The sequence below is a fragment of the Saccostrea cucullata genome, unplaced genomic scaffold, assembly GCF_032062105.1.
Source record: "Saccostrea cucullata isolate Sc308-1 unplaced genomic scaffold, CSIRO_AGI_Scuc_v1 ctg53, whole genome shotgun sequence".
Classification (NCBI taxonomy): Eukaryota; Metazoa; Mollusca; class Bivalvia; order Ostreida; family Ostreidae; genus Saccostrea; species Saccostrea cuccullata.
Window position 1 is genome coordinate 273,702 of NW_026936258.1, and position 72,089 is coordinate 345,790.

The window sequence follows — 72,089 nt, forward strand, 5'->3', positions numbered from 1 at the left end:
ACAAAAATTTCTGAAGTATGATAAGCTATCAAAAATGAAGCATTCTTGCAAATTCGACGAAATTTTATTCGGTATTAACATTTAAGTACTGGTCGGGAAAAGAACACGATATTCTCATGCATATTTATAAAGGACTGACGTTTATCATGGATCTGCGCATCTGCGCGGGAAAGGCATCGCGAGAATCATCAGGTCGAGGAAAATATTTTTGTGACGTCTGTTCAGTGAGGAATACAAATAGACCAATCGGCTCAATGAGTTGCATTTAATGTATTTATGGGTTACTACATAAAATACTACATGTGTTTTTCGAAAAAGCTAGTTTTTTAAATCGCTCTCGGAAAGACTTGATGCATTATGTACATTATTGTCTACTAATCCCATGCTCATATTTGTATACAAATGATTAACAGTGATGAAAATTAAAGTTTTCCCCACTCCATTGTACAGGTCCGTTTGTTTAGAGTTTCCCCGTGCTGTACTGCTAGTGGACATTTTCGGTTGGGTGAACATTTACAAAATAGCGACTACGGATCTTCAGTATGGAGCGCATTATGCGCAAAAAATATTTTATGTCAAGTACAATTTATATAAAGTAATTTAAACTCCTATTTTTACACCCTGAATGGGAAATCGTCAATATCCCTTAGGGTTTTTCAAATATGAACTACATAACATATGTAGATTAAACTTACATACCATACATCTTGCCATCTTAGAAATATAGTTGGGCTAATAAAATAAAATTGGTCTAGGAATTCCAGGCCCCTAAAAACTATTCCAGTTTGAGGGCACAACCAAGCATTTCGATGAATATCATTAAGAAAAATTAATTCAGGTAGGTAGCATCGTTTTTTTAAAGTGGGTGGGGGATAGAACAGTTAGAATAAAAATCGACTAGCTCGAAGAAACCTGACGAGTAAAATAGGTTGTACATCTTGTAAACCTCTATACTTCTGTTATAATTTTTTTTTCATAAAACTTACATATAATCTCAAATTACATTGTTTGTAAGGACTTTTGGCATGTAATACAGACAAATTAAATATTTCATAATGATACATACTTATTCATACTTACATGTAATAATTAATTTACATAAAAATTAAACATATTTTGATTTCTTTCTTTATTAATAGTAATGATTATTGCGCATTAATATACCCAAATATTTTTTTTTTCAAATAAGAACTACTTTTCCGTATAACCAACTTGGGCCCAATCAAGTATAGTATACGGATATGTAGTTCCTGCGGATTCACTCATATTGAAATAGGAGTGAAGAGTCCTTTTAATTGTAATACTAATTTGAAATTTAAAAAAACTATTAAATATTTATAATATTTATCATATGCACGTAACTTAATTTAATTTCATTCATAAATATTCATATATGAATACAAAAAATACAGATTGACATAAATATACAATATTTAGCCCTGTAATATCTAACAGCAGTATATTAAGTCTACAGGTCGACAGGTCAACAGGTCTACGGGTCTACAGGTCAACAGGTCTACGGGTCGACAGGTCTACAGGTCTACGGGTCGACAGGTCTACAAGTCAACAGGAATAAATGGCTTGATATAGACCTGTCGACCTGTACACCCGTCGACCTGTCAAACTGTAGACCCGTAGACCTGTCGACTCGTAGACCTGTAGACCCGTAGACCTGTCGACCTGCAGTCCTGTAGACCTTTAGACCCGTAGACCTGTAGACCTGTTGTCCTGTCGACCCGTATACCTGTTGACCTGTAGACCTGTAAACCCGTAGATCTGTAGACATGTTAAACTGTAGACCCGTAGACCTGTAGACTTGTAGACCTGTAAAACTGTAGACCCGTCAACCTGTCAAACTGTAGACCCGTAGACCTGTCGACCTGTAGTCCTGTAGACCTTTAGACCCGTAGACCTGTCGACCTGTAGACCTGTTGACCTGTAGATCTGTAAACCCGTAGATCTGTAGACCTGTAGACCTGTCAAACTATAGACCCGTAGACCTGTCGACCTGTAGACTTGTAGACCTGTAGATCTGTCGACCTTTAGACTTGTAGACTTGTAGACCTGTCGACCTGTACACCTATAGACCTGTAGACCTGTCGACCTGTCGACCAATAGACCTGTCGACTCGTAGACCTGTATATCTATTGACCTGTAGTCCTGTAGACCTGTAGACCCGTAGACATGGTGATCTGTAGATCTATATAGACCTATCATCCTGCATACCTGTTGACCTGTAGACTCATTAACCCATTGTACATCTTGTAAACCTCTATACTTCTGTTATAATTTTTTTTTCATAAAACTTACATATAATCTCAAATTACATTGTTTGTAAGGACTTTTGGCATGTAATACAGACAAATTAAATATTTCATAATGATACATACTTATTCATACTTACATGTAATAATTAATTTACATAAAAATTAAACATATTTTGATTTCTTTCTTTATTAATAGTAATGATTATTGCGCATTAATATACCCAAATATTTTTTTTTTCAAATAAGAACTACTTTTCCGTATAACCAACTTGGGCCCCAATATCTTTCACTACTAAATTTTATTCATTCACTACAACATTACCCTATTTAACTTTCCTGCCAAACTCCAAATTTCACTTTCTTATTAGCCCGAGCCGATGCTGATAACCTACTTGCAAGATTTTTTTTATATTATTTTATATTTAACCCTTCATTTGGAAATATTTCAGGTTATTTCCATTCTTATGTCGATACGATTGATCCCAGTTAGCTTGAGACACACACACACACACACACAATTGTTTCATATTTGGATATTTTACTTGAAAAAGACGTTAATATTAATCTAACAACCAAGCCCTAAGATAAACGTGAAGACTAACTTTCGATAATCAACTTCCCTTACCTATGCAGCAATATACTTTCATCACAGTTTATATCTATCAGTTGATTCGATACGGAAGAGCATGATTTACGTATGTACAATTTCTACAACGAGGTAAATCATTGGCAAACAAGTTTATGAAACAAGACCATCAGCCGTCTCATTTAAGATACAATGACCTTGTCAGCAAATACAATTTATCATTGAGTCAAATTCTGACTGACGTTTTTCATACTAATTTACACACTTTTACTCGTTATTTCTTGATCATGACAAGGAACACACGGTGGGTGTGACCGGTCAGCAGGGGATGATCACTCCTCCATTGCATCTGATCCCGAGTCTGATGTTTTGGAGCTCCGTGTTTGCTCTGCTCCTATTTTGTATTGTTTATTGGACTTATGAACTTGAATACTGTTCGTTATCTTCATGTAAATAATAATGTATTTCTTTGATGTTTTCTACCACACAATGTTATTGATTTGCTCGTGTAAAGAATTTGAAAAATTTTAGATACAGACATTGCTGAGGAAGAAAACATTTCACAAGATTGATTGATTGACCCCAAGAGTAAAAGTATAAAAATTAAGAAACCATATTACATACCTGCAGCAATATGTAATCATCTTACAAAAGATGAATACCTCCTGTGTAAAATGTAACAGGAGTTCTGGGAACAAGTTTTTAGGTAAATTGAAAAAAATTTTTTTTTCGTAACCACAAACACGCTCTTCCTCCTTTAACCTCCCGATTCACAAACCTTTTTCACTTCTAGAAAATTGAATATGAATGAAAAAGATTCGTATATTTTGTGTTTTAATCAGTCCTTACAGCTTATTTCTAATATCAAGACCGTGGTTAATTTGGTCAAACTTCAAGGTGGAGGTCAAAAGTTTAAAATGTTGTTGCTTAAATAAAGGTCTGATCACATGGAATACATGTACATATGAAATATGAAAGCCCTTGCACAAACACTTCAGAGATTATATGTTAATGATTTTCCCAAATGTTCTTGTCCCAAGGCTGAATCTTAGATTAATTAAGAAGGACTAAAAATTCGCCTTACCTTCCTACCTACCCATTTTTTTCTGAGTCGGGAGAGGACAATCAAACATTATTTAAAGATGGCAGGTATATTGTAAATTATGAAAGTTTGATTTTTTTTAATGTGATTAATTTTAATTAATATATATAATAGCAGGTAAAAAGCTGAATGCAAATATTTGGATCAAAAATTATACGAGGGCTGTTCAATAAATAATGTCTTGAACTATTACATGCAAGATCGAAAGGACTTAAGCTATACCAGGTAACTTGTCTACTGCATTCATATTTCACAAGTGCATTCCTTTTGACAAAACTTTTTTTACGCACAAACATATTTGATTTCTTGAACATGACCTTTAGGTTTGAACCACTTTCGCAAAACTTTATCTTGGGCATAACTTTTGAAATTGTAGAGCTAGTTTTTCATACGTAAAATATAATAGGCTGCAGAACTGTGGTATATTATTTTTATGCCATCGTAATCGAGGATCCGGGGGTATATAGTTTTGCCCTGTCCGTCTGACACTTCGTTTGTCTGTTTGTCCGAAAAACTTTAACATTGCCCATAACTTTTGAGTTGGTGGGGCTATGGCTTTCATATTTCACAGGTGAATTCCTTCTTATAAGACATTTCTTGGGGTGCCAAAATTTGACCTAATGACCTAGACCTTGGAGTTTAATCCACTTTTGCAATAAAAAAAACTTTTATCATTTAAAAAAAGATAATTTAAGTTCATCACAGCTGTACCAATAGTAAATTAATCAATTCATCGTTCTGATTTAAAATTCGTGAATTTTTCGTGTTATAATGCTAACAAAGAACGAGGGCGCTTTTGATTGGCATTCGGCAGGAATCTGGGCGTAATTGAAAAGTGAAATTTTTTTCGACATGTCAAAGGAAATTTTAACATTTTTTTTCATTTATCGGGTTACTGTGCAACAGAAAATTGAGAGCTTTGCTTTGCTAAAAAAAATAACTTGAATATTGGCCAGATAAGACATTTGGTACAAAATTGTACATTTTTAAATACGTTTTTCTAAACTTTTTCTATCTCTGGGTCTTCTCTCCATGATTTTGAAGCGTTATTCGTGTGTATTTTTAATTTAATTCAAAGAAACGAATATACATTTTTGAAAAATGGAGAGAAGACCCAGAGACCAAGAAAAATGAACTTTTTCCCCAAAAATCAAATGTGCGAATGTGGTGCTTCTTTGTCCTTTTTTAAATCATATGTAAATGTGTAGCGGTGATAGCTCAGGAAATAGGGCTACCTGTTCAGTTAGTCTCGTTTACCCCAGACTCTCGCTCTCGAGACTTTGCCCGAGCGAGAGTCTGGTCTATTTAATTTTTGTGATTTCAAATCGAGGCTTACCGAGAAATCGGTATGGATTTTCATTGGCTGATACATTCTCTTCGATGCTAAGATCTGTATTCTTTAAAAAGTCAGAGGCTGCGCCTTTACTTTTATCTGGTTTTATAATAAGATACCTCTGTCAACTTTACAAGGAACGAAAAACGCACATATCTTTGTTTAAAATGTAAAAAGTAAAATCTCACATGTATTTTCATTGTAGTCGCCATCTTGTTAGCCGGTTTAGCGACCTCTACTGGTTACAAAAATCAAATAGGAATCAGACCAGACTCTCGCTCGGGCAAAGTCTCGAGAGCGAGAGTCTGGGGTAAACGAGACTACCTGTTCAGTGCGCTCGTATCAAGAACTTTTTTGGTTCGAGCCTAGCATGGAGCTTTAATTTTTTTTTTCGTGCAAACAACCATTTATTTTGTCAGTTTCGTTTTATGTACTTATGTATTAAAATTTTGAATCAGTTCGGTTCTCGAGCGAAATCAATTCCAATCTTTTATTCTACAAGGTACATGTACACGTATCATGCATCTATGCATTAAATACTTTTGGTGTTTATTTTTTGTTATAGTATGTTATACTATGTTATAGTACCCCTAGGAAAAACGGACATAAATGTTTACAATCTGACAAGGTTTTTCAAACTTAAATGAAAAAAAAAAACATGGAAGTGCTTGTTAAATCTGACCAGCTATGTTCAGCCAACCAAATCATGGACATTTAAACCATAAATGTTTCGTATAAATGATTCCTGCAGATCACATGCCAAATGCGCCCATCTTCTTTGTGCTCAATGAGCCTTATTTTTTAGTTTGGAAGTATGTCTAATCTCAGCGAAATTTAAACGTGAAAATTTGGACTGACGTTTCCAAATTTTGTCTTACTCTCAGAAAATCTCGCTGAGATAAAAAGTTTTGTCGGGATCAAGGTTCCAAAAATTTAAACGTTAAATCATGGTGAATTTCCGGTGATGTCTTACTCTCAGAAAATGATGCAGAGATAAAAGTAGGTTTTCCTTGGCTTATGTTGATAGATACAGATATGATTACGATGGGACTGTTTGGGCGAGCGCAGTAGTACTACGTATCAAAAACCTTTAACACGGTTTACACTCAGGATCCTCCAACTTCAAACGACACGAGACATTGTCAGATTGTCTAGACCACAGGCATTGAGAGTTAATGTAAATATAGAGTTTGCATGTTTTGTTCATATACTACACTTGTCAAAGTCTAAAGTTACAGTAATGTTCAGTGCCTGCGATATCTAGACTGCATCACGCGCACCTGACGAATGGATGACCCCCCCCCCCCCTCGCCCAACCCCAAACTTTGAAGATTTTTTTTTTACTAGACATAATAATTTATCCTCAATATATGAATTCCCAATCTAATATATTGACGGTGCGACCATTAAGGCAAGCACAAATACGTGTATTATTTTAATGTAGATCGGGCTTGTCAAACTGCACATGACTATTGATGAGATTTGGTGCAGTCTTTGACATTACATGACGTTGTATGTAAGTTGGCTTACCAAAAAGAATCCTCCTTTCACATTCACTTGGAGGGTGGGATGGTGCTAGAGATATTCACTCATACAATGTACAGTAAAACTAAGACAAAGTTATAGTGAACATCCTGATAATGAATTGACACTTAAATTTAAGTAGTTTTTATTCTGGTGGATTTTAAAACATATTCTGAAGCTAACCGATATAAAGAATTACATTTATAAGCAATATTGCCATTACTGGCACTTCGCTCTAAGCATGTTTTACTGTATTCTTTGATACTGCTTTTTAGTTTGTCCAGGAAGCTGAATGAGTTGGAAACCATTGAAGGCTATAATGTTTACATTTAGTGCAATAATGATAACAAGCAAATTTTCACTTCTGTATGTGTATTGGTAAGTTTTTTTTTTAATCACAGATCATATGTTTTGTAGCCCAGTGGTTTGTTAAAATTGTCAGCCAAGCATAGCCAGCATTTGAAACTTGAGTGTATCTATAAGTCTTGGTGCTTACTACCCAAAAAGAGACCTCTGACCAAAGACGTAATTACAGAACAATATGGACTCGGGCTCAGATGGAGCATTTCAGCCAAATGAGGACATCGTTAATATTCTAACCTCCTTAGGATTTTCTCGAAATGCATCTATCAAGGTAAAAAAATTATATACATACTTTAATACAATTGAAAAAATAATCTTTTTTTTTTTTATAGAAAAAATGCCATATGTCTGATGGCATCAAAATATTTAGTGCCAGGCTGAACTAAAAACATGTTTGTCTTCATTTACTGCAGGCTCTCTATTACACTGGGAACAGTAATGCTGATCTAGCTGCAGCATGGGTCATAGAAAACCAACATCGCAGTGACATTGATTCACCTCTTAATGTAAGCAAAATAAAATTGATTAATTATTGTAATTTATTGAATCAATCATCACGATGAAAACAACTAAAAGTAATGAATCTTGTTATGCAATTTGCATGTACTTTGTTTTGGCAGTATATGTATCAAATAGGGATGGGTATCGCCAAAAATTTCGTATCGCGATATATCACAATTTTTTCCCCACAATATCACGATAATATCATAATATTTTTATAAGCAGTTTTTACAATGATTTTATATGAAAAGTCATTATTTTTCTAAAAAATATGCTAGAAAAACAAAATTTTACTTTCTTGAAATTATTATGTATACAAAATCAATTATGTTTTGACGGTAAGATGCCGTTCTTTTCACTTTTTAATCATTATTTATACTTGCTGGAATTGTAATATTAAAGATTGAACAAATAAATGAATAATTTTTGGATTTTATAATATGTACCTAAAGACCGGTATTTAGATCTCTGTATCACGATACGTATCACGCAACAAAAAATCGCGATATACCGGTATACCGATAAAATCGCACATCCTTAGTATCAAAGACTTCTTTTACAGAAAGAACTTTTAAACAAATTTTAAAATTTGTTCTTGCACAAAATCTTGTACAGTAAATGATTCATCTTAAAATAAATTGTATGAAAGTATCTTTCATAATTCTTGAAAAATATTTACACTGTTTTTAAACTTGTACAAAATAAAGTTAATTGCCGACTTATAATTTGGTCTTAGTTGTTAGTTCTTTTATAAAACAGGGTACCTTAGGATAAGAAAAAAACATATTCAAGCTTACAAAATGAGTGATTCAATGATTATGAAAAATGAATCTCATAAAGAAATAATTTTTAACAGGAGGATGAATCGGATGACCATGGGGATGAGGCAGGATATTTACCAGAAGGAGTGGACTTCTATAAAATGGTCTTTGTGGTCAACTCGGAGCTGGACATGGGGGTCGGTAAAACGGCTGCACAGGTTGCTCATGCTGCTCTGGGATTACATCGTACCCTGCTTGATGATCCTCAGAAGTATGGACAGATGTTGATGAGTTGGGAACAGTTTGGGTCAGTTAATGTACTTGACCACATGGTATGAATGTGGTTCTTACCGAATACATGTACTGTACTGGAAGAGTTAAACTGACTAAATGTATTTTTCCATGTCTCAGAGTTAAAACCAAATTGATAAACTTGAGAGTTAAATTGACATCTTTTTTTTTCAAAAATCTTCTTCACATTCTATTGATATGTTAAAATTTCTTAATTTTGATTTGTTATAATTGAGCATTGTGAAAGATTCTTGTTTTTGCCCTATGTTCTAATTATACCCCACGCAACTAGTTGCGGGAGGTATAATGTTTTTGACCCGTCCGTCAGTCAGTCAGTCAGTCAGTCCTCTTTTTTTTGTCAGCGCAACTCCTCATAAACCGCTGCACAAATTTTAAACTTTGCAGGTATTTAGGACACATTGTGTAGATGTGCATATTACCAGGAAATTGATTCCATTATTTTTTCGGGAATTTACTTTTTAACTTAGGCATTTGGCCATACCTTGAATATAGAGATGAACAGTTTGTCAGCGCAACTCCTCATAAACCGCTGCACAGAATTTTCAAACTTTGCAGATATTTAAAACACAATGTGTAGATTTGCATATTACCAGGAAATTCCGATTCCATTATTTTTTCCGGGAATTTCCGCACTTTTTAACTTAGGCATTTGGCCATACACTGTACCTTGAATATAAAGATGAACAGTTTGTCAGCGCAACTTCTCATAAACTGCTGCACAGAATTTCGTCAAACTTTGCAGGTATTTAGGACACAATGTGTAGATGTGCATATTCCCAAGAAAATTCAATTATTTTTAACAGGAGGACTTTCCACACTTTTTAACTTAGGCATTTGGCCATACCTTTTATATAGAGATGAACAGTTTGTCAGCGCAACTCTTCATAAACTGCTGCACAGAATTTCATCAAACTTTGCAGATATTTAGGACACAATATGTAGATGTGCATATTACCAGGAAATTCCGATTCCATTATTTTTTCCGGGACTTTCCGCACTAAATACTTAGGTTTTTGGCCATACCTTGAATATAGAGATGAACAGTTTGTCAGCGCAACTCCTCATAAACTGCTGCACAGAATTTTGTTAAACTTTGCAGGTATTTAGGACACAATATGTAGATGTGCATATTACCAGGAAATTCCGATTCCATTATTTTTTCCGGGACTTCCCGCACTAAAAACTTGGGTTTTTGGCCATATTTTGAATATACAGATGAACAGTTTGTCAGCACTACTCCTCTTAAACTGTTGTACATAGTTTTGTCAACCTATGCAGATATTTAGGACATATTCCATTATTTTATCCCAAAGAGTTTTGCCTATTATTCAAGAAAATTTCCCCCCCCCCCTCCCCCCCAACCACTTCAAATTAATGTTTGGATTTGTATAATGTCATTGACAAGAAATTTTGATTCCATTATTTATCTAGAAACTTCATTCCACATTTAAATGTCCTCATATGCAAGACATTTTGATGTGAAGATTTTTTTGCAATTATTGATTTGTTATAATAAAGTGCACTAGCTGTGCCTTTCATTATGTGTTTCACAGTCAAGTTTTTCTTGTGGGGTATTTGCTCACTTTTTCTAATTTTTGAAGAAACAATGGTTTGATATAGCAATAATTCTTGTAAATATAATTTAGGAGATGAAACCATTTCTTTTCTTTGTTTAGAGAAACTAAAATTGTAACAAAGGGAGATAACACAGCACAGTTAATGAGCCTTGCAGAAAAAGCTTCAAATCTAGATCTGCCACATTATATTGTTCATGATGCAGGTAAAACACAGGTAAGAAAGGTCACAGAGCTGAGCCTATATTTAAAATATTTGTGTCATTTAGAGGACAAGGACTGAGATATCTGGAAAATTGGTTTCAAGGCTTTTAAATTTTCTCTATTTGTAACAATATAAACAATGTATATTAATATAGCTGACCTTTTTTAAAACAAATGTATACAATTTTATTACATTTTTACCAGTGAAATACTGCAATTTATTCATTGAATAAAAATGATATCCTGTCACAGTGTGAAAGAATATCAAAATGATATCCTTTCACAGTGTGACGAATATCAAAAGTGCAATAAAACTCTCAATTTTCCTTCCCGTAACGGAGAGTGTAGTTAAAAAAAGCTTCCTTGACCTGAAATAAGATAAATAGAAGTGAATAAACAATTCTGACAGAGAATAAAACTGCCAAAATTACCCAAAATATTTTTTTCAATCCATGTTTACAATGTTTTCACCTCATTTAGCTATGACGTCTTAACCACTCAGCTATGATGTCCTTTAACCTATGACAGTATTACAAAAAGACAGAGGCAAAGGAAAAATCAAAGAAAATTTTAAGAATATAATAAACAGAAAATTCAATGTTTTGTAGTTGAATATGGAATTTATTTCACTCGTGAGAGGATTTTTTGAAATTTTCACGAGTGCTACGCACTCGTGAAAATATAAAAAAATCTTGTCCCACTTGTGAAATATATTCCATATTCAACAACAAAACATTGAATACCCTCTATATATTTACAGATTCCTTCTGGATCTACAACTGTTTTAGCAATAATGGGTAACCTTGAAGTCGTGGACTCAATCACAGGCTCCCTCAAACTTCTTTAATGATGGAGGGGATGATAATTTTAATTATAGCTTGAATTAAAGAAAGGACTGGGAATATCTGCTTGAACAGACTATTTATTTATGCTGCCATTTTTGTCATGTTATGCCATAGGCTATCAAGCTGTATAAATTTCATTTCTGTACAATTAATGAATTTGACATTGTCAAATGTATTTGTCCTTTGTATGACAAAGATAGCAAATTTTCATTAAACCAATGTCATACAGTGAAAATGTTGTACAAAACCAATGCTTTAGGAAGATTTCAGTTTAATTTTTATATACCCGCATTTATGTTACACCTGAATTAAATATTCCTGGAATAAACTAGTACATGCTCAGATTCTTGAATGTAACATGTTCAGTACACACTGTATAGATTCAAAAGCTTACATGTAATTGTCTTCATTGAACCATTTGTTCCTTGTTTTAGTAATTTTCCAATGATAGCAATTTATGTCACCATTTTTAACTGTTCTCTGCACAGAGCTGCTTTTACACTTGTGAACATTGTGCAGTTGATCTCTTTCATTGCTGTTTGTGATATTTAGGTTTATTAAGTTTCTGTACACAGATGTGTACATGTTTTACTGAGAACAATAAGAATTATATTGTTGCTTAATTTATAATCATGGAGATTAAAGCTATGGATTGAATTTTGTTTTAATTTTATTTTTTCCTTATGGGGGCTCTTATCACATGTACTCCTACATGTGAGAGCCTTGGTTAACGTCCCTACGCTCCTTATATACCTCAAAGTCAAAAGTATCTCGCCGTGAACCTCTAGCATGCTGGAGTATTATTACATGTAACACTTCACACTGAAGAGTTTTATTTCCAGAGTAGTGATCTGCCTTTTGATGTTAAATGGGATAGTTAATTGACACAACCTGAAATAGATTATATTGGACAAATTGAAGAGAGTTGATATATTATTTACATGTTTTTATCAACCAACAGTGATTTTTTTTTCTCACTAATATGGCATAGGCGTCAGAACGGGGGGGGGGGGGGGGGGGCTTATCCCTCCACTTTTTTCCCAAATATACTTAAAAGACTACCACTTTGGTCCAAAATTTCCCTCTCTAGTATCAGATATTGGAATCACCTGAAAACTTCTGATTTCTTTGGCCTTTAAACTTTACCAATCCAAAAGTAACTGTAAACTTTCCACATTCTCAAACACAAAATGCAGGTTATCCAACACCTTTTAAAAATGGGGAAAATCAGGTCAGGAGGTCCAAAATCTGTGGTTCAGAAAAGCTTGATTTTTTTTTAATTTTTGATTTACTGAGAGAAGTAGAATTAGACTAAGCACACATAAACTTGCCCCCCCCCCCCCCCCACATCAAGAAATGAAAGATATTGTAATGTTTGTAATACTGGTGTGATTGAGGATGAAATGCACATCCCAAAGAAACACATTCTTTAGTAATATTTATTTTAATTTTCAGTGAGAAATATATTTTTTATGAAAGTAATATTTTTTTTTAAATTTTCAGAGACCCCCCCCCCCCCCACTTTCCACAGACACGTTGCAGTATATATCTTGAAAAATGGGGAAAATGGTGGTGTTTGGAAATTTTTTTTTAATACTGAAGTACCCTGTGCTGAAAATTTCAGTATAACTGTACTCAGCAGTCTGTGAATGTAATTTTTTTGCATTAATGTCCCACTTTCAATTTGCTTTATCCACAAATCATTTTTCTGAAAATTTAGTAACTTTAAGGGAACAAATTTCATTTCATTAATGTCCTATTAGACTTTGTTATGGTATGGTATAGGGGGAGGGGGTGTTCAAGGTCTTTTTTTTTAGCTGTTTAGTTGGTTTATTCAGAGACATTTAATCATTGATAATAGATACCGGTATCTCTGCTAAAACTCGAAAACATATTTATGAGAGCGGGTCACCCTTTAGGTTTTACAAAAAAGGGGACGATTGGCCTATACAACATGTACAAATATCAAATATTTCATTGGCGCAAAAATTCCGCTGACAGTAATCAACTGGTAATATATTGAACAGTAAAAGGCTGTTTTTGGGAGGGTGTCATGAGAACCCCCCCCCTGGATTTTTAACTTCTCCAATGAATGAAGTAAAAAAAAAAAAAAAGTTTAGATCCAATTTACCATGTTTACTGGTTGAACTGTCCGCCGTAAATCCGAATCCACGATATCCGGAAACATAGCTGTTCTCCTGGAAGGTTCTTGCATTAACCATTCGATAAGTGAATCCTGTTCATGTTTATGGCATTTTACATAAAAATTTGGCGTTGATGCCAATACTCAAGGTATTTTTATTTGGAATGTACTCATGTCATGTGTGTTGAACAAAGTTTTCTGATACGTAAAGGAGAATATTGACATTTCTTTCAGGAGAGGAAATATATTACTGTAGTGTATACCGAAAGTTTAAACAATATTGATAAGTCCCTGAAATCTTATTCTTCCAATTTTAACGAAATTTTAACGAAATTAGATGTTTAAAATAAGTTGTATGTTTTTTGTATGATTTATTCTATTTTAAAAAAGTACCGATAACAATCAATAGGTAAATGGACTCCTATGGCAGCCTGATCAGTAGATAGAATGTTCTATCGTTTAAATGATAAATGTTCTACGGACTCGGTTTAACGATTGTGGTGAGGGCTTGTCCTGAGACACAGTTAGATTATTCTAACTACCTGATCATAACCTACTTAGAATAATCTATATGTGTCTCAGAACCTGTAAGCTCTCATCACAGTTATAGTTAAACATAGTCCGTAGAACATTTATCATTTTAGCAATAGAATACTGTATTCTATCTAGGTAGGGGCCTTTTTCTGAATATTTTGAAAGTTGCACAAATGATATTGAGTCAAAGTAATGTTTCTTGTATGATGATGTATCGTATCCATCCATGATCCTGGTTGGGGTGTATGCTCAGGAGCCACTTTGTACTAGACAGGTCTAATACATGATGTAAATTTGATATATTTTTTTTCTTTTTTGTTGATACAACTCTTCTTTGAACTTTCTTGTTTTACATTCCTATATAGTATACGGCTTTAAACTTGCTAACGCTCATTGTTGCAGCAACATATATTCTATTAAGACAGAGTTTCATATCCAGTAGAAGTAGTTAAAGTGAAAGATATATAAAATATATATGTATTAGCGATGTTTTGACAAACTCAAATGCATTCTTAAGCAAAAAATATTGCAAAAGTACCTGAAAGCTAAGGTTGTATCTATAATGACATTGTTGATGAAATTCTCTTATTTTAACTCAGTGCAGTGAACATTTAAAATTACATTCTACATGTTAAAGGAGGGTGAGGTGAGGGGATGGAAGGCACATTTTACATAAAAATATTTATATGTTATTATAATTATACTTGCTCAGTCTGTCAATTGTAGTAACATGTATGAGATTTTAATGAAAACACCATATACATTGAAGTTATGGAAAGCATGCATGAAGTTTCATACCCAGTAAGAGGTTTTTCACAGACAATTTAGTCTGGAGTAGAAAATATGTGATGTACATGTATGTGAGTTTTCAGATTCCTGAGGCTCTTCTTTTAATTTCATGTCTATTTATACAGGAATGTCCAATGCCCATCATTTGGTGTTGGTCACTGTACTTGATGTTAATGACTCTCAGTTTTTGTACCCGAGTTGTGAGAGGTGTTACTCCAAACTGACTGAAGATGGAAACTTAAGGTATGTTTGATCCTTATTCAGTGCTTGCTAAGTTTGGAGGACAGACTTGATCAGCCAAAATAGAAATGCTAAATGAAACTACTGTGTCATGAAATCTAACACATTAACTCTCACATTACAAACGTTAAAATGTTTGTAAATACAGATAGGCATCAGTCAATATAGTTAAAAGTCAATACTAGTATAACCTAACAGAGTCCCATTTTCAAATGAATTCTGTGAAGTTTAAAAAAATGTTATAAGTAAAGACTAGTGGACTGTGGTTGTTGATGTTACATTAATTGACTATGATTGATAATCTAGCATCTTAACTTAACTATCTGCAACTGTGCATTACACCGATTATTTAGTAAAGCCTTTTAGTTTATTTATCATTAAGATGTACAAAGGGAGAAAACTTCTATAAGTTTAACTTCACTATGTAAAGGCTTTTTGATATACAGTGCACTAAAATCATATGTAATTTGATACTTTTCACTGCACTGCTTTTCAATTAAAATCATTCATGAATCTTAATTTTCACCCTTGTTACAGTTGGCTTTGCTTGAAGTGTGGCTCTGAATGTACAGAAGAAAAGTTAACCTGGCGGTATCGTCTCTCTCTGAGGGTTAGTGACGTGTCTAATGTCTGCAATGTGTGTATTTTTGGAGCCTCTCTGAACCAGTTTTTTGGAGACAATGCATTCAAATTTCACAGGTAAACTTTCAAAGGAAATTAAGTAGAAATGGACAGATAATATCATTTTAATAATGTTTAGTAGAGGTACATACTATACTTAAAATTGAAAAAGAATGTTTATTGTTTATTATGTCTGCTTTCTAGGTAAAACATGTGTCATTATCTAAGCAAATGTTCATTCTGATTAGTTCTAAAATATTTTCAGGAATTTCAAGAATTTATCAACTGATCAGAGCAATGCTGAAGAAATTGTGCATGGAGCAGTGCAAGAGGTTTTTGTTGGCAATTCTTTTTATCTTAGGATGAGATGTGGATTATGTAGAGGCGAAAAACCTGTTACTTTGTCAGACATTGTGAGGTATTCTAATTATGAAAGTCAAGCTTATACACAAGACACTGACAATTCTGGATTATCACTAGTGGCCAGTCAGATTATTCCTGTTGTGGGGAAATCTAACACTGATGTCTCTTCCATAGTTAGGGCTGTTATAAAAGCCCCAGACAAAAACATTATAAAGAGAGCATCTGTAGAGAAAACAAACCCTTTTAAATATTCTTCAGTAATTCCAGAAAAATTCAAACAAGAAGAGTCTGCGGGATCCCTAACAATTACCCAGTCCACTCTCTGTTTGAGCTGTGATTCAATAAGCCAACAGAGCTGTGAAGACTCCAAATACAGAAGTAAAGGACCATCTCTGGCAAATGGAACAGAACTAGTTCAACAGCAGTCAATTACTGATGACAATGTCCCAAAGTTTACAAGTAATAGTAAAGTTATAGGGCAGGTAGAAGAAGAGAGTAGTAAACCATGCTTACCTCTGAAGGAATCTTACCATCAGCAATTTAACAGTGAACATGTTAAACCATCAATTAATTACTTAGATTCCTTGAATAATAAAGAAAAATTGCATATTTCAAAAGGAAGTGATAAGAATAGATCAGAGTGCCTTTTGTCTTCAGAATCTATTGCAGATGCTTCTTGTGATTTATTTGACTCCACACCACCAGTTGAATTAAAGTCCCAGTTCTCTCCCTTTATAAACCCCCTATCTATGTGCAAAAAATCAGCAAAAAGGAGGACAATAGACCACTCCAGGCTGGGTTTTTCTTTGAAAGAGAACAGTTTTCGAAAGAAATGCCATCTGTATCAGAAGATTGAAGTACAAACTGGTAGTGTCTTTTCTCAAGAGTTGTTTACCCCTAGTCCAATTTATAGAGTTGAGTCAGCCAGGAAACTTCGAAACAGTGTAAAAAATTCTTGTCAAAGAAGAATTTCTTCATCAAAGTACTTGAGTTTGCTAAGAAAGAAAACATATAATGTATCATCACTGTGCTGTGACATGCCCAGAGATACTGACAAGGAAGTTCATTTGTTTTCAGAGCCATCTAGAGAAACTGAATCACCTTTGTTATTCTCTGAAAGTAGCACTAACATTTCACTCACTTCACCAGACTCTAGTTATAAAGACAATTTCAGAATTTGCCCCGATTTTTTGTCTCCTGATATATTTCAATCCACTCCTGATGATGGTAACCGGAGCTCCATAAAAAGCACCATTTTATCGCCTTGTCTAGTAAAGCAGTTATTCAAATAATAAATTTTTGGGATTTTCAACCTGTTGGCAAGGAACTTGCATTATCTTTAAGATTTATTCTGTGTACTATGTTAAACAACATTAAAGGTCTGAAGCTAAGGCTATCATTACCAACAAGGAACTTGAAAACCATTACTTTTTGTAGCAACTTTGATGCACTGCAGTCTTTTCTTTTTTTGATTTTAACTTGCTTAAATGTACACTAGCATTGCCAATGCTGTTTATGTTGATAAAACTAAGAAAGCAGGTTTTATAATTTTATGCCATTTTCTGATAGAATATTTGTTCAGAGTTGAATGTTTTGAAAGATTTTATGTATATTCTCTATTTTACAGTAAAATAATAATTTATTATTTACACATGAACTGTTTAGTTAATACAAACAAGATATAATTCTGATACACTGATGCCCCCCCCCCCCCTCCTATATGGCAGCTCATGCATAAGATAATATTTTCTGAAATATGATTGAAAACATTGAAAAGATGGTGTACATAGCAGCAACCATTGAAAAGTTATGACAGAAATTAACGAATTTCAAAAGTGGGTCAAAATCAAAGGCCATGGTCAAAATAAAATGCCCATAGAAAGGTCTTCTAACAAGAAACACACTTGTGATATATGAATGCCCTGGCACCAATTATTCAAATGTTATGGCCAAGGTTAAAGTTTGTCAAAAGTAGGTTAAACAAGAAGGGAATATCTTGTCCCAGTATAAATGTTAGCCTTAGCACAAACCGTTCAGAAGCAATGGCTAAGTTAAAGTTTTCCAAAAGTATGTAGAAGTTCAAGGTCAAAGGGTCAAAACTGCAGCTACCAAAGGGACATTTTTGTCTTAATAAATATACAGGTGAAATAGGAATGCCCCTAGCATCAACCATTTGGAAGTTATGGCCAAGGTTAAAGTTTCTCAAAAGTATGTCAAACTCAAAGGTCAAAGTCAAAGGCTCCAAATTGTAACTACACAAAGGAATGTCTTGTCCAAAGAAATACCCCTGGTAAATATGAAAATAATAGCACTGAGCATTAAAAAGTAATGGCTACGGTAAGTGTTTTTCAAAAAGGGTTAAACTAAAAGGTCAAATGGTAAAATAACTGTATTCATGGAAAAGTCTTTTCACAATAAATACTTATGTGAAGTCACAGGTACTTGTGGACAGGACCCCCCCCCCCCCTCGATATTCAACCTCGGGGCTTATTGGACTTTTTTTCACAAATTATATTTATTACACTTATTCATCAGGTGTACAATATGAAAAAATCGTCAAAACCCCAAAACAATCGCTCCACAAAAAAATACCCTACTATACATTATAAGGGAGAAAGGTATGCCACTCCGGTTTGTTTACGTTGTACCCCCCACTGGTCTTTCAGGGTTTAAAAACGTATTTATTTTATTTCAACCTAAAATGTCGATTCACACTGTCTCTACATATATTTCTGTCTCAGTCCATGCTATCGGAGTAACTCTGCATCTCGTAAGAATCCTATAATATCTCCTTAAACAGCATTCCAGTCAGAATGTTGAAATTTCCCTTAGTAAAAGCAACGGAAGTGCATAGAGAATGTATGATAACACCCGAGAGAGATGATTACGTCAGTCCGAAACTCTCTCGGACGTTATCCTTATAAGTGAATCATTCTCTATGCACTTCCGTTGCGATTACCTAAGGAAATTTCAACGTTCTGACTGGAATACCGTTTAAGGAGATATTGTGGGATTCTTAGATGCAGAGTTGGACTGAGACAGAAATATATGTAGAGACGTAGTGAATCGACATTTTAGGTGAAAATGAAATAAATACATGTTTTTAAACCCAGAAAGAACAGTGGGGGTACAACGTAAACAAATCGGAGTTGCATACCTTTCTCCCTTATAATGTATAGTAGGGTATTTTTTTGTGGAGCGATTGTTTTGGGGTTTTGACGATTTTTTCATATTGTACACCTGATGAATAAGTGTAATAAATATAATTTGTGAAAAAAATTTCGAATAAGCCCCGGGGTTGATAATTGAGGGGGGGGGGGGGTCCTGTCCACAAGTACCTGTGTGTGAAGTGTGAAAGGCTTAGCTTCAACCCTTTCAGAAGTTATGGCCAAGGGAAAAGTTTAAGTTTTGCAAAAGTGGATCAAACTCCAAAGTGAAGACTAGAGATAAAAGTGTGGTTCCCAGGAAATACCTCGTCACGAGGAAAACAATAGCTCTACTTTATCAAACGTTATGAGCACGGTTAGTTTTTTGCGGACAAACAGACGGACAGGGCTAAAAAAGTTTTACCCGGTTCTTTGTTTTCGGGGTCATTAAAATAGAGACAAGAGAAAGTAAACAATGCAGGCTATTAATTACGGAAAGGAAAATCGTAAACACAGCGGGGGTGTTCCAGGGGGTCTCCGAAGACCACCACCCCATGTCACCAACGATCCAGGACCTGATAGGTCATTTCCAGTTATTATTATCCAAGTGTTCCACAGATACCCCTCGACGGTTCAACTTTCATAGAAAGGTCTCGATCACTGCTGATTGGTTCGGGAATAAAGAGATGTAATTTTAAAACTAAATATTGATTAAACGAGTTCATTTTGTTTAAATATATATCTGCACATTCATTCCTAGTGGTCGTAATCATGTATAATTCATTTGTCTAGATTAACAATAGGCAGTTAGATGATTAGAGTGCATAATATATATGTTTCGGTCTTTTTAAATCCCGCCAGGTGTAAGCTACCGATACACGCGATCCTAGTTACCGTCTGCTCGCCTCACGCGGGATTCCTGGCAGACATTGGTTGTCTTTGGATATAGTTCCAGAGTCTGGGAATTGCAATTTTGAGGGAACTTTGAATATGGCGCAAGAATTATTACCCGAGGAGAAAAGCAAAATTGTTGAGTAAGATTTATTCACTAGATTATTTATATTGGAAAGATTTTATTTTCATTACTAGCATTTATCTTTTTGTATGTTGGTTTAGAAGATAAAATTTTGTATAAATCAAGTTGTTTTTGTTTGGTCGGATTTCTACTTGATAGCAAAAGTATTTTGACTGTTTAAGTGTTGCTATGTTATTAAACAGAGGAAACCGATTCCAATATATAAAACAAAGCATTTAACCTATTTTAATTTCATTTACATGTAGTTATTTTAATTTACTAGAAGAGGATCGATGCATTTAGCTAAAAAATAACCAAATATTGTCAAATTAATGATTTATAGTATGTTTATATGAATGTTTGTAACTATAATGGGCAACAACAACAACCCCCTAAGCCTTCCTCTCGTAATGGACAACAAGAACCCCATTCGCCTTCCCCGTAATGGGCACCAACAATCCCCTTAGCCTTCCCCGTAATGGGCACCAACAACCCCCTTAGCCTTCCCCGTAATGGGCACCAACAACCCTCTTAGCCTTCCCCGTAATGGGCAACAACAATCCCCGTAGCCTTCCCCGTAATGGGCAACAACAACAACTCCCTTAGCCTTCCCCGTAATGGGCAACAACAACCCCCTAAGCCTTCCCCGTAATGGGCAACAACAACCCCTACCCACCTTCCCCCATTTCCCTTATAGGCAAAGACCACCCTCATACGCTCCCCCGTTCCTGCATTGACAATCATACATGTAGCTGATCAAGTTTTTAAGTCTCACAAGAAATATATCGATGTAATTTTAAATTCTCTTCTATAGATTCCTATTTGTCGTCGTCATAAAGTTAATATGTTGTGGAACGCTCTGCGATCCTTTTGAGAAACTCGGAAATTATTTTCATTGATCAATAGAAATAATGCATTATATATGCCCTGCGCATTTCTGTTTACCGTTTGAAATACTGTTTGAAGCCCAAGCATTATGAGTTAGGATTCAAGTTTTCTATTAATTGTGGAATATACGATAAAAAGTTCACGCATGTTTTCCTACCCATTTGAACAGTTTAGAATTAGATAAAGGCTGAGCATGTAATTTATCATGCATATTGTTTAAAACACCGGGGTACTAGTATTAAAAGTAAAACGGTTTAAACGCTTTTAATCTTATTTTCTCTCCTGTAGTGTTCATATCCCTAGCCAAAAACTATTTAATGTTCTTTTCATATATGACTTTACTAGTGTTTACCTTTTTGATTGGCATGTTGAATGAAATCTTAGATTGGCGATTAAGACTGTGTCGAGTTCCATGGGGTGGAAATCGTCAATAGGCGCTTTAATAAATCATATCAAGAATAGCTCATAGCATTACAACTAAGGTTTGTTGTTTTTATATTTAACGCATAAGAATTTAAGGTGGCAAACAATTCTAGACACATAAAATATATCCATTTTCCAAAGATTTGAGAAACCAGGACAGCAGAGGTTAAGATTGGAAAGAAAGAAATCCAGGGAGGTCAGCAGGTTCCTGTTAAAGAGTGATTTGGGAGGGTTTCCCTCTCCTCTGAGCCATATTTATTTTTTCTGAAATGGTCACATTGGGGGGTGGGTGGGGGGGATCATTTGTTTGGATATTAACTGCATTATTTTTGTCAGATAAGTAAAATAAATATTTATTATAAATAAAAATTTGAGTATTATGTTATTTTATAAGAGAAACCCCTGCCGTCCATAGCCTTGAAATCGCCAAATGTTATTTAATAATATATGCAAAAGTTTCAATATAAATATATAAACTACAAGCATCCGTGTTGTTTATGTGTTTATGCCCCCCCCCCTTTTTAAGTAAAATTTACATTTTTCCCTTTCTTGTGTTCCTCATATGAAAATCGGATCATATCCTATAGCTGTAATAAAAAAAAAAAAAAAAAAAAAAAGATGAACAGTATGTTTGTTTGTTTGTTTTTAAAATGTAGCTGTTTTTGGATATGGAATTTTTCGAGGTTTAATTTATTCTATACATTTTATTTTATATTTTCCCCTTCCAGTCCAGTGGCGTAGCATCGTTTTTGAAAGTGGGGGGGCCAGGCAGAGAAAATTTTTTTTTACTTACCTGAAAAAGTTGACAAGCAAAAAAAAAACGTGGGGGGGCAAACCAGGCTTTCAATTAACATTTCCTATAGTGTAAGTTAGGTTGGGAAAAAAAGTGGGGGGGCCAGGCCCCCCCTGGCCCCCCGGATACTACGCCCCTGCAGTCATATGTATAACAAAACCTCCTGGCAAAAATATAAACGATTATAACTACTGGTATTTCTGTATAGATATATTTTAAGTTTTTAACTTAATTATACACGTCCTTTTCTTTTGATGAGTCAGCTTGCTTAAGAAAATAAATAAAAGAAGCTTGAAATCCAAGTAACTTAAACTTTTAATTTCAGAGAGCTGAAACCAGCCGTACAAGACTACAGTCACCAGGATAGTTTATTCGGGGTAATTAGAAAAAGTTAAATTCAAAACACATGCATGCACCTGGACATTATTCAATATATATGCCTTTAAATCTCGATCTCTATTACATTATTTTTCTCTCTTCAACATAGAATGCGTTCTCATCAAAGGCCTACTTTATTGTTCACCCAGAATGGCTATCAGAAAATGTAGATCCGCCCAAATCTCAGCCACTGCCAAGGAAACCCTGGCCCTGGGAGCAACCCAAATATCGCCAGAACGTTCAGCGATACGTCAATGGCGAGATGACCCCAGATACCTCAACAAATGGTCTGAATTCACCGGCCCCAGAGTTCGATATTCCTGAACCCGGCTATTCATTTACCCAACCCCTGAAAGGTGACTACGAATCAGAAATATTGGACAAAAAGCCTGAACTGGATTTAAGTACGAAACGTTTGTTTTAATAATTTAGTTACCGAAAGTTATAAATCACGAAGAATGTCTGACGATATGAATGGTGATCGATCAAGAACTCCATCCATGGAAAACTCATACATTAGTCCTTATTTAGCAATGCTCACGGACACAATGTTGCTAATGCTAGATGTTACCGCTTCCAGTATTATAATGTACAACATATGTGTGCAATGAATAATTTATTTTCACGTTAGTAAACCATCATTTTTTTTATGTAATTTGTGTTTATTCTTTTCGATAAATGTATCGAATGTTTTTATACAGAATGTGAAGATAACGAACCGTGATGAATCTGACTTAAAGAGGAAAATCAGTTGAAAACACATGTAATAGCAAAGACGGTCAGTGTATCAACCATAGACTTTACTTCAAATGAAATTATTAGTATCCTTGCATTATCCAGTTATTTGTCAATAGCTTGCCTTGTTTTGGAAATAGTTTTTACTTGGAATACGCACTGTATGGAATCAACTGGGATATATAAACTCCATAGTCCATATATGTCGATGATGATAGTACTGTGTAAGTATATTGTTGCTGCATTTAATACAAATGTAAGTTAGCCTCGATGCAACACAATATAAAACAAGAGGCCCAGGGGCCACATCGCTCACCTGAGCTAGGAAAAACCACAAATCAGATCCGAATTGAAAAGTTTACTGAGGGGGTGGGGGTTGGGAGCTTGAATTCTAATACTAATTGAGAATGCCTCCATATCAATACTGCATATAACTTCTTGAGAAAAGGACTTTAAAAATTTTTAACATTTTGTTTGTATATATTACTTTGTAACAATTTGAATTTGACTCCCCATTGTTTCCCTACCTACCCCAAAAGGTACTCATGAGTTGAACAAATTTAGATCTTCAATACATGAGGATGCCTACATGTTAATATGACTAAACATATCTTTCCTGTTATTGTGATTTTTCGCTTTATGTAAAACTTTGATCCACCATTGAGACCCTTTCCTACCCTTGGGGGTTATGATTTGAACAAATTTAATTCTACACTACCTGAGGATGCTTCCATATAAATATCATTAATCATGGCTTTGCAGTACTTGAGAAGAAATTTTTAAAAGATTTCTCTATATATTTCTATGTAAAACTTTGACCCCCCATTGTGGCCTCATCCTACCCTGGAGGGTCATGAATTGAACAAACTTGAATCTATACCTGAGGATGCTTCAACATGAGTTTCATATTTCCTGTCCCTATGGACCTTTAGAAGAGGATTTTTAAAGATTTTTCCTATATATTTCTATGTAAAATTTTGATCGGCCATTGTGGCCCCACCCTACCCCCGGGGATCATGATTTGAACAAATTTGAATGTCCACTATCTCAGGATGATTCAACATGAGTTTCATTTTTCCTGTCCCAGTGGTTCTTGAGAAGATTTTTAAAGATTTTTCCTATATATTCCTGTATAAAACTTTGATCGGCCATTGTGGCCCCACCCTACCCCCGGGGGTCATGATTTGAAAAAAATTGAATGTACACTACCTGAGGATGATTCAACATGTGTTTCATCTTTCCTGGCCCAGTGGTTTTTGAGATGAAGATTTTTTAAGAATGCCATTAATTTTTCATTAATTCATAATTATCTCCCCTTGGAAGAGGGCTTGGCCCTTCATTTGAACAAACTTGAATCCCCTTTACCCAAGGCTACTTTGTAGCAAGTTTGGTTGAAATTGGTCCAGTGATTCTTGCGATTATCATTAATATGATGAAAATGTGAAAAGTTTACAATAATGAGGACAACAACGACAGACAACGGACAAATTGAGCCTTCGGATCAGGTGAGCTAAAAATTTCGTGTTCGGTAGTTTTGACATTTTCCTCTTTTTAAGCCCCCGGATCGAAAGATCCTGGAAGTATACATTGTTTTTTTTGCCCAGTCAGTCTGTTGTCAACTTTATAAACCTAGCCCATACCCTATAGTGGGTTTTCTTGGCAGTCGTCAAGTTTGGCGTTTTGACTGTTCAAAAGTATGCCTATAATGTTGGCGTAATTTATGTTAGAAGACACAGGGTTTCAACTCTTTGCAGATGAACAATAAAAAGAATACTGAATATTTAAGTGATTAAAATCTAAGCGGGATACAGTACTATCAAAACGCTATAATTCGCAAACCCTGCTGTCAAGGGTTAGTGTATCATACCTCTTCAGTCTACGTGTTACATTAAAAGTTTAGACTTTATCAAGTTAAAGTCTAAACTTTTAATGTAACATACGTACCAGTACATTTATTCTCTTGCAAATTCCCGGGGATCCGGACACCCCCCCCCTTCTAGATCCGTGCATGTTGTGGTCAATATTTTCTTGAGCAGTAAAGAAAAAGACTTGAAATTGGTAGAAATTTACATTGAACCTGATCTGCATCATTGTGACGATTTTTTATCCAGTATAGATAATGGTAATTCAAAGTAACAAGAGGCCCAGGGACAACAGTGCTCACCTGATAACATCGGCTAGGAAAAAGCACATATCAGATCAGAACTGAAAGTTTACTGAATCTACACTACCTGAGGATGATTCCATATAAATATCACTAATCATAGCTTTGAAGTACTTGAAAAGAAGATTTTTAAAGATGTTTCCTATATATTCCTATGTAGAACTTTGGTCGTCCATTTTGGCCCCATCCTAGCCCCGGGGGTCATGATTTGAACAAACTTGAATCTACGCTACCTGAGGATAATTTCACCTGAGTTTCATCTTTCTTGTCTCAATGGTTCTTGAGAAGAAGATTTTTAAAGATTTTTCCTATATATTCCTATGTAAAACTTTGGTATGCCATTTTGGCCCCATCCTAGCCCCGGGGGTCATGATTTGAACAAACTTGAATCTACACTACCTGAGAATGATTCCACAAGAGTTTCATCATTCTTGGCCCAGTGGTTCTTGAGAAGAAGATTTTTAAAGATTTTTCCTATATATCCCTATGTAAAACTTGGGTCGGCCATTTTGGCCCCACCCTTGTCACGGGGGTCATGATTTGAATAAACTTGAATCTACACTACCTGAGATGATTGATTCCACATGGATTTTTAAAGATTTTTCCTATATATCTATGTCTTTTTTGGCCCAGATTTGGTTACCTGAGAATGATTCCACATGGGTTTCATCTTTCTTGGCCCAGTGGTTCTTGAGAAGATTTTTAAAGATTTTTCCTATATATTCCTATGTTAAACTTTGATCGGCCATTTTGGCCCCACCCTAGCCCCGGGGGTCAAGATTTAAACAAATTTGAATCTACACTACCTGAGGATGATTCCACATGAGTTTCATTTTTCCTGGCCCAGTGGTCCTTGAGAAGAAGATTTTTTAAAAATGCCATTTATTTTTCTCTAATTCATAATTTTCTCCGCTTGGAAAAGGGTGTGGCCCTTCATTTGAACAAACTTGAATCCTCTTTACCCAAGGATACTTTGTAGCTTTGGTTGAAATTGGCCCAGTGGTTCTTGAGAAGAAGATGAAAATGTGAAAAGTTAACGACAACATCGACAACGATGACGACAGACAACGGACAAAGTTTGATCAGAAAAGCTCACTTGAGCCTTTGGCTCAGGTGAGCTAAAAAGCATAGAATATATAAAACACATCCATTAATTATTATTTTCTTTAATGTGGTTTCAATAATCAAAATGATGAACAAGTACAAGTAACCTTAACATCCAACATGAAAGCATGACTAAATCCAACGCTGGCAGGATGAACTTACACAGGTAAGTATAACAAACATTGCAAGTCTCATTTTCAGCATGTTAAAAATTTTCATGTGAAAACATACATGTTTCAGCTTTTAACACAGCTATCAAACTACATTTAAATTTCTTTGGATATACACTGTACAGCTGTATCTCCTTAATGCAAAGTAAGCTGCAGTTTTTTTTGTGTCACTGTGTGCTAAATCTGTTTAACTTTACTCTTTGGGTCGCAAAAAAAATGTTTCTTGTATAATCCCATAGTAGTATTTATTCTGATGAAATTTAAGTCATAATGATATAGTTTCGATTTAGCTACATGCAAAATTATCAAAAGGGCACATTATTTTAACAAAAAATAAAATTTTCTCACATTATGGCATTAACCAAAATGATATGAAATAGAATCTCAAGGAAGACTGGATATAAACATATATTTTCGAACACCTATATTTTTCTCGTATGTTGTCAACCACTTATGATACAGTGAAAAAAAATATATTATGCAAAAAAGAAATAATTGAGAACACCTTTCATTCAAAAGGCATCTGTCCTTAATACTATAATCCCTGAAAACAATCATGCATGTATTCATAAATTGAATTTGTTGCCTTGTCATTCTAAGCAAATAATTTATTACCACTATAATATCTTGGACATTTATAAAAATCATACAGAGCAACAAAAAATTGTCATACAGTATATTATTACAGAAGGCCTTTATAGTTACACAAATTTGATTGTCTATCAGTACTTTAATGTGAGCATAGATGAGAAACATACTAAGAAACACAGGACCTATATACTCCTCAAAACATTACCCTACAACCTTGATAAATGGACACATTTCTAGATTATATTTAATAAAAAAAACATGACAAAATATTGCAGTACACAATTTTTTTTTTTCTTATTTGGCGTCATACCTGAGACATTAATTATTGAGAACATCCGATTATACTCGGATTGTATCTATATATTTTTTTCAAATATAAATTAATTTTTAATGTTTACATTATCATCACATACAGATTTTTTCCCCTTGGTAAATTTTTTTTTAAAACAAAGAAAATAGGTGAATTTAATGAAGGAAATGCCTATAACTTTAAAGTATTATATAAAAAAAATAATAAATTTAGTATGTGAATTTAATTTTAATGATTACATTTATGTACATTTATTATTTAAGTTTAGAAAGTGAACAGTGTAAGTGCTGAGTGGGTGAAAATTGTTTGGCATGTTTGTATTTATTGTTATGGAAAAAAAAGCTTCAACTTGAAGCATTAAAAAAAATCAGTACGTGATATAAGCATTTAGAGTGAATATATATTTTTTTATGTTTCAGGATTTCAGACATTTTTTTAATCAACCCAATTTGCTTGTGAACACAAGAAACCAAATACAGAGGCATGGCTGTATAAATTAATGTTAAAAAAATAAGAGGAAATTTTTTTTTTACAAGTGGAGTATACTTTTTTTTTTACAATAGGAATTTTTCTCAGCTTATTTGCCCATCTTCTTAAATCTATTGCTATTATTTTTTTTTATCTCATGACAATTTGGGTATAAGAAATGTAATATGATGACAAATATAAACAGACTTTAAACATTTACTATGGTAATATTTAAACAGTTTAATTTGACTAGAATATACATGTACTGAAATACTCTCTTTCATTTATGGAAAGAAAATGGCACATTTTACAAATAGATACCTATATGTACATGGTTATTGTACGAAAAAAAAAAAAGAGAGAGAAAACCCAGCAACTATTGATGGATGAGAATCAAAAAACAAAAAAAGTGTTGATAAATTTATGGTGAAATAAAAATAATTTATGGGGAAAAAAATATGTTATAACTATGTTTGCCTGCAAACATTTTGTAGTACATGTACCTTGAAAAGAGGTAAAATTTCCACCTTCATATGCTTAAAGTTAACATAGGATCATTTTTGTGTATACTTATGGCACTTGTTACAAAAATACTGCACATACTCCTTCAATTACAATGTCTTCTAAAATAACTTGCAACAAACAATAGAAAAACAATTTAAGTACACATAATGTAGTTAAATCTCAGTTTCCATCTCCATTTATTCTTTCTTGTCCTTGCGTCGCAGTGTCGTAACTGACGGTACCTTGACATGGCTAACCACTGATGACCCGACATCGTAAGTTTTCCCTGCCACCCATTTCACACTACCTACCCCGTACCCTACTGCCCCCGAGGCCGTGTTATATAGACCAGAGGACATCTTCCACAATAAGCCACCATTTGATCCCTGATCTGAAAATTCAACCAAAGAAACATTAAAGTATATGGAATTTTTAAATATTTACTTTTATTTTATATAATGACTTTTTATTTTATAACCTTTTGCTTCTTAAACTGAAATTTTCAATAATAATGATTGAAAAAAACATGATGTGGATATTTAATTGTCTTTGTTGTTGGAGGGTTCTTGGAGCATGTAAGGATTAAAGTGGGTGGTCATAAAATATAGGTGGATACCTAATGGTATACAGGGACAGTAACAATGTAAATGCATTTATAACAAGGTCTATTCTATCAAAATTGTGGAATAAATAGCCCCAGGGCCAACAGTTAAGGCCCCTAATCAAGTAGGAACAAGTAAAATTTGAATTAAAATTCCTGAGACCTGAATTAGTTCCAGACAAGTTTTAATTAAGTCATTTCAATCCATAGGCATCGGAAGCAAATTGAAAGTAGGGGGTGGGGGTTAATTGAAAGTGTGTGGGAGTGGGGGGGGGGGCTAAACCAACAAAAATAAGGTAAACTCCAATTTTCAATGCCTATATTATGTATATTTTTACAAAAAAAGAAAAAAAAAACCTCTCTCTCTCTCCCCCCCCCCCCCCCCCCACACACACACACACACACCCTACCCCGTTCCAACGCCTATGCAATCAGAGAATTTTTTTACACTTGATTTGAAGGTCCTTAGAAAGAGGCACTACACCAACTTATGAATTTTTCACACAATTATTGATAAGTCTTCATTGTTCCTACGAAAATTTTTATGAGATATAAATAAATTTTCATAAGATCTCAATTTTTTCCCCATTGACAGAGCCAGACACGATGTTCCATCAATTAAACAAAATCAATTTAATTCTTTTGACCCAAGAATATTCATGCAAAGTTTGGTTGAAATTTGCCCGGTAGTTCTGGAAAAGGTGACAATGTGGAGTTTATATTGACCACAACAATAACTATGGCCAATTTTTGATCAAGAATACTCACTTGAGCCCAGAACATAATAAAAATGATTCTGCATGTTACTAACCAGGGACTTCATCTGTCTTTTTATCACACTGGGTTTGTACAGTTCCACTTTCTCTGATGTCCTCAGTGTTCATCGTTTCTCCCCTGGAGTCTGGATCCTCTTCTGTTAGATCACCTGGCTGTGCGGCAGGACTCTATAGAATTGTACATGCATTAATTAACTCACACTGCTTTCAATACAGGTGATTTTTCTCCATCTTACAGAAATGTTGTGCAATGAAGGTCACTCCATGTTTCTCTTTGTTTGGCAATCATTTAATTTAAAACATTTTGCTGCTGATAACATTGATTGCTAAATTGGAGCAGCATGGGGGAAATCATTATGATAACCAATAGACCATTATGACATAATGGAAGCATTGGACATTCAATCCATTTGCATACAGAGTAAAAATAATAAAATTCATCAAAAGTAACTTCAAGTCAGAAATATATTTTATCATTGGTATAACTGAGCGAATTTTTACTAATCCTACAAATTAACCTTAAAAAAAATTGAGAAGTTTATATAGAGACAGACAGATGACAGACAAAATCAGGTGAACTCAGCTGAGCGAAAAAGAGGCCATGGGCAAGAACACTCACCTGAGTCATTTTTGTAATGGTATTATGCATCAGCCCCCCCCCCCCCCCACATGTATTCATATGACATGAATGTAAAATAAATTATAATGACCCTAAGTTTTAGTATTCCTAGCCCAGTATTTCTTATGATGAATTTTTAATAATCCTACAAATTTTGCCTTTTCCTTAATTATCTCCCCTTAGCAAGGTGCTTGATCCTTCATTTTAACAATTAAAACTATATCCTATCCCCAAGAATGATTTATACCAAATTTGGTATGTTAGAATTGGTCCAGCATTTCAAAAAATTGAAAAGTTTACAGGCAGACAGCCAGATAAATGGATGGACGTCAGGTGATCAGAAAAGCATATGTGAACTAAAAAGAACTGAGGTAGTATGATTTAGTCAGTTTAAAACTAAGTGTGCACTTTCACGGTTTTTTAATTAAAAGATTATATCAAGGAAATTCATCTATTAAGCTGTGTTCCTGCCAAGTTATACACTCTTACCTTGAATACACATTGTTGAATGGTTTGGATTAATGCAGACATCTTTATGCATCAGACACTCTCTGTCAAACTGAGTAGTTAAAGCGCCAAAACGTCAACAAGTGATGCTGAGTCAAGTGCGTCTCTCTAAAAGTGTCGGATTAAAATGGTTAACAGTTTAAAAAATGTAATTTATCACTGACATTGTTTAGAGTAATAATGAAATACCATGAAAGTAAAATATCGAGTTAACCTACCTTAGACTCTTGTCAGGTTATGATTTGTAACAAACTCTTTTTCACGAGAAAGAACTTTTTGCATCCATTAGTCTGACCTGCCACGTTGTTTACTCAGCTGAAAAGTAGGCCAGTGTTATGAAAGAAAGGTTTTCATTGGATGATTCACTATCCGATTTCAAGATGCAGTTTGCACCGCAGAGATTATGTCACAATGTGTCTTATCTCGCGAGGGGAGGGGGGGGGGGGGGGGTTAGGTTTACAGGTTCTCTCAGATGGGTCTATCCAATTTTGTATAGATCTACGCTGTTATTATTTTTTTTTAATTAGTTTTTTTTTATTTTACACTGAATGTTGAAAACATTCCATTAATTTATTTTATTTAGGGGGCCTATACGTACTTTATTCAATATAAAATTTGCAAAAATCTATGTATAAATTATCATAATAGTAATTTGAAAAAAATGTGTTATTTTGGCATTGTCAAGATCATTTTTACATAAATTTAAGGTTTTCTATTTTTCTCGTAATTTATTAAAATCAAGTTACATTATTTCTGATCTTCAAACAGATTTTTTTAACTGAAAGCAGGTTCAGATTCTAAATGTATTTTTTATAAATGAATAAAAAATCATAGTCTCACTTTAAAATTTTTTAATCATTTACATGTAGGGTAGAATATGATAAAAGCCTTCAATCGCACCATATTTTGAAGAAAGAACTTGGGGGGGGGGGACAAAGGGGGCCTACGGCTAGTCTTTTTTGTTTGTTTGTTTGTTTTTTTTTGTCAGTCGAAGGTTATCAGTGATGCCTATAGGATATTTTTATTTCTACCCCCCCTCCAAAAAAAATGGATCTGAGAAGGAGAAACCTACCCATCACAGACCTCAAGAACCCAAATTCCATGCAAAAACCGCATTTTTTTTTTCATTTAAATATTACGAATTTGGAAAGAAAATGGCAATTAATTTCTATTAACTTTTTTAATCATGTAGGGTAGAAATGATAATCGCTAAATGGCGTCGAAAGGGTTAAGGCTTTTAAGTTGGTAATTTGCGTTCCTTGCAATCGCACCATTATTTTAAAAGAAAAAAGGAAACAAAATATAGGTTCATTTTTATCGGTCAAAGGTTATCAATGATACCTATACACAGTGTATTGGATTCTTTTATTTCAAATTTAAAGTAAAAAAAATACTGTGTTGAACATTGTTGTTTTTTATGTATATAAAATATACTTTTTACAGACTCTCCTTTAAAAATAATATTAATGGCTATTGTTTTGAGTGTTTTTTTTTAAAGATCTTTTGATTCTAATAAGATAATTTATTATATAAGAGTATCGCTGCCTACAGAAATACGACATTTAACCTAACATTTTCAGCGTGCCTCCACTTTAAAGTCTGGTTTCATTTTAAGAAACAAATAATGATGATAATGTAAATAAAATGAACACTTAGGGCCTCAATATATTTACTGTTGATGCAACATAATGCTTACTTACTCCAGCACATTCGCAGAATAATTTAATAATTTAGATGCGTTATTTTAAAATCTCCTGCAATAAAAACTACACGTCTCGATTCAAAAGTATACGACTAATTCATTATAGGCCGTTGTGAAGTGTCTATCAATTTTTCATTCCCATTCTAAAGAAAAAATTACAGAAATTATTCAACGATTGAACTGCGCATGGATTGCATAAAGATCTCGGACAGTCTTTTTAAATCAGTTCGGAAAAAATGAATAAAATTATATAATAAATGATACCAGCAGGTACGTAGCAACAGGGGGGCAGCACCCCCCCTCCCACCACCACTTTTTCCCCCAAATTTACTTACTGCAGGGACGTAGCAACCGGGGGGGGGGGGCCAGGGGGGGCCCCCCCCCCACTTTTTATCCCAACATTACCTTTTACTATAGTAAATGTTCATTGAAAGGATGGTTGGCCCCCCACTTTATACCATAGTATAGTGATATCAAGGATTGTAGGGAAAAAATTAGAAGTAATAGTAAGTTGGCTTCGAAAAAGTTGGCCACTACCACTACTTTAATGCCCAAATTGTTGAAGTAATGGTAATGCATTACTTTCAACGTAATTCGCCCCAAGCCTGACTGCAGTATATTGTATGAAATGTTCATGGAAATTGGACTTTTTGTGTTATAAGAAAAATGTAGAATTGTTCGTCAATAAAATTGGTACTGAAAGAAGTTGGCATGGAAGAAAGTGCATAAATTGGATTTCTGATTATTTCAAAACACCTCTTTCCTCATTTTCACATAAAATCATTATATGTTTTATATAGATGGAGCGAATTGAATTTTAAATTATACAGAATAAGAACATCTTCTTTAAAGAAGTCAAGCACTTTTAGGTAAAAAAAAAATCCTCACAATTAAAAGGTTAAAATAGGGAGAGAAAAGAATGAAATTAACTGCGGCTTTATTTCATCTGTTCGAATGAGTTTCTTCTATTATACTACACGGGTCAAAGGTAAAAATTTTAGGTCAATAGGTTATTTCCTGCGTAAACAAAGACAGCTGTAGTTGTAGTTTCATTTCAGCTATGGATACACGTATTTCATGCGTATTCATGCTGTTTAGCTATGGATTTTGTTCTCGTCTACAATTAACGAATGAATATGACTTCAAGACTGTATTTCGTGGTGTTCGAGATAGAAATGGATACATTAAAGCTCGCAATGATGTGATATTGGCTGAATCCAACATGAGAATTGGACATGATATTGTGTTAAACAATGCAGAACAGAAAGTTAATGACATACTGATGAAATACAAAGAATTGGAAATTAATAAATCAAGAGCTGTGAACGGAGCACCCTTTCCCCCGAGCATTAATTTTCTGGTCAGTAAACCATTGGTGGAGAAAAGCCAAGTGTTTCAGATCATAAAGTTAATGCCCAAAGGTATGTTAATTTTTTTTTTCTGCAGCATTATAGAGATTTGATAAAGCAGTGTCAATGATATAATATTACCACAATATTTCACACTATCAACAGAAAATATTCGTGTCACCAGACATTATGAGTTAAGAAATCGACCGATGCCATCCAAAAATCGATGAATTAAATCGGTATATTAATTAATTCAATGTAGAAATCAATGCTAATCAAACTTTAAGTATGCAAAATACTGGTTACATGCATGAGAAAATTTCACGAAGAGACACAATTTAATTGCTTTTTTTTTTTTTTTTTTTTTTTTTAATTTACCTTATATCTATCATTTTTATTTAATTGTGTTTTCTTTTATCATTCTATGGTTTCTATGCTTTTGATCCAGTGTGGTGATGCACTTCTCAATGTCAAACTTAATCACAAGTCATGTTACATTATCCTTAATATAGAATTGTAATCAATGTTATCATTTTGTAATAATTGTTCATGCCCCCTGTGGGCCCTTGATTGGTGAATAAACATATTCATGGTAGAAATCCTACATTGCCTTGTTTAAAGGAAGTAGAAGTACATATAATATTTCCTGTATTTTTTTGTTTCCCTATAGCAGGGTGTTATGGCCAATGATTATGGTTATGATAATTAGTAATCATGATGATGATGTATTCCTTATGAGTTAAGGGACAATTTTGCTTCCTATCCAACAGTAAAATTTGATGAATAAATATTTTAACTGTTCAATTTATTTTATTTTTTATAAGTTTATGGTCATGTGACCCGATATGTTCTAACTTCCTCTCTTCGTAAACCTGAACAACTGAAATATATAAATACATTTCAATTCACATGATTCAACCACTTTCTACTGTTTTTCTTTCTCATACAAATTGTGCATCCATTTGATTTCTTCTGTATAATTAAAACGTCATTCATTTGTGCAAATTAACATGATTTCATATTCAATATGTATGTCAATTTCAAACATTGTTTTAACCAGTTTAAAATCGTGTTTTGTAACTATCCAATAAGGGTCTCTCATCTTTCTTTCAATAATAAGAAAACGGATTTGTATAAGTTTTTGAAACTTGTTTCCGAATCCTTTTTGATCTTTGTACTTCTTGCCTGTATTTCTTGCTTGTCATGTTCAAATAAAAATATGGTTTAAACTAAATATATAACAACTATTAACAATTCAGCCAAACTGTCAAGCATTTATTTTCTCAATATTCTAGCTTAAAAAAAAATAAAGTGATCGAGAGGCTTTTTTGGCAACTCACTCTGTCCTAAATTAGTGCTATAAGTGCTCAATATTACTCGTAGTTTTAATGATTCATGATCACATATGATCCTTTACTTGAAATTTAAAAAAAAACTTTCTTTTTTTCTATGTGTTACATGTAAAATTCAAGGACACTCTGATTAAATTATGCCTCTCAATAATGCGTCTTTAGAGTGTATTTATTTCTGTCTTGAATATTGTACACCACCTTTTATCGTACTGAATTTTGTACATGGTCAATATTCTAGATCTGCGATTTGGCTGGAATATAATGTAATGACCCGTATTTTTATCGTAGGTTCAATGACATAACGCTCCTACGTGTGAGTAACAATATGAGAACCATAGCATGTGTTTGATATAAAATGTCAATGTGCTGAATTCTAAATATCAAAGGTCATTATGAAACAGAGTAAATCTAATTAGCGAACTAATTTGGTTAAAAAGTCAACGAGTTTCAAATTCCCTTTCATTTAAACTTTGTCCCAAGTGCTTCCGAAGATTCTGACAAAATACCGTGAATCATTATCATTTTACTACATGTATGATACTTTAATAGGAAGTTAATTACATTGTTTAATTTCACTGAAATGTACTTTACCCCGTCCCAGTTTATTTAAGTGTAGGTCATTGCTCCTATACTTCTGCCTCCAAGTTTTCTGTTAAAGTCCGTACATTTACCTCATAACATAGGAGCTACTTGACTATTCATTTAGAAGAGCTTAACATGTTTTATAATTTTGAAAGAAAAAAATTCTCTGAAATCCTTTTTTGTGTATGGATTATATACAGGTATAGAGATATATTCTACTTGCATCAGCAAAATGCAAAGCTTTCGAAAGTTTTGCGCTTTAAAGACAAAGTATTAATATTCAGGTTTGCTTATCACAAGCAGGATAAGCTTATATATTTTAATAGCATTTCACACAAAAATTAATTAAAAATCTTATTTCGTTTAAAAGATATTGAAATTTCAAAATTTTCGGCGGGTTTGATTGACATATCGTTGCACTCTCACCACTTAGGAAAAGCAATGTTTTGTAAATGAAAAATATTATATAAAGCCAGAAAATTATATGAAAGCAAAACAAACACACAATATAATATAAATATTTCTAAATATAAACTTTGTTTACAAAAACTGTGTACATAACACGAAACGGAATATACTTGTGAAGGTGTTTTGCTTTCTAACATTTCTACTCTGAATAAAATTATTCTTCTTGATAAAAGTTTTAATATTTTTTTTTGCCACTTTTTAAGGATTATAAAGTTAAAATTTGTGAAAGTCAATCAAACCCGCCAAAAAATTTAAAGTTTTAATGACTTTTAAACGAAATAAGATTTTTAATTAATTTTTGTGTGAAATGCCATATACAGAAAAAATGAGAAAATATATCAAGTTAGTACCTTTAAATAAATTATATAAAGGTATATGGCCCAATATAAATAGTCCATCTTTGAAACACATAAACTATCGTATATGATAAATATTTCATTATTTTTTTGTTTTAAAATACATGTTCTGGCGAATTTTCTAATCCATATACATGTATATCAAGTTAACTCGACCTTGAAAACCACATGAGTTAAACATGTTTCTAATATCAACGATAACTTTTTGTCTATTAATTCAGCAAGGGAAAATTGTAAATAAATGTATACGCCATGACGTTCACCCATTTTTAAGGGAAACGATTCTTAACAACAATGGTATTGGTACGTAAAACAACACTAATCCCCCTGTGTGGCAGTCCATGACGAAGATTTGTTTCTGAGAGTAAAAATTGTTGGAATCCAAAGAAGGCCTTGTTAAAAAACTCATGTGTGATATGAAAGCCCTAGTTCTAAATGTTCAAAAGTTATGACCAGTGTCTAAGTTTTTAAAAAAAATTGTCAAACTCCAAGGTCAAAGGGACAAAATCAACGATACCCAGATTAAAGACTTGTCAATACAAATATTCACTCGAAATATAAAAGCCTTAGGACCAACTGATAAAAAGTTATGACAAAGATTAATGTTTATAAAGATAGGTCATATCCCAAGGTCAAGGTCAAAATTGTTGGTATCCAAAACGTTCTTCTCGCCAGAAAGGCAGAAACACGCTTGAAATATGGAAATCCTAGTCCTAACTGTTCAAAAGGCAAGACCAAGGTTAAAATTTTCTAAATGTGGGTCAAACTCTAAGGTCAAAGGAAGATAAATTTTTATACACATGGAAAAGTCGAGACATAATGAATAAACATGTTAAAACTGTTGTAATTGTACAAAAGTTTTTCCTGGATTATAAATTGATAATTTTTGGCAAATGTGATTCAAATCCTAAGGTCAAGATCAAGAGGTCAGATGTATTCATACCCGAAGACAAGTCTTGTCACAAGAAATACACATGTGAACTAGTGCTAATTGTAACGGGGACCGTTACAAATGTTCCCCAAACGCTCCCCAACTCCCTTTTGGTGCCTGTTTTGGTTCCCTATAAGCTTCATTAAATAAGACAAACTCTATGAATTTGAGACTTTAACAACGTTTACTAAGAAGTGTACCAAGTTCATTCAAATTTTAGCATTGCACGCGTACGCATGTGAATGCATGTGCATAATGACCATATTATGTATTCTACACAATCTATATATTTTAATAAACTAAATGTTAAAGTACTTAATCCAAAAGTTTTTTTTTAAAAAATACGCTTATTCAAGTGTACTTTTGATTTTACTCATTTTACGTGCACGCACGTGCATACATGAGCGTGGTGACAAAACCTTCTTGTAGAAGTCCATCACATCTATCTATGTTCTAAATCCCACCCCGTTTGGTTCAAAACCAAGGGAGTTATAGCAGTTTAAAGTTTCAGCCAATCAGATTGCAGCTCACGTACACGCACATGTATGCATGTGCATGGTGACCATACCTTCTTGTAGAAGTCCATTATATCTATCTATGTTCCAAATCCCATAAAGCTATAAAGTTTTAGCCAATCAGATTGCAGCACACGTGCATGCACGTGTTTTCGTGATAATTGCTATATGTCATGTTGTAGACAATCCTAATGCATGGCTATGTTCAAAATTTCAAAGGATTTAGTCAAAATACAAGAAAGATATTGAATCTTTAGTTTCAGCCAATCAGAGAGAAGCGCACGTGCATGCGCGTGAGATCTTGCTATTTTGACCATGTCATATTGTCTGTACCACTAATATACTGAAAGGAAAAAGAAACGCATATTTTACTTTTAAATTAAATTAAAACTATTATTTCGAAAATGTTTTCCAGTATTGTTATCAAACATTTTAATTCATCTTTAATCTACAAGTTACCAAAATCTTGTGTGACTTTGACTGATAATTCCTGAGTTATTGAAATTGATATGTCGATACCCCCCAAAATTAAAATGAAAATTCTCATAATCTCCCTTGTACATTGGTAACAGCCTTGATTTTCCTGTGCATTGAGTTCACCAGAGCATTTATCTTTCTCATTTGATTATTATTCAACTCTTCCGACAATAGTCTTAATGCTTGATAGAAGCTGTATTATTCCAAAGCCAACAAATCCCCCCGCCAAATGAGTGCCACGAATTTTCATTTTAGGATAGAATTTACAGAATCCAGCTGGTTTGGTACACGTGAATGTTTGTGAGAAAGAAGACAAAAACTGGCTACATTTTTAGTGTGAACATGCTAAAAACATTACGCACAAGTGTACGTGCGCGCGTGAGAGTAAAATCGACGTAAAAGTTGCCAAGCTCGCGGACCAAATTAGTGCAGAGAATTTCTGTCAATTTTAGGGTGAAAATATTGGTATGATAGTTTGCTGTAGAAATATCGGTTTCAGTGATAATACCTTGACAACAACCGAGGTGACATGATGAAAAATGTGACGTTGTTACGCGTCAACGTCACCGCCATGGTTGGTTGGAAACCTTTTAATTTACTCTCTGACAACTGAAAAACCCTTTCTTGTTGAAAAGTTTAAAACAAACTGCACAGCAACATCTTGTTACCTTTTCATTCACTTACGCAATTCAATTACTGGAACCATTGTAACTTCCATCAGCCATACCATGATTGCACGAAATTTATACTGATTTCAAATGCGGAAAACGATGTCTATAACTCCGATGCATCGTTTATGACCACAAAATGTGATCATAAAATTGTCATCATCAACATGCACGTGTTTTTGGTTTTTTATCATTTCCCCTACGTGACGCCATACATTTCATGGTTGAGATATTATTGACCAGCAATTTTAGTGCACAGTAATCAAAATACACATTTGACCAATTTTCATAATTTTCGGCCTTATAGTCAAATATATTTCGCTATTATGCTATTATGCGTTTCTTTTTCCTTTCAGTATATATTCTTATACTATGAATTTCAAAGCAATTCATCAAAAATGTAAAAAGTTACGCCTATTTCAATTAAATCGGTCACTTCGCATGTTGCACGTGCACGCTCTTGCAAGCACGTGCGCGCAAAATGACCTCTGTTCCGCAAATCTACATAACATGTCTACTGACCCTAAAAACATTTCACCTTAGTCGGATGTGTAGTTTACGAGATCATTCGCGGACAAAAAAGTGCCCAGGAAGAAGAAAAATAATAATAATAAGAAACAGAGTAAAAACAATATGTTCCCCAACTTCGTTTGGGGAACATAATTATTAAAAGCCATAGCTCCAACCACTCAAATGTTATGGTCAAGGTTTAAGTTTTCGCGTACAAAGAAAAACATGACAGATGGACAGACAGGACAAAAATTGTATACCCCGAAAAAAGGAGATGGAATTTTGAACATTTTCTATCAGAATCAAACAGTCAGACAATTCGTTTTTGGTTTCAGGAGCGGCACTTCATCTTCATGACTGTTCTATGGTGGACTTGAACTGGCTGGTCAAGAATGCCACCTATCGGGAAAATTGTTACATGTGTGTTGATGTCAATCACACTGTTTTCTTCAAGTTTTTTGGTGGTACACCACCAAGTAATCCAGGTCTGTAGTGATCAAACTTACCGACTAAAAGAATTAAAGCTACAGTCATCAGCTACTTCTAAAACACATGTAAAAGTAGAATTCATTGTTAAAATCTTTGTCTTGTTCAATATTTGCAGGTTGTCCTTGGAAATCTGTTAAAAGCGAGCGAGCAAAGGCAAACAGTGTGGACGACTTTGATCGAATGTAAGTACTCAATTTGTTTTTAAATTATTTATCTAATATCTTGATCCCATATCTTCACATAACTCAGCACATCTCAGTATATTACTGAATCTCGGAAACAGCCGTCGCTTATGAACGGTGTGCAATTCCTGTACGAAAATTTACGTCCCGTCGAAAAGGCAACAAATAAGGATAGGTTTCGTGACTTTCGTCCAATCGGTTTTAAATCAGATCTTCGTCAGCTCCGAAATTCTGCTGGTCGCTGAAATCTCAGATCTTATTTAAATCAGATAGGTTTCCGTCCTGTTCCCTTTTGCGTATCTCAAATTTCCATTTCCTTATTACACTTTAGTGCGTGTACCTCTTGCTTTATTATAAGACATGTGGTTGATTTTTTTAGATCAATAAAATCCTAAATGAATGAATACTATTCGAAATTTTATGATACTCAAAGTTCTTTGCTAATTGTATGGAGTATAAATGAATAAAACACTAATTATGCTGTATTACATACATGTACATGTTTTCTACTTGATTTCTAGGCTCTATATGAACATGTCGTTAATTACACCTGATCCCAGGAAAGCTTATCCGACCATCGATATTGTATGGGTCCGATTCCTGCAGGCTCTGGACCAGGCTAATGGACTCATCAACTACGCGCCGGTGTTTGCCGACTATTTCTACGAAGCCCTGAATGAATTTAATTTAGACAATGTTCAGTACCTTGAATTCAGAGGACTTTTCCCGCAGGTTAATAACCTAATTCATTGAATATTAAATGTATTTCTGTTTGATTTTATATTTCTGTATCATACGTTCTTGCTACATTCTGTGTACGTTCAATTCAATATAATTCTGCTTTCACGTTAAATATGCAAGGATTTTTTTATATGCACGTGTATAATATACCGAAGAAGCACGGGTATATGCTTTTAAGACTGTTTGAACTATTACAGCTTATATTGTAAAGGTTGAAAGATTAAATATACTACGTAGGTATATGAGCTGGATGGTTCGACCAGAGACAGGGACTGGGTGGTAAAGACTTACCGTGACCTGTTCGTAAAATTCACAGCTGAACATGAACACGAGTTTAGTGGAGGAAAGGTTATCTATTCCGGATTAAGGTATAATATAAGTTAAATTTACTTTATTTTACAAGTATTTGAAATTAAAAATGTATTATAAGGTTGAAAAGTACATACATGTATATCTGTTAAAAATGTAACTGCAGAAAATTTTGAGTCTGCGTGGTCATACACACACATTGGAAAATTATGTTGGAAATGTAATCCTCTGAAAAAGAAATACATATTTAGAACAAATGTAGCATACTTTTTTTCTTTTTTATCCATATAAAGTGTGTAAAAATTTGCAAAAATTGATATATTGTTGATGTAAGTTTGAGTGAAGTGCGAAAGTGGGTGGGTGTGAAAAATTTTCTGTGCAATTTTGATAAATGTATTTGATTATACTGAAAGCACAGAAATAATGCATTAAAAAAATATTTGAAATTAGAAACCTCTTTTAGACCCTTTTAAATTTATGGAACTCACTCATGTCACTGGATCTATTCATATTCTGTCCTAATATATTAACATGTACATTTGAACCCCGGTATCTCGAACTGCGGTATTTTAAATACCATGGGTATGTCGAAGTGATTTTGATTTCCTATCCCCTTCTTTTGTCCTGGATACCTCGAATCCTTGAAGTTTTTTCTGTACGTCTTGAGTTTGAAATAACGAGGGTTGCCCGAATTATATTATAAACAGACGCAATTCATTTCTACAGTGCATTGTCCGATGTTAATTTTCATTACTTGCGTGAATATTGAATTGCGAGGAGTTTGCTTTCGAAGAAATTCATACAAACCAGAAACATGCATATCGGTTTTAGTTTCAGACTACCACGTAGTTAACGGCAATGTCCTGAATTTATTGCAGGACAGTACCAGAGATCAACATTTCAAATCAGGTTAAAGAGGCCATACGCTATCGGCAGCTGTACCCGGATCACTTTGCCGGCTATGATTTGGTTGGACAGGAGGACCCCGGTGTTCCACTCTTTAAATATTTAGACGCCCTTCTCTACCCCTCAGAACAAAATCCACCAGTTGATCTTCCATACTTCTTCCATGCAGGAGAAACAGGTATATATATACTTCTGGTAACTTCAGCGTTTGAAAAAAATAGGCTATCCAATCATTCTCTAAAGAGGAGGACAGGTTTATTCTACCTGTGAGTTTAATCTATTAGATGTCTCTAAGTACAATGAAGCGCATTGAAGTGGTAAAATTTTCTGTTTGGATGACACGTTCTGAAACATGTTTTGAACGTCAATTATAGCATAATGACACGCCCATTTCTTTAGAAACGAATAAGAAATATTCGTCGAAATGTTTAGGACACCCCACTCTTCGTGACAAACAACATAAGTTACACCGAAATGGAGATTTTTAAAGTTATAAGAGAGAGAAAGTTAGATAGTTCCTGCTTCTGTAAAGCATGTATTTCAAAGAATTTGTCAATAATTATTAATTTATCATGTTTATTGGAGTAACCATAACACATGCATCGGTCGAACACGTGCTTACTCGGTGTTTATGTAGACCGTCAATTTGATTGGTTATTATATTTATGGAATACCTGTTCTACAGGTATTCGAATGAACCATTTGACCAATTTTTCCTTTCTAAAGAAATGGGCGTGTCATTGTATGACAATCATCGTTCTAAAGATAGCTCAAGACGTTCCAGTCAAACGGAAAATTTTACCACTTCAATGCGCTTCATTGTAAGAAGAGTGACTCTTCACACATGTCAATTTTAATATATTATTATCCCAGTTTTCAATATATTTTTTTTGGCACAACCACATGTACACAGGGAAAAGTGACTCGCATGAACTTCATATGAAATGCACAAATATCATGCGAATTCTTCGCATAGGAAGGAGACAAAAATCAAATCGCATTATATTAGCATGAATTTCATGCAAAAAGGCAAACGCATGAAAATCATGCGAGCCACTTTTCGAATTTCCCTGTGTATATGAAATAATCTTATTCTGAAAATAATAGAACAAAAAGATCTGCTTAGCACCAAAATTAAATTCCCTTTTAGACTGGGAAGGCACACAGACAGACGATAACCTGATAGACGCCGTGCTGCTCAACACAAGTAGAATCGGACATGGCTATGCCATGGTCAAACATCCACAGGTTATGAAAATGGTGAAAGAACGAAATATCGCTGTAGAAGTTAATCCCATCTCAAACCAGGTACCGGTTAATGTTGTAAAGATACTTCTCTAAAAATCTTAAATTTAAAAATATGAGAAATTATACTTTATTTTGCGAATCTTGCGACAGCAAAAAGGTACACAAGCAGTGTTCAAATACAAATTTATGGAACATTGACCATCTTCACTCTGTACATATCGGAGATGTTTTTTCCAGGTGCTATTACTTGTAAGTGACCTCAGGAATCACCCAGCGGCGGAGCTGGTGGCCCAGGATTTCCCGATCGTCATCAGCGCAGACGACCCGGGAGTCTGGGGCACGCGAGGCTTGTCCTATGATTTTTACATGGCATTCATGGCACTCGCTGGGGAAACTGCAGACTTACGACTCCTTAAAAAGTTGGCAATAAATTCTATACAGTAAGTTTTCTTTAGTAGAAGTGATTATTATAAAATTTACTTTCTGAACGTAATAGGATTTAAAATTTAGCCCCCCCCACTTTTTTGCAAAATATATACATAATATAGGCATTGAAATTTGGGGTTTACCTTTTTTTGTTGGTTTAGCCCCCCCCCCTTTTCACTTTGCTTCTCCGACGCCTATGAGCACGGACAGTTAAATCTGTAATTATGAACAAGGAATTGTATAGATATTTCTCTTTGTGCTGCAGATATAGTGCTATGACGCCAGTTGAGAAAAGTAAAGCTTTGAATTTGTGGCGACAAAAGTGGGATGCCTTCATACAACGAATGTTGCATCAGGCCAACCAATCAGAGAGTTTCCCGCCAAATCTTTTCGGTTAAATTATGTTACGGGTGATGTTTGTATATATAGCCTCTATATTGTGATTTTTTTCAAAGTTTTACAATGTCAAGTGATAGAATATTTTTATAGTATTTGTTGAGAATGAATTTATTGAATAGTCTCCCTGTGAATTTAAAATTATCAGTATTATTGTATGAGTTGTGTTATCTAATCTATTGGGATTTTCCCACAAAATCACAGAGATAGCACGTGTAGTCTAAAACGGCAAATGTTGTAGAATTTTGTATTCATCAGTTTTATATATTTTCAAAATAGAAGTTTTATTTTTCAGATGGTATAATAATGACGTATAAAAAGTATTTAAGAATGTTTTTACAATTCATCAGTTTATTCTTAAAGTTTCCTTATTTTTTTGAAGATAGTCTTGAATTGCATTCCATTTGTAAAAGTATATTTTTTTCAATGTTCATTTTTACAGTGTTGTGATTTTCACAATAAATAATGATTTTTTAAAAAAATTTATGTTGTGCTGGTTCTTTTAATGATAATATATATTTTTATGTATGGTCTTTATTATCATCTTTGTTTCATTGTTATTTGCATGTATAACAATTTTAAGATGTTATTGTGCATTGTTAAGTTAGCCATATTTATTGGATTTTATTACTTTAATATAAATGATGAGGTTTCTTTTCCTTTTCTAACGCTATCATGTGTTTACCATTTCACTTTGAAGCGTTTTTAATATAACTGGATTTTTAATCCTCTTTAATAGCATTTCAAGTACAGAATGCACTTTTAAGAAAATGACTTGTTTATGTTACATATTCTGTCAAGGATCTTGTCTTCCCTGTATCCCTAGTCATCATAGCTTTACATATGAATTTATATTTCACTGTTGTAAGACTGTGCATTCTCAGTGTTCAAGATTTTAATCTTAATCATTTCTCATTTTTTCTCATTGATATATTTTTTATGATGATAATTAACTTTCTTTTAATGATAATGAACATGTGGTTCTCTGTGAAATTAAAGAATTAATATAGTCCTAAGCATATTTTACTAGTTTTGACGAGTCTATCCAAAAATTGCCAGAGATGTAGATCATCAGATGTATTTTTTTTTATTAATATGAAAAAATGAAAATGTTTTTGACTAATTGTGAAGAGTCATATATATGTTCATGTAATGAAATTGCATAAAAGCATACATGCGAACATACTGTAGAAGCACAAATTTTCGTGTGGATAAAATTTCGTTGCTTTGTCATTAAAAATAATTTCGTGGGCATTTAATTTCGTTGCTTTGAAAGTAACACTATTCAATATATAGTCCGTGTGGGATTTAATGCAAACACATTTGTTTGTTTTCATTGACTTGCTATGCCTATGATACATAGATGTATCTTCTAAAGTTTGGAATTTACCTTACTTACTGAAATACTTGCAGACCATGTTACCTTTGATGTAAAGGGCAGTAACGAGGGTTTTCCATCCTTGTCTGCCACTGGCTATCTCTTGGAGTGTGCCCCAGCTTCTTTTAATTTCTTTCAGTTCGGCTTTCACTGTCCCCTGCCAAGTGATTTTGGGCCTTCTTGTCTTTCGTTTTCTCTCTGGTGTCCAGAAAAGAGCTGAGTTTATGATGCTGTCCGAGTCCCATCTATGTATATGTACATGACCAAGACAGTTCCAGGGTTTATTGATCGTGATTGTGGCCATGTCTTCTTGATGTGCCAAAATATTCTTAGGATCCTTCTCAGGGACTTTGTATGGAATGTAAACAGCTTGCTTACGTCATTATCTGTCATTCTCCCAACACTCTTATCCACACAAGAGGATAGGTAGAATGCAGCTATTGTATAGATTTAACTTTGCACTTATTGTTAACTGATTTGTTATCCAGTTAGTGTGTTGGTTGTTGAATGCTGCTCTTGTGTTGGATAGTCTCTCTCTGTTGTCGACCTATTGTTACTTTGCTACCAGGGTATATAGAGGTGTTGCATGGAAGAATGTGATTTTCCACCTTCATCCCTTGACAGTTGTAGCTTTTTTAAATTTAGGGTCATGACCTCTGTCTTTTTGGTGCTGATCTTCAGTCCAATGATTCCTATATATTTAATTTGTGGTGCCTGCTTTTTGTTGTTGTTTTTTTTTAATGTTCTGGAGGGAGTTTGAAAAACAAGCTATATCATCAGCAAAGTCCAGATCTTCTAGTCTTTTAATGTACCACATCTGCATGATGCCTCTCGGAATGGCAGATGTTGCATTCTTCATGACCTGTCCCAGTCAATGGCCATGATGAATAGTATTGATGACATACAGCCTTGAAGTACTCAGTCCTGTTTTGACATCAAACTGAATGCTGGTGTTTCCAACTCTACATCTAAAGTTGACATAAAAACACTTGATGACATCTATTAGATGTTGAGGTATACTATAGGTCTATATGACTGCCCAATTTTCTAGAGACTGTCTCTATGAATGCTGTCAAAGACTTTTTTTCGAAATCAATGAAATTCATATAATTGCCATTCTGTACACTGCTCAATGATGTTAGTGTAAATTTTTGATGAATACATCCTCGATCGCCCTGCCATAAACCCTATTTGTTCTTCACGCAGTTGGATATCTACAGCTAAGGATATTCTGATGATGATGATTTTAGCCATAATCTTACTTGGGATGGAAAGAAGTGTTATTCCTCGCCAACTGTTGCTGTCATTCAGGTTGCCTTTTGTTGGTATATTTTAATGGTGTCTCCATGATTCCATTCATCTGGAATGGTGTTGTTTTTCCAGATGAAATATATGGAAATAAAAGACAGTATTCGAGCTCAGAAGTCCATTAAACAATACAAGATAGGCCGCAAATCAAACACAGACCTCCAAAACATCGGAGGTGGTATCAGGTGCCATGGAGGAGTTAACATCCCCCTGCCGATTGGTCACACCTGCCGTGAGCTCAATGTCATGATCGGGAAATAACGAAAATAATCCGTGTACAATCAATTGGCCTAACAATTATTTATATGAAAAACGTCGGTCAGCATTTGACTCAATAATAAATTGTATATGCTGACAAGGTCATTGTATCGACCTCAGAACTAATGATGACTTTAACAGACTGCTAAAATTCTTGTATCAGCAACTTGTTTGTCAATGACTTTGTTTTTAAAAATTGTTCATACGGAGAACGTCATACGCATGTTCCTGCGTATAGAATCGAGATTTAAACTTCGTATGCTGGTGCTGAAGGTACTAGTAATTGCATGCATTAGTAAGGGGAATTGATGATGTCATTGAAAATTGTTTTAAATAGTTCTGCATTTTTAAAAGTTGTCATACCCAGAGGGTTTTCCTTTTTTAGAGTTTGTATTGCAAAAACAATTTCTTGAATTGTGGTGGTTCAATGATTATGTTTAGGTCAGCTACTGAAACACTGTCTGTCTGATGTCTGAGGTTCAAGAGATGGAGGTGGTTTGTTTCCTTAGCACCTGCTTAGAATGCCCTTTCCATCGTCCCTCCGTCTCCATCTTTCTCTGATGACAACAGCTTTCCTATAGTTTGCTCCTGACAGGTAGATTTGGAGATGGTGTATTCCTGCCACTTTATGAAATACAGTGTGAGTGTCTGTGTAACTGTTTAGTTGCGACGTTGTCTGAAGCTATCCAAGTAAAACAATTTGAGCAAAGTTTTCTAGACACGAACAAATCATCATTTGCTGCTTGTTTCTTTATATTTCAACTTCACTATTGCTTATAAATTAAAATGAATGTTAAAAGATTATATATAGACCGTTTGCAACATTTACTAAAATCAGGACTTGGGGGGTGAACAAACATAAAAATATGTATGGACATATTTCTTTAATAACATTTCTAAATAGCTATAAAGAATTAGAAATATCTACAAATATCCCGTAATTAATTTATGTGCAATATTTTTTGTGAGAAATTTGCCTATGTAGCAAAACTTCATTCACAAGTTATCGGGGGAAATTGTACAATATTAAGCAAGTCTCGCCTGACCTTTTATAATCGGAAGTCACTGGAGCAACAAATCCGGGAAAATAGGATCCGCTTATGTTTGGTTTAAGCATTTATGCACGCTTGAAAATTTCCAGCGTCATCCGATTCTAAATTCTACTTTCGAAACTACAAAAATAATGATGTCGTAGATTTCATATTGACTCTTTTGGTTGAAAATATCAAGATGGATGTTGATAATGAGCTGGAGGGTAAACTGCTTCAGCAGTTCAGCTCTATGGGAACAACTGATAAAGAAGTTTTGATCTCGGAATTTCAGAAATTACTAGAACCAAACCAATTGAATCCAGCAGGATGTGCGTTTTTTCTTGATATGAATAACTGGTGAGTGTTGGTAGCTCCCAAGTTTGCATGGAGCATCTTTTTCAGGACTTCCATTTAAAAAATCAAAATCTGTTTACGCATTGTTCTACAAAATGTGAAATTAATACTAGGAGCCTGGAGGCATAACCACTCTCAACAGCTCATTCTCCTATTGTTTCACTTTTTTAGTCCTAGTAAAGAAATTTCTCTTAAGACTGGCAGTAAATTATTAAATTGCTGAAAGACTTTAAGTCCAGAATAAAATATATTTTCAACTAATATGTTGATGGTGCGACCGTTAGAGCGAGCGCAAACTCTTCTATTGTTTTAACTTAGATAAACCGTTACATAACCGCATAGAACATTCTATCTAACGATGAGGATGTAAGTTACAAATACTGAAAAAAACTTTGAACAGTCTGAAAGGCACACAAAAGTTACGTTTACAATTTATCTTCAATATGTATCCATTTAATCAAGGCGAGTAAAGTTTTTGTATATACATTTACATTTGCAAATGCAACTTTGCTAAGTGATATATAAAATTACTGAAAGCAAAAAATTCTAAAGAATGAATGTGCAGTAATACATTTTCTCTTCGCCCAGGCGTAAACATTAGATGTAAAATTACGAGCGTCGACGCACATTCAATGGATTACTATAAAGACTATAAGTCCAGAAAGTAAAATAGTACGTGATAAACCGTTACATAACCATAGAACATTCTATCTAACGATGAGGATCAATGACAGGCTGTTTTCAACTTTGTATACATCTATGGCACACAATATTGAGACAATTACATGTACTATCCTAGTGTTAGATACTGGATAGAATGGTCTATCTTTATATAATTACATTTGAAAATGTTTTCCTTTATATAACACCGCAGAAAGCAATGCATATCTATATAAACCGTATAAATACAGGTTCCTCAAACGTCATAAACATTCGCTGTAAAATTTCTCAGGGTTGACGCACATTCAATGGATTACATAAATGCTGTTGAGTTAGATAAATAAAATATTTCACACAGTAGACGTTATAATCAGGCAAATATAAAATACATTGTATGAACATGATGAATAAGTCACAAATGTAAATATATTCAATTTCTTTATTGATTCACCAAACATGTTGGCATACAACCATGTTGCATACAAAAGACAAATAATAAAATACATACATACATGCAAGTGTATGGATCAGTGAAGTCAAGCATTGTCAGGATTACACAGTACTTTACAATGATTTTCTTTCAACATGTTATCATTTAAATTACAGATGTTGGAAGAACAGTACTTTTTTTGCAAATCTTTATATAACTTAAGAGACAGTCACATATGAAATGTGTTTCACTTTCTACAGCAGTTTTACAATAGTGACAAAAACCAGATTCTTTTGGGATACAAGGCTTTGAATATCTGCCTACTTCAGTTTCTAAAGGATGTGCAGAAATTCTCAGTTTTGTTAATTTAGAACATACGGCTTTATTTATTGAATATCTTAAGTAGTTTTGTAATTTATAATTCTTTCTAATTTGACAAAAAAAAATAATAAACCACATTTGGAGAATTCAATGTTATGAAGTTGCAAATTAAAATTTTTTTATGTAAGTAATTCTATTATACTAATAAGGTATCATTTTAAAAGGCTATAAATACTGGTTGGTATGAGATCAAATTTACCATAAAAGCCTGATTTATGGAATTTGATTCTCGTGACCAACCCTTATTTATAGCCCAATAGATGTTAAAAAAGAACACCTTTAATGGTTTGGGCCGTGCATATCTGGATAGTTATGTTGGTAGAGCACCTGACTAGTGATGCAGGGGTTCCAGGTTCGATTTCCAATCCAGCCATACAATTTCTCCTTTCCTGTTACAATTAAAATAAATGTCCTATGCCCTATGGACCCAGTTTAACATGGTGAAATCTTGTCCCGAGACAGATTATTTTGACTACCTTTATCATCTATATTGTCATCCTGTTAAATTATAAATAGGATTACACAGTTTTGTGATTTTCATACCCAGTAAATGAATAGCATGCATATTTCAAATTCAAATATACATGTATATCCTTGAGTATTTTAAAGTAATTAAAATTCTCAACACATGCTTTATGTGTCTGTAATTGCATTTTATTAAGTAATAAAAAATGCTTTGTAGGAATTTACAGGCAGCTATATGCTCATACTATGATTATGACCAGCCAACAGTGCAGCTGCAGGTTCCATGTATGAAGTTTATTAAGGATGTTACAATTGGGGAGGGGGAGGCTGTTCCTCCTAACACCACATTTACCAAAACATGGAGAATACAAAACTCAGGTGAGAATACAAATCACAAACTTTAGTCAGTAATAGCAATTGAGTATTTTAACCATTTTTATGATTTTGGCTGTATACATGTAAATGTATTTCTTTTTTAAGACTGTTAAAAGAGCATTACACTTTAATATATATTTTCGACTTCAGTTATTTACAATAAAAGTTGTCAACTTTCATTCGTTATACTACAGGAGATGACAGATGGCCGCCAGGCTGTAATCTACGGTACTGTACAGGGGACAATTTAAGTAACACAGATCGGGCCATTGTGGATGCTTTACTACCTGGACAGGTAACAGATGTAAGTGTGGAAATGCACAGTCCCTCCAATACAGGTGTTTACCAGAGTCAGTGGAGGTTATCCACACCCACAGGAATGTTTTTTGGAGGTAAGTCTTTTTTGTTGAAAAGTGTGTAAGATAAAAATGCTTTATAGTCTAGTTTCTTGTCTCATGGAGGAAAAAAAAATAGTGTAAGAAATGTTTAATATGCTATGGCCATTTGTGCGTCTTGCGGTGTGCGTTAACTTTTTAGAATATTGGCCATAACTCAAGAACCCCATGGCCAGTTATTGTCAAATTTGTCACAGGGTATCCTTGGCCCAAGGGCTACCATTTATACTAAAACTAGGGGTGGGACCCTAAAACAAGGGGAGATAATCATGAAAATAAAACCAAAAGTACTGGTTTAAAAAATCTTCTTCTCCAGAAAAAATTTTCCCCAAACTTACATACAAGGGTCAGGATATGTTGAAGGTTAAAAATTGTTCAAGGCATGACCCTGGGGCAAAGGGCAAAGTCTCAAGGTCACTTCAAAGTTGACCAAAATTTACACTTATTACAAACGTTGATATTTTGCTTACTATAAAGACTAGGATCATCAAATCTTGTAAGTTGATGCACTTCAGGACTTGACATCATGTACAAAAAAGTGACCTACTTTTTAAATTTTACAGGCTTTTGTTTTCAAATTGATTTGGAGGCATATTTTCGACACTTTAAGGCCTATGATCATAAAACTTTGTCAATTGGTGCATCTTGGGTCCACAAACAACATCAACTTAATGTCACAATGAAAATATAGGTCACAGTGACCTACTTGTGACATTTATGGCTATAGTTAAGTATTCTAGGGTACTTATTGGCTTAGAATTGTCAAACTTTGTCAGTTTATGCACCTTGGGTTTTTCGGAGAATGTTTACCAATAAGTAGGTCACTGTGTGTGTGACCCACTTTTGAATATCTCAAGTACTTTTTGACTTAGAATCATCAATCTTTGTCAATTAATGCATCTTGTGTCCTCAGAAAATTTCAATCAAAAAGCAGGTCACCATGACCTACTTATAGTATTTTATAGCCCTAACTGCTAAGAATCATCAAACTTTGTCATTTGTCTTAGGATAGATTGTATAATTTATCAGAAGAGCGCTTCAAGGCCCTTGGGCCTCTTGTTTTGTTTTTTTTTTGGAAATCAAAGTAGACTTTGAATAAAACCCTTTGACTATTCATACAAAGAGTACATATTTTGAATGTGATTAATTTGTGAAAAACAATTTAATTGGTAGATTTGAGAATGGACATTTTCTAGGTTGGGCTATTTCTTTTGTTAAAAAGTCCCTTTTCAAGTTATTGTAAGCCCTACCTGGACTACATTTGCATTGATAACCTCCACCCCCACCCTCCGACTCTGTCTAAATTTATGCGTAAATGGAAATAAATAATGGCAGAGTAAATATCTATGAATAATTTTATTTCTCTATTACAGATGTGATATGGGTGATTATTCAGGTAGATGTTGGAGGATTATTAGATATAACACAAAAAATGTCCAAATTTGGAACAGACTCACAAGGGCATTCTAGTCATGCTCAGCCTTTACCAAATCCTTTTGCTTCCCCTGTGAAAAGTAACATTAGTGAAATCCCCAGACCAAGTTTTTCTCCACAACACTTATCATTCCCTGGAAGTCCTGTCAGTAATATGTCTCCTAATTCGTCGATGACCGCACAGTCAGGAAGTCCGTTTGCTGCACAACTCAGTCCAGCTTCTACCATGGCAGGAAGTCCGTATTCTCAACAGATGACTTCTTCAGTCACAAATAGTTTTTCTGCTGCATGCTCACTCTTTCAGGTAAGATTTAACTGAAGTCAATCTAATTTCACAGTTTTTTTAAATAATTGATTATGAATAGATCTTAAAAGTTTTATCTTTCATGAAGAATTGAAAAACAAAATAAATGTTTAAATAATTCTGAAATAAAAATTCTATGATTATTAAAACATTTTCCATGATACAGATAAAAAGTCTTAGAGCTTATTCAGTGAGGTTGAAGGAAGGCCAACGTTCAAAGATTTCTATACAAATCTTTAAACAAAAAATTCATCCCCCATTGTGACCCAACCCTATCCTCAGGGGTAATTTTCCTTGTTAAAGTTAATTAATAGAACAGTGGAACCAGGAATATTTTGTATAGGAAAATCAACAGATTTGAAGTAATGTACCTTACAATGTAACTGCTGGTTTTATGATTTTGTGATTTATTTTTTCAGACACAACCAGATAAATCCTGTGATCTCCAAGATTCCACATCTGAATTAGACATTTCTTAGCATTGACTCAATGAATTTCTTACAAGTGTAAGTGACACTGTGACTCGCACAGAAAATGGGACTCAATGACTACACCACAAAGACAGGACTTATTTCAGTGTCTACATGATAGATTATATTCTGTATTTATGGAAATGATGATGGTAAGTGTAAAAAGTCTGAACATATCAACGATAGGTATCAAAAACAAGTTGAATTTCTCCATTAATTGTTATATGTTTATTGGGAAATGTAAGAGTTTGTAATTTCTAAACCTACAGTGTCAGTATTTTATACAATGTTCAGTTTTCAACCAGAACTAATAGGGGCTTTTAACCAGAATAAAATGTTTTATTTTGTTTTACATAATAATCTTGTGGATCCTGGCTTTTTGTATTTAAGTACACAATACATTGTATAAATGCATGAAAATGAAACCTTTGTTGGATTTTGATAAAGAAATAAAAGCTTCTTGACCGAGAAGCAAAATTGTTAATTTATCTATTGCCTTGTTTTCTTTAAGTCAAACAAAACTATGTTAAAATTGTAATGAAGCTTTATTGAAGCTTAAGTTATTTCATTCAACACGAGTTATCCCATCCTTGCTGTACCTCAGTTTCCAAATAAAATACATGAATGAAATTTCTAGGTATAATTTAAGGTCAAGATCTAGTAAATGAAAGGTGCCGACAGATTAATCAAATTTGAGAAACAAATTCCTTTAATGATGCTTTACAGGCTTAGGATGGTCAAATAAGGTGTTTCTGGACATAATTTGTAAATAAACAAGATGAAAAATTGTTTTTAAAAATTTAATTTGAAATGCTACAATTTTTTTCCATATCAGACAAAGAAAATGTATCCAGATTGCCTGTCTCTTATTATGTTGTTTATTTTGAAACGTTAAATTATAATGATTTATTCATTTTATGAATGACTGGGGTTTTTACTTCATAACCCAGAACTTTAGAGAAAAGGATTGATGCATCTCTTGATGCAACATTTATGTAAGTGTGATCCATGTAGCTTGCAATATTACTTACAAGTAGATCTAATCAAAAAACAAATCTTTTTCATCTTAAGAAAATGCGAGTAAGACCCACTGTCTGACCCAATCCTAGTGTGCATCCCTAAATGCTTCATCCATACAAGTTAGGTCATCACAGGGCTTATGCTTGGTTGGAGATAGATTAGCTCTTACTCTCTTACCATTTCAGTCATCTGGTAAATGTTGATCAGTGTGCTTTCCTGGATTCTTCAGACAAGCGGGTTTTCGTCTGCCTAAGACGTATACATACATGTAGTAATTGAACTTTTCTCAGAACATAAGCTGTTCAATAATTCAGAAAATACTGGTCGAATCGGTGTGTTCCCATTTCGCCTTAACTGTGAAATACAGGTAAGAAAAAGTTAAAAAGTACTAAGGCGAAATGGGAATTTTTGTATTTGTAAATATTGCTAAGTTGATATAAAAATTTAAATGATAAAAATTTTTAGATTGAATTTAACAATTGATGGGAATTTATGAATACTGTGAATGAAATAATATGTGTAATACCCAAAAATACTTTATGTTAAATACTTTAAATCTTCATCATCTAATTCACATGAGAGCTTACTAATCCTGAGGGTTTGGTCGAATCTAGTATTGAAGCAAGTCAGATAGTGTGCATCCTGAGTACACCGTTCATTCAAGCTTTGAAACAGTAACAACACACAGGCACCTGACGTTACTTATTTTTCTTTTAATAAAAAAATATACACATACCGAATAATAAATTATTATTCGGTATGTGTATATTTTTTTTATTAAAAGAAAAATAAGTAACGTCAGGTGCCTGTGTAACAACAATATTAAAACTTTATTTAAAGAAGGTAACCTCAACTAACCTGGTTAATGCATATAATATTCTTCCCTGGGGCCTTCTAAGACCAGACAGAATGGCACCATCTGCGTTTCATCGAGCTAAAAAAGAAAGGAAGAGTAACAAGTCATTTTGCTTCTTTCATTTGCTTCTTTTTTACGATGGACATTTGTGATGCTGCAAAGGACTTGCTTTTGTGATGTAAAATGTAAAGTAATGAACTCATTGAACTGTGATCAATCTCATAAATCCAGTAAACAAAAGAGTCATAAACAGAACAAAAACATGGACCCTCGAAAACACCAGAGTTGGGATAGGGTGCCTAGGAAGGGTTAACAGCCGCATTGGCCATCAGTCTTATGTACTAGTCAAGTAGACTGAGTATTCCAAAGTTAATAATGACCTAACAAATAATTTGAAACGTGTCAGACAAAATACGACCCAACGACAGTCATTTGAGAGACAGCCGAGAATGTGCAGGTAATGTTGAAATATGTTAATAGACAAGGGACGCTGACGATTGAAAGCTGATCCCGTCTGTCATACAGTTTAATTGTTTTTTTTTTTGCTTCTACCGTCTATAGTCAGTAAAACGTCTAAATATGAAACTAATGTGACGTCTTTTCTTTCGAGTTCACTGGAATATAGAGAGTAGACATATCAATAAATATTGAAAACCGATTTAAAAAAATGTTCGATATATATACACTGGTATCTATACTAATCTGAATGTCGAGGTTGAAGGCCACAGCAAGGTTGTTCTTGTGGCGAAGATACATTTAGCTTCATAGGGATATAATAAAATAGCTCAGCTAATAAAAAAGCTCATTTACTGTCTTACAGTCTGTTTGAAACTCAGCGTCTTTAAGGTATACCTTTACTCAGATGACTAAAAAATTCCACTGATGAGAACGAAAAACCACCTATTGCACATTGTACACCTATAATTCTTGTGTTAAATTTTGATTTCAAATAATTAGGTCAATGACCTACTAATCATGCTAGTGGCCCCTTAGTATTTCTCGGAAAATACGTTGATTTTTCACACTAATTGACCAATTTTCACACTATGACCAATTTTTTCTTCACTCACAAAATAATACAAGCAACAAAACTCTATAAATATTGAAATATTATTGCAATGAAACTCTGTTGCTTCATATAAAGAAACGATTAGAGTTAGGGTCAAAAACTTTTAAATTATTACAGTCCGAATTTCCTCTGTCATATTTGTATTTTTCCCCATTTTTAATCGAATATTAAAAAAATATGACTGATGAGAACTCTAAATTATTTATAGCCTCATATTACCTTTGTTGCCATAATTCTCATGGTATTAACATTATATGGGGTCAATGATCAAATTATTGAGATATATTGCCTGAAATGGTTTTTGCTCATATTTCTGAATTTCTTTATTTAATAGCATTTAATTATTTGAAATAATTTATTAGCTTTAAGACATATAAAATTTGAAAAGTGATGTCTGAAGAAACATACAATCTTTACATTTTGAAAATTATTGCAAGAAATAAAAGATTTTGACAAAAATGAAAAAAATAAAAATTTAGTCCGAATTTCCTCTGCATTACTATACATTGACTTTTGTTCCTGTATATTTTCTTCAAATAATAAAATATGAAATTTTAAAATTGATATTGTGTTAAAACTTAGTGATTTTATCCATTTAAAACAATTTTTGATTTAATATATTATACTTTATGAAATTTCCTTTCTGTTTTCTGAAACCTGAGTAAACATCATCCTTAAAGTATCAACTTCGGAATCCTCGTACGTGGAATCAATGGTTTTTAACAGAATAATTTATTTTGTTACTGACCAATCTCAAGATATAAAATGTATGAATTCCATGTTTATTGAGCAAGTTTTCTATGATGCTAAAGCCTGCTTTTCAACTAATTGCAAAGAATGGCTCCATGAAGCGTAGAAAAACACCTTCGTTTTTGAGCAAATTTTGAACAATTTTGTCAAAACAGAGTTTATCTTTAAGTATTTGTTTAAAATATGAATGTGATACATCTGTTTCATGTTTTGATATTTTACTAAAAAAGACGTCAACTACATATAGTAATCTATTGAACAACAAATCTTTATGATAAACGTGATGACTTTAACTATTCAATTGTCAGCTTCCCTTACTCATGTAGCAATATACCCTTCTCACATATATATGGCACGCCAAATTCACAAAAATGAGCTAAACCTAGTTTCACAATTGATAAACTAGGTTTATCGACTGTAAACTATAGTTTACAAACCGTATACTATAGTTATGGCACGCCAAATTCACAAAAATGAGATAAACCTAGTTTCACAATTGATAAACTAGGTTTATCGACTGTAAACTATAGTTTACAAACTGTTAACTATAGTTAACGATTCGTTAAGTATAGTTTTCATCTGTAAAACTATATTTAACGGTTGTTAACTATAGTTTACGAATGATAATCTAAGTTTATCTGTCTGTAATAAGCGTTAACAATAGATTTTGTTGATAAACATAGATTCACGTTTGTAAACTATAGTTTACAATCGTAAACTATAGTTAAGAGTTGTTAATCATAGTTTCACAAATCGTGAAACTATATTTATGAGATCGTTAACTATAGTTAACGGTTTGTAAACTATAGTTTACTAATCGTGAAACTGTATTTATCAGATAATCTATGTTTTGCAATCGCAAATGTATGGCACGCCAAATTCACAAAAATGAGATAAACATAGTTTCACAGTCGATAATCTAGGTTTATCGGTTGTAAACTATAGTTTACGGACTGTAAACTATAGTTAACAACGTTAATCTATATTTTACATCCGTAAACCATAGTTAACGCGATAATCTATGTTTTGCAACCGTAAACTATACTTAACACTGAAAACAATCATTTGCAATTGCAAAACATAGATTATCTGATAAATACAGTTTCACGATTTGTAAACTCTAGTTTACAAACCGTTAACTATAGTTAACGATCTGATAAATATAGTTTCACGATTTGTGAAACTATGATTAACAACTCTTAACTATAGTTTACGATTGTAAACTATAGTTTACAAACGTGAATCAACAAAATCTATTGTTAACACTTATTACAGACTGATAAACTTAGATTATCATTCGTAAACTATAGTTAACAACCGTTAAATATAGTTTTACAGATGAAAACTATTCTTAACGAATCGTTAACTATAGTTTACGATTTGTAAACTATATTTTACAGTCGATAAACCTAGTTTATCAAATGTGAAACTAGGTTTATCCCATTTTTGTGAATTTGGCTTGCCATACAAATGATTGTTTTCGGTGTTTAGTATAGTTTACGGTTGTGAAACATAGGTTATCGCGTTAACTATGGTTTACAGATGTAAAATATAGATTAACGTTGTTAATTATAGTTTACAACCTATAAACTTAGTTTATCGATTGTGAAACTATGATTAGCTCATTTTTGTGAATTTGGCGTGCCATATATAGTTAACGATTCGTTAAGTATAGTTTTCATCTGTAAAACTATATTTAACGGTTGTTAACTATAGTTTGTCTGTAATAAAACGTGAACAATAGATTTTGTTGATAAACATAGATTCACTGTAAACTATAATTAACGATCGTTAACTGTAGTTAAGAGTTGTAAACCATAGTTTACAAATCGTGAAACTGTATTTATCAGAAAATCTAAGTTTTGCGATCGCAAATGATTGTTTTTGGTGTTAAGTATAGTTTACGGTTGTGAAACATAGATTATCGCGTTAATTATGGTTTACAGATGTAAAATATAGATTAACGTTGTTAACTATAGTTAACAGTCCGTAAACTATAGTTTACAACCGATAAACTTAGTTTATCGACTGTGAAACTATGATTAGCTCATTTTTGTGAATTTGGCGTGCTAAACCTACTTTCACAATTGATAAACTAGGTTTATCGACTGTAAACTATAGTTTACAAACCGTGAACTATAGTTTTCATCTGTAAAACTATATTTCACGGTTGTTAACTATAGTTTACGAATGCTAATCTAAGCTAGTTTATCTGTCTGTAATAAAACGTTAACAATAGATTTTGTTGATAAACATAGATTCACGTCTGTAAACTATAATTTACGATCGTTAACTATAATTAAGAGTTGTAAACCATAGTTTACAAATCGTAAACTGTATTTATCAGAAAATCTATGTTTTGCGATCGCAAATGATTGTTTTTGGTGTTAAGTATAGTTTACGGTTGTGAAACATAGATTATCGCGTTAACTATGATTTACAGAGGTAAAATATAGATTAACGTTGTTAACTATAGTTAACAGTCCGTAAACTATAGTTTACAACCGATAAACCTAGTTTATCGACTGTGAAACTACGTTTTGCTCAATTTTGTGAATTTGGCGTGCCATACATGTATATTGATCATTTTTCCTAGTTGATTCAATACATCGGAGCAAGCTTTACGTATAAACAATATCTAAAACTATGCAAGCTATTTACAGTCAAATATGCTGACTAATGTTTTTCATATTAATCGTAAGACCATTATTTGCATATGAATTTTTCTTTTCGACTGGTCATAACAAGAAGCATGCGGTGGATGTGACCGGTCGGCAGGGGATACTCAGTCCTCTATGTCACTTGATCCCACATCTGATGTATGAGAGGTCCGTGTTTGCTTTGCTTATGGTTTGTAATTTGTTAATGAGAATGTCACTGACCGTCTGAATAGCATGTTGTGCCGAGATAAGGGTTCCTAATTAAAACGTAAATGGTCATTATTCGCTCGATCTCTCTGCCGTGTCTGATCAATATACTATTAACCTTAAGTCCTAATACATTAAGGTGATAACTTAATATTTAGACAACCGTTTCATGTTTTACCCCTTGCATCTCCAATTTGAACTTAACACGCATGTGAGCTTTCCTATATACAAACTTTGTCCGCATATAATATGTGTCTTGGTTTATGTACCTAACCTTATCAAATTTTCTTTATCTTCTGATTTATTCCGCAGTTCGGCTTTAGTAAGGATCATGCCCCCTAATGCTTCAGAGGAAAAGAAATCTGTATAGAGGAATAAATCTCTTTGAAATGATCTACTGAACAGCAGATCAATGATAATTTAAATCAATTCGTAATTTGTTCAAATCATCAAATCATGGCCAAGGAGTTAGATAGATGCTACAATCGAGGTAAAAAGTCAACACCGCAAAAGCAATAAGATTGTAATCAAAAATCTCTGACAGAATCCCTGAATAAACTAAATTGAAATTAATACAAAAATATCATCAATTTTACTTCACGAAATACCAAAATCAAATAAGAATGTTTATTAAAAATTTAATTTTGGACAACATAATCACAATCATTTTTGGCTTTTTCATAACAATCGTTTTTATTTTAATTAATGTAACCACGTAATTCATTCACTGGATTTTTTTTACTACTTTAAAGAAATAAGGAGATAACGAACAGTATTCAAGCTCATAAGTTCTTTCAAACAATGCAAATCAGGAGTAGAGCAAAAAAAAGATCTCTGATTCATCAGAAGTTGGAGTGAGCATTCCCTGCCAAACTGTCACACCCGCCGGGAAATATCTGTTGGCAATTCAGTGTGTAAATAATGGCAAAATAATAAGTTTGTAAAATAGTATGAAAAAACGTCATTCAGCATTTGACTTAATGAGAGATTTAATTTTCTGACAAATTCATGTATCGACCATAGAACTTGCGAAATCATGACTACAGAATAGACTGTTTAAATTCTTGTTTCATCAATATGTTATTCAATAGCTTGTCTTTTTTTTTTAAAGAAATTGTTCATACTTCAAAAATGCTCTTGCGTATCGAATCAACTGAGTGACATTAATAAAAACTCATATGATGGAGATATGGGTATGTCACTACATGTCTATAAATAAGGGAAGTTGACGATAGAAAAGGTGATGTCACCAAGTTTATCAAAAAAGGATTGTGTTAGGTAACCATAAACGTCTTTTTCTAGTTTATTATCCGAATATAAAACACATACTGTGTCGATATCTTTTATTTTAGACTGACTTGGATTAATGAAGTCGAAATATCAATGGAAGTAACTATTTTCAAATGAGAATATATATAATCGATATACATGTATTTAGATGTAGATATGAATGTCACAGAAAGTGTTTCTCCTTCTCATGTATAAGATTTGGAATAAATTCTGGTTCATGTGAATAAAAAAAATAGGGCGAAATTGTTACCCATTGGAATTCCTAGACAACTACTTCTATGAGTCATTATCTAATCAGACTCTTCTGCATAACAAGATAAATCATTGTTCGCTACCTTTGCCTTTTTCATTAAGCATCACAAACTTTTACTTTCGAACTAATTTTTTTTAATGAAATAAGAATTTACTGTAGTATTTCTGTTATTTAAAGAAATTTACTTTTAATAGTTTTATAACATCAAAATGAACATGTTTTTTAAAACATGGATGCATTTGATTTACAAATTCAGTCATCCCTTTAAGGAATATAAGTTATTTTTATAACTGTGTTGGAATAGTTTTCCGCTCTTAAAAATGTCCAATCTCATTCAGAGCATCATTTCCTTACTGGCAGATTAATGCGGCTTCCTGCCAAAAAATTAGAAGGCCGCCCCCTTTATTAGCTCCTTAATCTCTAACTGCTGTAGGTTCCAAATCTATCTCTGATTTTTCATCTTTTTTCAGCACATTTCTTTTTACGCAACTCATGTAAACGATAGTTCATATATTGATAGCTAGTTAGTTTCATTTGTAATTAGTAATCATTAAATTAAAAAAATATATATTTGTACCAGTCTTCATATTATTCAAATCAGTTACACGGTGGTCCGATTGTTATTTTTTTTTCAGGAAGAAGTATCCAATTAGAGTTCGAGGAAAAGTTCACAAAAATGTTCAAGGTCAGATATTGAGTTCATCGGTCTTACATGTTTAGATATATCACTTTAAAGTGTCAATGTTTATGTATGCTAGTAATAATCTTAGTGTTCTAAAAGTCAATTTGTTATCATATTAACTTTATTCAATTGGTTTCCTGGTCCCTGAAGTAAAATGGTTTAGACTTAGTGTTTTCCCTCCTGTAGGTTCTGAAAAACTGAAAAATGCTCACAAATTGTCATTGAATTCACAAAAGGATATCTACTCAAGAAAATTAATTAAAGATCTTTGATGATGTTTATCACTTTAAATCAGATTTTTTTTAAAAAAGTAATGAATGCATTTGGGAAAAGTCGTGTCTTTAATACTAGTATTATATATTCGGCTCTATATTTCTTCTTTTAATTCAATTAGTACACATATGGTTGTTATTTCAATAGCATGTGATATCAATGCATAATAAATACATTCTGGGAAAAATTCTTCCTTAATACAAGTGGCACTTTGAAGTTTATATATTCGGGCTTATATTTCTTTTATTAATTCATATATTCAAATATTTGTTATTTCAAAAAATTGTGGCATCTTTAAATAATTAAACCTATCTTCAAATGAATTAAAGCTTGGCACTTTGAAGTTGAAATAGGCTGTAAATGTGTATACCTATCTCAAATTACCATATATTAAAATAATTTACATCTGTCTTTAAAAAAATTTACGTATCTCTAAATAATTGAATTAACCTATTTTCAATTCAAATGAATTTGAAGATAGGTACAATTGAAACATATCCACAAAGGAATTAAAGATAGGTAAAATTCAAATATACCTCAATCTCCTAAATAATTGAAAATAATGATAGGTTCAAATAAACGCAGAGAGATTTTAATGCATATTGGAGTAGTTGTTATTGTCAGTATCTTAATAATTAAAGATAGGTTCAATTCAATTGCACCTATCTTTAAATCAATTATACCTATCTTTGATTCATGGCATTTGTACATATCTTCAAATCAATTATACCTACCTTCAAATCTCATACGGATGAGACCTTAAAACCGAAATCCTGTGTCATGTAAGCGTTGGCATGATAAAGAACCCTCACTGCTCAGTGGCCTTTAATGTTTTAGTATCATTAACTTGGTATTAAAAAAAATAATTAGAAAAGTATAGATACCTGGAAAATTTTAGCTAATTTCGTAGAGGAATTAAGAAAAAATTCAAGCGAACGGTTTTATGGTACAGTTATTGGCTACTCGAAGTTAAAGAAAATGGTCTACTTGTAATTCTAGTTTCTTATCAGGCAATTGAACTAATTTATCATGAACCACATTCAGCTTAAAATATGTATCTTTTTTGTAATGATTATCAAGGTGCATAGAAAAAGAAGCACTCTCGAGTTTTTAAAGAACACGTTTATGTTTATAAATAACACGCTGGCACATAACGTACGTCTTAACGTTAGTATAAGCTGCACCAATCGATTGATGTTCAAGAATTTTATAAACAGTTGAAGGGGTTTGTGTTAGTGTAGTAGGCTAACAGCCGAGGCAATGGAAACTCCTGACATAGTGAAATTACTGGGTACTATTTTTTGCTTTATGATCGTTATTGTAGGAACAGCCAAAGTTCTGAAAGTTTACTGCTCTTTTAGTGATCCGGTGCTGAAGAAAATCACCAATTTAGTTATCATTATCTCCGCAATATCCTGTTGTTTACGCCTCGTAGCTTTGGCGATTGCTCTTATTTACGGTAAGTAAGATATATTATTCTTTAATCATTATATTGTTTAGATTTAATGGTTATGTTTACATTTTTTTAATTTACACATTGTTTTGCCCTGATGTGCGGCTTTAGCGTTCCAGGTAACCAACACCATTTTGATTTACTTTCCGTTATTTCATGGAGATTTTTTCTTTTGAACTCAAATTCATATATGAAGGATATGGAGGTAACGAACAGCATTCAAGATCAAAGTCCATAAAACAATACAAAATAAGAGTCCAAAAACATCAGAGGTGGGTTCAAGAGCCATGGAGGATTGAGCATCCCCTGCCGACCGGTCACACCCGCCGTGTGCTCCTTGTCATGATCAGGAAATAACGGAAAATCCGTCGTCAATTCAGTGTATAAATAATGGACTAACAATTAGTATGAAAAAAGTCAGCCAGCATTTAACTCAATGATTAATTGTATTTGCTGACAAGTGCATGGTATCGACCAAAGAACTTAAGAAATTATGACTATAAACGAGACTGCTTATATTCTTGTTTCATCAAATTGTTTGTCAATAATTACCTCGTTTAGAAATTGTTCATACGTAGAGCATGCTCTTGCGTATCGAATCAACTGAGATATGTAAAGTCCGTATGCAGGTGATGAAGGTATATTGCCACATAGAAAAGGGAAGTTGACGATACAAAAGTTAAAGTCATCATTTTTATCATAGAGGTTGGTTGTTAGATTACCATTAGTTTCTTTTTCAAGTAAAATATCTAAGTATGAAACAGATGTGTCAGACTCTGTGGTATCTTTTATCTCAAGCTCACCAGGGTATATCGTATCGATATACCATTGTTAATTGACAATACGTCGTCGGAATATCTAAATGTCGAGTTGAAGGCCACAGCAAGTGTTTTCTTCTTTTCACGCTTAAGATTTTGCATAAATTCTGCTTCATATGAATACAAAAATAGGTCTGCTAATAACGGAGCACAATTGGTACCCATGGAAATTCCAATAGATTGTTGGAAGACCTGGTCTCCAAGACATAGATATTGTCAGTCAGAAACTCAAGCATCTTTTTGATGTCAACTTCAGAGTACTTGTGTGTGCAATCACAATGTGTTTTAACAAAATAATTTTGCAAATGACCAATGACAAGGTAAGGTAATTTACGAGTTCCATTTCTATTGGAAAAGCAGCTCTCAAGATATCAAAAAGCCTGGACTTTAATTTATCGTTGGGAATGGTTGTGTATAAAGTTGAAAAGTTTTTAAGCTGTTGACTTTGGTAAAATCTTGTGATTTCAAATTGTCCAAAAGATCTTTAGAATTTTTGAGTATCCACATTTGATTTATATATCCCCAAATCTTTTGATTACGTTGACATAAAAAAAGAGATAATACAACTTTAAATATACTTAAGGAATGAAACCTTGAAACACTTGTTAAAGTGCCTTTGACAAGGTATCCAACATAGACTGCAATCGTCATATGAGGTCAAATTAGCAAGACACCTTAATGTGTTTTTGTATGTTTATGACTTTCTAATTGGTAGTTCTAAATCATCATTTATTTATAGAACGAAAATGAAACATTTTTTACTGTATTAATTACCGTAAGTAGAGTTTTTCTTTCCTTTGTCATAAAATCTGAGACAATAAAAAGTAGAAATAAAGTTAGATTACCTCATTAAATGGTGACTTTAAGCTGGCAGTCATATCCTTGAGATAATTACAAAATCTTCCTTGAATGTAAAGATGGAGTCATTTTGTTATAGATATATAAATGTGGTTTTAGCGACATATTTGACGTTTTATGCTTTGTCATATCTGAGCAAAATGATGTGTTTCAGTTTATGAAATCATAGTACAAAATATATGAAAAGAAGCAGGTAGAGGTATGTTCATGAAGCGAATATTGTTTATTTATCAGTTAATAAATGTTTTACCATGTTAAGTCTGAAATACTGATGAAATTTATACATTTTTTGTCAATGAATATTGATTTTTTAGAAGAAGTCGTTTATGAAAGTTGTATTTGTAACTACTAGTATACTTGAAAAAAGTGGCCGAGAGCATTTTTGATATTAAATTAATGCGCATATTCACATATGTTTCTTTCACAGCTTATCACAAATTGTACACTGTCATGTAGCTTTCTTTTCAAAACCTGTTAAATTTATTGATTTTTAAAGGGGAATGGACACAGATTCAGCAAAAAAAAATTCAATTTTTTCCCATTTTTTATGTTTACAAACACTTAAATGACGCATTTGATGACGAGTTATCAAAAATTTGTATTTCAGATGTCAAAATACAACTGAGACAGATTGAAGGCTCCCAAGCTTTGTCATGTAGCAAGGCCTATGTCATGTTTTTGTTAACATGAGACATGTTTGTTCAAAGCAGATTTTTTCCAATAAAGAAGTGAACTCCAAGTTAGATTAGACCGTTTCTGATGATTTGCTGAATTTCGTTTTGCAATAAACATGATATTTTCTACATGGAAATAAAATCAAGGCACGAGCCTTGTTTACATTGTGAAGAATTTTAAGTTTATAAATCAACAAATGATGTTCAAATTTTTGCTGACCATTAGAATTACCTTAGTTTGGAATTGTAAACAGTAAAAAAAATATGTTGAAACTGTGTCCATGCTTCTTTAAGCTTAATTTTTTAAACAAATAAATTTAATTCAGTATGCATGTGATTTGAAATTCAATAGGAGGAAATGTTCGTTTCCAATTTATTTTCAGCCTTTTCATTACGTTTCATTTTTGTCCCTTTTGATTGCATGTATAATATAATTCCTTTCCTGGAAGCCATTTAGCCCAAAATTTTTGATAGATCATTTGGTCTAGCCTATAGGTATACATACATTCTATTTTTGAACTTTTCACATTCACTGGAATTCTGTTACATATGTTTCTTATAGAAATTTTTAATGACTTTTGAAGATTGATTGATTATATGTTGTTTTACGCTGCATTTGAGAATTTTTCACACGTATGTGTAGAGACGTCATCATATACCGGTGAAGGGCTTCACATTTTGACCTTTACTCGACACTCAGGGCTATTGAGAAGTGAGAGATCTTTATCATGCCAACGCATGTGTAACGACGAAAAGTAACCCCCGTAGAATATTGACCGGGGGTAATTTTTCTACGTAGAAATTTGGCCCCCTGGTCAATATTCAACGTAGAAATATGACCCACTTTTTTGTAGAAATTGTGGCCTTGGGGTCGTTTTTCTCCGTTTGCAATGTAGAAATATGACCCCGTAGAATAATGACCCCCTGTCATTTTTTGATGCAAAAACATTCGTTTTGGTAGGAATATTCTTCTAAGGCTAATGCATACAGGTAATATCAAGCAGACTTATGATACGAAGTGTTCGTTTCTGAAAGCTTTTAAGCTTATATAACGAAATCAAAGTTATATTATACCTTATAATAATAAATGTTTTATCCCCATTAAAGGAAAACAATATATATTTAAAATGTTATAAGGCTATTAGAGCAAAGATACACACATTCATAGATTTGTTTATTGACGACGGATTTTTTCCGATATTTCCTGATCATGACAAGGAGCACACGGCGGGTGTAACCGGTCGGCAGGGGATGCTCACTCCTCCATGGCACCTGATCCCACCTCTGATGTTTCGGGGGTCCGTTTTTGCTCTGCTCTTATTTTGTATTGTTTTATGGACTTTGAGATTGAATACTGTTCGTTATCTCCATATCCTTCTTATTACATTTCATACTGTAAGTTTCCACAGTTATCATTTTAATCTTTAAAATAGGTCAATTCTAGCTGATGTCAGAAAAAGAAACTTTAAAAAAGTTTCCATAATTGTAAATCTCTTATATTTTACCCTGGATACTAGTAAATAATTTGCAAAAATCAAAATCAAGTTTTTTTTTTCAAAAGTTTAACGCGTTTGATCCCTATTTTTAAAACTGGTGCAAAAAAGGGGCATTTGCTTAGAAAATTAGATCTTCTGAAAATATTTGGTTTTCTATGAATGAAGTTTCAAACTTCTCATAAAAATTAGGGATGATTCAGCGAATATATTCCTGAACAGGAGTTTACACAATATAACATAATGCGTATGTGCATGAATGGTGATAAAGATTAAACATATATCTATAATGATCAAAGAAGAGGACTATATTGCAAGTATTTCTAATACAAACGTAAAATATAACGTAAAAAAGTAATGTATCAATTTAGTACTTTTATGCCCCTAGATCTAAGATCGGGAACATATTGTTTTTTTAGTCTCCTTTGTCATTTTGTATTACAGTTAATCGTTCACAAACTTTAATTTTTCTTAATGAAACTGATTTGATTAAATCCCTCTTTTTACATAAACGACTTTACGTATTCAATGGCGTTGATTGTATGTTGGTTTACGTCCTGTCCGAGGATTTGTCACTTTACAGAGACGTCACCATATACCGGTGCAGGGCTTCAAATTTAGACCTTTACTCGGCACTTAGGCCCATTGAGCAGTGAAATTTCTATCATGCTAAGATATGGCGTGATAAGTGATCTCGGTTATAAGGTTTCATCTACAGGACATCCGAACTTCCACTTCAAAGTGCTAAACGAAACAAGTGCCTGTGTTTAATTCATATAGTTATTCTATATATACCCATATTAATATCGTTAAATTACGTTGCTTTTCTTGCTTCTATGCAATGTTTTTAGATTTGTAAAAAAATTCAAAAATGAATTCAAATGGTTAAAAGTGCTAATTTCGGGGGGCCTCCCTACAAGTTTATGGTTATCAGAAACAAATCATGCCATTTTCGGAACAAAACCTTTGAATGAGAAAAAACACCCGAAAATATAATCATGCTACTCAATAAATTAATATTCATTGAAAATTCTGCAAGCCAAAGAAAATCCACACCAGATACATTGATTATGATGCTACTATTAGGATATGCAATAAAATATATGTTGGTAAGGAGTAAAGTACATTCCCCCTCCTTACATTTGAAAAAAAAATATCAGGAGACACAGCCATAAGGTTTTATTGTATAAAAAAGTAATGGGTCAAATTTCTATGGGGGTCATTTCTCAACGTGTGTGGAGTCGTAGAATAACTGGTCTGGAATGGTTTTCTACGGTCGAAAAATGACCCAGCTTGTCGTAGAATATTGACCCTGGGTCACTTTTCTATGTAGAAAAATGACCCACTGGTCAATATTCTACAGGGGTCACTTTTCGTCGTTAAACCTGCCGTGACACAGGACCTTGGTTATTAAAGTCTCATCCGAAGGACCCGCAACTTTCACATCAAGTGCCGAGCGCATGCCGAAGAAACAGTTGCTACCCATTTTTTATCGACTTAGGTCAGTCAGGGCCGAGATTCGAACTCACTGTACCGGCTGAGCTCCCGTAAACGGTGACTATGGAAGAAAAGGGTCAGCTTACAAATCTACTGTATGATAAACGTAATGACTTAATTCAGCATTTACACCATGAAATTTTCTTATTTACGTAATATTTCACTATTATCTGAGTATAGTGTTTATTTCTCTTTAACTTTTTCGATACTCAGGAGCATGCAATTTAATAAAGGATAATTAACTTGATGCTACAGGGATTTCAACAACCTCGTTTAAATAAAGCCTTTCATACAAAAGCCCTCATAGTGACCCTGTTAATACTTAAAACCTATCATTATGTCTTATTCTGACAGACATATGACATACCATTTGTTTAGGCCCTTCTTTTATGCTTAATTTGATCATGACTGATCAACACAAAGGGCTCAAAGCGGGTGTTCGGTCGACAAGAGACGCCTTCTCCTGCTTGGCACCTTATCCCACTCTGGAATTTTCAGGGTACTTGTGTGTGCAATCAGAATATGTTTTGACAAAATAATTTTGCAACTGACCAATGACCAAGTAAGTAAATTTACGAGTTCCATTTTTATTGAAAAAGCAGCTGTCAATGATATCAAAAACCTGGACTTTAATTTATCGTTGGGAATGGTTGTGTATAAAGTTGAAAAATCGAAAGTTTTTAAGCTGTTGGTTTTATAAAATCGTGTGATTTCAAATTGTCCAAAAATTCTTTGGAATTTTTTAGTTTTAGTTTGTTAAAAGCTTGCGTTCTTCATACTTTCATTTCAAACATCTGGTTTAACGCAATCATAACTAAAATAATTGCTTAAGGTATAGGATTCTTCTTTGGTTTCTGACTAGATAAAATATTCATAGTACATGTATATTTGCTTATATGTCCTATATATTTAGGTGAAAGGGATTTAAAAGACCATATTTTTCTTTCCTCGTCACAATTGTACAACTTTAAATAGAAATCGTAAACCGTGTTTGAAAACTAGCAGGGACTATATTTTGGCGGAATGGTGGCGTATGAAAATATCTTCTTTTCTGCCTCTCAAAAGTATTACAGAACAGCGAATTTAGTTATAATTTTTACACAATCAAAGACTTGAAGAACTTTTCAAATGTAAGTTTAATAAATAATAAGGGATTAAAGTTCCTAGTAAATATATCAAAATAAATATGATTTTTCACACAAACTAGATCTATATTACCTTTTATAACCTTCTAATCTGAAAACAGATTTGAGCCATAAACCCGTAAAAAGTTTTTTTTTCTCTCTTAGTAAACGATCAAAACATTTTGTTTCTGCATCATTTTGTATCTTTATGTGACAACTTAACCATATGTAAAAATTAGGAAAAATTTAAATATAAGAAGCAAAAAAAATAACTAATATATACTAAAAATTTAAGAAAAGTAGAGTAAAATTCGGATTAGCCAATATTCATTTTAGTTAACTTATTTATGTCAATTTGGGAATATCACCTTTGTGATAGGCCCTTTGTGGTAATATCTTTTTATGCAAAAAGAAAAACATTTAATCTTTTGAAATACAAGTAGGGATCACAAAATTTGCAACAGTAATTTTTTTTATCAATGTCCAGAAAAAAGGTAATGACTCTGACCTGACCTTGTCTCTAATATAAAACGGTCAAATTTAATTTCAGTGATACCATTACTGATATTGTCGTCTTGATTCTGTGAAAAGTTCATTAATTTTTAAATACAAAAATTATGAGAAGATTTCTACCTTAAGCATTAGAGTAAAAAAAAACACGCAATTTATTCAAATTTCTTTTGTCGCACAAGCTTTTAATAATCAGTTTTGGTCCGTGGAAATTAAATAAAGTATCTCTAATATACTTATTTGTATTTAGAGAGCTAGCATCATTTCATATTTATTTTTCAGGTAATCAAGAGAACTGCGAACGATAGTATTGTTCTCCCGCCTACCTCCAAGTTAATTTTCAAAAGTAAACATATTCGATGAATTTTTAATATTTTCTATAGATAATTATATGGATTTTCAAAAAACATTATTCATTTGGGAAAACAAAGAGAGATAACTCTAAAATTTTGGTAAAACTTGTGTTTTCACCAAAGAAAAATGGAAAATTTTCATCCC

The 72,089-nt window shown here is 33.3% G+C and overlaps 7 protein-coding genes across 7 annotated transcripts in view; 6 read left to right on the plus strand and 1 right to left on the minus strand.

The window, feature by feature from the left end:
* The first annotated feature begins 6,215 nt into the window (after positions 1-6,215).
* Positions 6,216-12,029, plus strand: LOC134245134 (probable peptidyl-tRNA hydrolase 2). The gene is made up of 6 exons (XM_062727399.1): positions 6,216-6,287; positions 7,230-7,446; positions 7,589-7,681; positions 8,533-8,744; positions 10,426-10,540; positions 11,288-12,029. Exons 2-6 carry the CDS (start codon positions 7,354-7,356, stop codon positions 11,372-11,374), a joined length of 600 nt encoding a protein of 199 aa, XP_062583383.1. The 5' UTR covers positions 6,216-6,287; positions 7,230-7,353; the 3' UTR covers positions 11,375-12,029.
* Positions 12,030-13,626: 1,597 nt separating this feature from the next.
* Positions 13,627-17,707, plus strand: LOC134245126 (DNA damage-induced apoptosis suppressor protein-like). The gene is made up of 4 exons (XM_062727386.1): positions 13,627-13,664; positions 14,964-15,081; positions 15,616-15,777; positions 15,965-17,707. The coding sequence occupies exons 2-4, from the start codon at positions 14,966-14,968 to the stop codon at positions 17,352-17,354; spliced, it is 1,668 nt and encodes a 555-aa protein (XP_062583370.1). The 5' UTR covers positions 13,627-13,664; positions 14,964-14,965; the 3' UTR covers positions 17,355-17,707.
* A 2,134-nt stretch (positions 17,708-19,841) lies between these two features.
* On the plus strand, positions 19,842-23,352 carry LOC134245106 (uncharacterized). Its single transcript, XM_062727365.1, has 3 exons — positions 19,842-20,242; positions 22,653-22,704; positions 22,815-23,352. The coding sequence occupies exons 1-3, from the start codon at positions 20,199-20,201 to the stop codon at positions 23,127-23,129; spliced, it is 411 nt and encodes a 136-aa protein (XP_062583349.1). The 5' UTR covers positions 19,842-20,198; the 3' UTR covers positions 23,130-23,352.
* Positions 23,353-26,754: 3,402 nt separating this feature from the next.
* On the minus strand, positions 26,755-31,581 carry LOC134245136 (uncharacterized). Its single transcript, XM_062727401.1, has 4 exons — positions 31,473-31,581; positions 31,237-31,362; positions 30,164-30,296; positions 26,755-29,142 (listed from the first exon to the last, which is right to left on the minus strand). The coding sequence occupies exons 2-4, from the start codon at positions 31,276-31,278 to the stop codon at positions 28,949-28,951; spliced, it is 369 nt and encodes a 122-aa protein (XP_062583385.1). The 5' UTR covers positions 31,279-31,362; positions 31,473-31,581; the 3' UTR covers positions 26,755-28,948.
* Positions 31,582-33,963: 2,382 nt separating this feature from the next.
* On the plus strand, positions 33,964-45,288 carry LOC134245121 (adenosine deaminase AGSA-like). Its single transcript, XM_062727379.1, has 9 exons — positions 33,964-34,377; positions 40,500-40,649; positions 40,769-40,835; positions 41,357-41,567; positions 41,814-41,944; positions 42,764-42,969; positions 43,942-44,099; positions 44,277-44,479; positions 44,731-45,288. The coding sequence occupies exons 1-9, from the start codon at positions 34,017-34,019 to the stop codon at positions 44,861-44,863; spliced, it is 1,620 nt and encodes a 539-aa protein (XP_062583363.1). The 5' UTR covers positions 33,964-34,016; the 3' UTR covers positions 44,864-45,288.
* A 3,651-nt stretch (positions 45,289-48,939) lies between these two features.
* LOC134245122 (protein ILRUN-like) lies at positions 48,940-54,588 on the plus strand. The gene is made up of 5 exons (XM_062727380.1): positions 48,940-49,193; positions 51,344-51,504; positions 51,696-51,893; positions 53,270-53,634; positions 54,054-54,588. Exons 1-5 carry the CDS (start codon positions 49,036-49,038, stop codon positions 54,111-54,113), a joined length of 942 nt encoding a protein of 313 aa, XP_062583364.1. The 5' UTR covers positions 48,940-49,035; the 3' UTR covers positions 54,114-54,588.
* Positions 54,589-64,352: 9,764 nt separating this feature from the next.
* The window catches only part of LOC134245128 (uncharacterized), a 20,927-nt gene continuing 13,190 nt past the window's right edge, over positions 64,353-72,089 (plus strand). Inside the window, exon 1 of the mRNA XM_062727387.1 lies at positions 64,353-64,623. Within this exon, the coding sequence (XP_062583371.1) occupies positions 64,425-64,623 (199 nt within the window). The 5' untranslated portion in view covers positions 64,353-64,424. The remainder of the gene's footprint in view (positions 64,624-72,089) is intronic.

Bases quoted from the DNA above. Each gene is read 5' to 3' on its own strand.
- LOC134245134 (XM_062727399.1), top strand. From the start codon at position 7,354: ATGGACTCGGGCTCAGATGGAGCATTTCAGCCAAATGAGGACATCGTT. The intron at 7,682-8,532 runs GTAAGCAAAATA...AATTTTTAACAG, and splicing joins ACATTGATTCACCTCTTAAT to GAGGATGAATCGGATGACCA. The intron at 8,745-10,425 runs GTCAGTTAATGT...TTCTTTGTTTAG, and splicing joins ATGAGTTGGGAACAGTTTGG to AGAAACTAAAATTGTAACAA.
- LOC134245126 (XM_062727386.1), top strand. From the start codon at position 14,966: ATGTCCAATGCCCATCATTTGGTGTTGGTCACTGTACTTGATGTTAAT. The intron at 15,082-15,615 runs GTATGTTTGATC...CCCTTGTTACAG, and splicing joins ACTGAAGATGGAAACTTAAG to TTGGCTTTGCTTGAAGTGTG. The intron at 15,778-15,964 runs GTAAACTTTCAA...AAATATTTTCAG, and splicing joins AATGCATTCAAATTTCACAG to GAATTTCAAGAATTTATCAA.
- LOC134245106 (XM_062727365.1), top strand. From the start codon at position 20,199: ATGGCGCAAGAATTATTACCCGAGGAGAAAAGCAAAATTGTTGA. The intron at 20,243-22,652 runs GTAAGATTTATT...TTTTAATTTCAG, and splicing joins GAGAAAAGCAAAATTGTTGA to AGAGCTGAAACCAGCCGTAC. The intron at 22,705-22,814 runs GTAATTAGAAAA...TCTTCAACATAG, and splicing joins ACCAGGATAGTTTATTCGGG to AATGCGTTCTCATCAAAGGC.
- LOC134245136 (XM_062727401.1), bottom strand. From the start codon at position 31,278: ATGTCTGCATTAATCCAAACCATTCAACAATGTGTATTCAAG. The intron at 30,297-31,236 runs GTAAGAGTGTAT...ACAATTCTATAG, and splicing joins TTCAACAATGTGTATTCAAG to AGTCCTGCCGCACAGCCAGG. The intron at 29,143-30,163 runs GTTAGTAACATG...TTGAATTTTCAG, and splicing joins AAAGACAGATGAAGTCCCTG to ATCAGGGATCAAATGGTGGC.
- LOC134245121 (XM_062727379.1), top strand. From the start codon at position 34,017: ATGGATACACGTATTTCATGCGTATTCATGCTGTTTAGCTATGGATTT. The intron at 40,836-41,356 runs GTAAGTACTCAA...CTTGATTTCTAG, and splicing joins GTGGACGACTTTGATCGAAT to GCTCTATATGAACATGTCGT. The intron at 41,945-42,763 runs GTATAATATAAG...AATTTATTGCAG, and splicing joins GTTATCTATTCCGGATTAAG to GACAGTACCAGAGATCAACA.
- LOC134245122 (XM_062727380.1), top strand. From the start codon at position 49,036: ATGGATGTTGATAATGAGCTGGAGGGTAAACTGCTTCAGCAGTTCAGC. The intron at 49,194-51,343 runs GTGAGTGTTGGT...AATGCTTTGTAG, and splicing joins TTTCTTGATATGAATAACTG to GAATTTACAGGCAGCTATAT. The intron at 51,894-53,269 runs GTAAGTCTTTTT...TCTCTATTACAG, and splicing joins CACAGGAATGTTTTTTGGAG to ATGTGATATGGGTGATTATT.